The 60,948-nt window shown below is 45.8% G+C and overlaps 2 protein-coding genes across 2 annotated transcripts in view; one reads left to right on the top strand and one right to left on the bottom strand.

The window, feature by feature from the left end:
- Positions 1-7,063: 7,063 nt before the first annotated feature.
- LOC137628453 (small integral membrane protein 12-A) lies at positions 7,064-32,534 on the top strand. Its single transcript, XM_068359602.1, has 3 exons — positions 7,064-7,087; positions 23,962-24,062; positions 31,426-32,534. Exons 2-3 carry the CDS (start codon positions 23,980-23,982, stop codon positions 31,613-31,615), a joined length of 273 nt encoding a protein of 90 aa, XP_068215703.1. The 5' UTR covers positions 7,064-7,087; positions 23,962-23,979; the 3' UTR covers positions 31,616-32,534.
- Positions 32,535-50,216: 17,682 nt separating this feature from the next.
- The window catches only part of LOC137628672 (calpain-A-like), a 36,143-nt gene continuing 25,411 nt past the window's right edge, over positions 50,217-60,948 (bottom strand). Inside the window, exons 9-12 of the mRNA XM_068359826.1 lie at positions 55,581-55,758; positions 54,528-54,639; positions 53,943-54,061; positions 50,217-53,348 (exon numbers count right to left, since the gene is read on the bottom strand). Coding sequence (XP_068215927.1) covers positions 53,127-53,348; positions 53,943-54,061; positions 54,528-54,639; positions 55,581-55,758 — 631 coding nt within the window. The 3' untranslated portion in view covers positions 50,217-53,126. The remainder of the gene's footprint in view (positions 53,349-53,942; positions 54,062-54,527; positions 54,640-55,580; positions 55,759-60,948) is intronic.

The following is a 60,948-nucleotide window of genomic DNA, read 5'->3' as shown; positions in this document are numbered from 1 at the left end:
CTCGGTTGAGTCCCTTGTCAGGCTGGGAGGAACGTAGAGAGGAGAGGTCCCCTTTTCTGTTTCATTTGTTTGATGTCGGCTAACCCCCAAAATTGGGTGAAGTGCCTTGGTATATGTATGTTGTAACCAAGACACGAAAGGGTATCCTTTGAACTTTATGGAGTATTTCCGATCACCCTCCGATGTCCAATGATGAGAAGTGGGAAGGATAAAACTTGCTTTATCCTTATACATACATATATATATATATATATATATATATATATATATATATATATATATATATATATATATATATATATATATATATATATATATCCCTTATATGATACAGAGGAAGGGTAGGGTAATGCTTGCTTACCAAAATGCATGAAATATCACACAAGGTTGGGATGAAGATAAATAGAAGAAAGACAGAGATGATGCGAATGGAGGATGCAATGGATGATGAAATATCATTGGAGGGAGAAAGGATTAATGAGGTAGAATCCTTTATGCTTGTACTTACTTATTACTTGTGAGTAGTCTTCAAGGCCCGGCTCCGCTGCTGCTGCAACACTCCGTAGGGCCTCCTTTGTTCATATTTCAGTTACTATCCATATTCTTGTCTGGTGCACTTTTCACTCAAGTCATAGCATTCAGTGATGTTGGAGAGTTACCTCTAGACCTTTATCGAATGTCTTCCATTATTCGGTATTGGTTTAGATTGCAAAGACTCCCTAATTCTTTATCCTTTCAGACTGCAAGCCTTATAAGGCACCCAGCGTACTTTGAGTCACACCTAAAATCCCATCAACCTTATGGCTTTCGGGTGAAACAGTTATTAAACAGTCTGGATATAATTAGAAGTAAGGTACTTCCATTCAAGGTATCATCAACGCCTCCATGGAAATTACCAGAGGTATCTTTTTGTAAGTACTTTATTGGAGTTGCGAAGAATATGACAGACCTAGAAGCCAAGTCTCTTTTTATGGAACATGTTGAAGAACATAGAGGATCGACTTTTATATATACCGATGGCTCCAAATCTGATGCTGGCGTTGGATTTGGAGTACATAATAATGGTTTTGATTGTAGAGGTTCACTTTCTCTGACTGCTTCCATATTTACAGCCGAACTGTATGGCATATTAACTAATATTGAGAAAATAGCGTTGGAAAAGGAGGGTAATTTTACAATTTTAGTGATGCAAGGAGTGTCCTTCAAGCTTTATAAGTTTTTAATTCTAGTAACCCTCTAGTTTTAAAGATTTTAGAATGGCTCTTTATTATTGGACGCAGAGGTATAATGGTTCGATATTGTTGGGTTCCAGCACATGTAGGTGTGTCTGGGAATGAGAAGGCAGATTTACTGGCGAAGAATGCTGCATCCGAGTTTCTGCCAAGAAGGTATCCCATTCCATGTAATGATTTCCTACCTAACATCAAGAAATTGCTTTGCAATAAATGGCAACAGCACTGGGATAGTCTAGATGGGAATAAAATGAGAGAAGTAACAAATGTCATATCTCCTTGGAGGTTACATGATGCCCCGAAAATGGGAGACATCTCTTTGTCGTCTCCGTATTGGTTACACTCGGTTAGCACATAAGTTTCTGCTGAAGGGCCAACACCAACCATATTGTGATGACTGCTTAGTACCTCTAACAGTGACGCATTTGTTGACCGAATGCCCCAATTTTGATAACTTAAGGAATAGATATTTGTTTGAGGCTCGAGGTGAGGATGGCAGGTTCATCCTTGCCAAGATTCTTGGACATGATGTGTCCTACTATGCAAGTGGCATTTTTAGATTTATTTCAGAAGCAGGTCCTTTGAAAACTATTTAACTTTTATAATGACATTCAACTTTTATGATTTTAATTGAATATTCTTTTATCTTTTTATATATATAAACTAAATGATATCGGCGTCAATGACAGGTGTCAGGATGCGCAAAAACTTTAAATAAATCAAACAATCAATCATAGCATTCAGCGAATAAGTAGGTTTTTAATTTCTTCTTAAAACTCGGCAGACTTTCACTGTTCTTGAGATTTTCAGGCAGCTTGTTATAGATTCTTGATGCACACAGTGCAAACGCTCTAAAACTGATATTTACATTACATCTAGGCTCATTCAATCTATGCCGATCTACGCTATGTCTTAGTCATAGAAGTGTCAATATGAAAGGCATTTAATAATTCATCTATATAACTTAGTTTTCCAGGTTGTAGTGCTTCGTAAGTCATAAGACATATCTTGTAAATACTCCTTGCCTCTACTGGCAGTCAAGGTAAATCAATGAACACTGGTGTAATCCTTTCTCGTCGAGGTGAACCTTTGATTAATCTGGCAGTTCTACTCATGACATTTTGAAGGTTTTTCAATGAATAATTGGGTAGTCCATAGTATAGTGAGTTGCAATAATCTAGCTTGGAGATAACATAATTCTGGACCAGCATTTTTATGGTTGTCTCATCCAAATATTTCTTAATGGAAGCATTATTCATAAGTTGCCCTTACTACATTAGTAATCTGATCATTAAAAGACAGATGACAATCAAGTAAGACTCCCAGGGGTCTAACTACATTTATTTTTACTACCATAGTGGCTCCATGCATTTGTAGAGTTGTAGTTGCAAGTCATCTTGGATCATTCCTCTTCCCTATAAGTAAACATTCTGATTTATCTTCATTCAGTATTAGTTGTTTAGCTTCCATCCAGCTTTTAACATCTCTCATTATTTCATCTAGCTCTCCCACATTACACAGGGACATATAGAACTGAGTATCATCTGCAAACAATCTAAAAACAATGCCGTGTCTTCTCAGCAGATGTGAGAGTTTAATAGCATAGACGAACCTCTAGAGATAGTTAATGAACATACATGCTTAGGACAGGCAGTAGCCTAAGTGTTTCCCAAGGACACGAGACCAAAATTAAAAGAAGGATAAGCCCGAGATTAAGAACTTTTGGTAAACAAGATGAGATTATGAAAAGTAAAATGCAACTTTCTCTAAAAAAGAAAAATATCTAATTAGATGGGCCTATAAATATCAACTTATTCTTCAGAAATTTTGAGCCTTACTAAAGCCTTAAAACATGAGCTAGTTACAACTCAAAAAGCCAAGGAAAAATAGTGATGGAACTAACACTGAAAGACAGAAAAAAAGCAGAATGGATACAGGAGCATCTGAGCAAACTAACATGTAAGAGAACGAAATGGACATGGGCAGGGCATATAATGAGAATGACAGATAATATATGGGCATTAAGAATACAGAATGGTCCCTAAAGATTGCAAAAAAAAAAAAAAAAAAAGCAGGGGAAAGAAGAGAAGACGTTGGATTGACGAGATAAGAAAATTTACTGATATAGACTAGCGTAGAAAGGCCATAGACAGACGCGAGTGGAAGAACATGTCTGAGGCCTTTGTCCTGCAGTGGCCGACTATACTCTATTTTTTATAGCAGTGCATATTTACACTTGACTCACAGGGGTGCCCTTTTAGCTCGGAAAGGTTCCTGATACCTGATTGGTCGGAAGTATTTTTGTCCGAACACCTTCATTGTTCTCGAATGATTACCAAGTAATGAGAATCAAAACTTATTTATCAACCCATATTTCTCCATCATATATATGTTTAGTCAATAAACAATGTGAAAGAATAAATATATTATAAAGAATCGTCTTGGTAAGTCTAAATTTAATAACACAATCCGCCGAAGTCAACGACAGCAGCCGGTTTTCGGATGCACGCTTTGTAATTTTGTAATTTTTCACATATTTTAACACAAATTGGGATAGATTGCACTCAGCATAAGTTAAACATGTTATTATAAACTTTCTTTGAATACCAGAACTTACCAAACACATGGAATTAATAAAACCCAATATTTGTTAAAACTTATGGGGAGGTAAAAGAACAGTCTCTAGCGGCCTGGCGGAAAAAACGATCCCTTCTGACTCGTAGACGCAGTTTGTTTTTTTCTTTCATAATATAGTTCGGCCTATTCCTTTCAGTTTGAATAGTCTTACATTGTTTCTCTTCGTATTATTTTGCTTAGTATTTTCCCACATTCCTGTTCCTCACCGAATATCTATCTATTTTCCCCAATATCCCTTCTTTCATATAGGCCTATGTGATATCCGCACTACGATTCCTTATTTCTTATCCTCTGTCGAAAGTGATGGCTTGAAGGGAAGCGCGTGCTAGTCTCATTAAAATAGTGTAGAGGCAGGAATAAAAAAAAATACTATGCTTAATTTCAGTTTACAGAATAGGTTATACTTGCTACACAGCATAAAATTTATGTTGTTATTATTATTTACATACTTACTGACGTAAGGTGCAAAACATAAGGAATCGTAGTGCGGATATCACATAGGCCTATATGAAAGAAGGGATATCCGGGAAAATAGATAGATATTAGGTGAGGAACGGGAATGTGGGAAAATACTAAGCAAAATAATACGAAGAGAAACAACGTAAGACTATTTAAACTGAAAGGAATAGGCCGAACTATATTACGAAAGAAAAAAACAAACTGCGTCTACGAGTCAGAAGGGATCGTTTTTTCCGCCAGGCCGCTAGAGGCTGTTCTTTTACCTCCCCATAAGTTTTCACAAATATCGGGTTTTATTAATTCCATGTTTTTGGTAAGTTCTGGTATTCAAAGAAAGTTTATAATAACATGTTTAACTTATGCTGAGTGCAATCTATCCCAATTTGTGTTAAAATATGTGAAAAATTACAAAATTACAAAGCGTGCATCCGAAAACCGGCTGCTGTCGTTGACTTCGGCGGATTGTGTTATTAAATTTAGACTTACCAAGACGATTCTTTATAATATATTTATTCTTTCACATTGTTTATTGACTAAACATATATATGATGGAGAAATATAGGTTGATAAACAAGTTTCGATTCACATTACTTGGTAATCATTCGAGAACAATGAAGGTGTTCGGACAAAAATACTTCCGACCAATCAGGTATCAGGAACCTTTCCGAGCTAAAAGGGCACCCCTGTGAGTCAAGTGCAAATATGCACCGCTATAAAAAATAGACTATAGTTACAGCTGATGATGATGATGATATAAGTACAATCATATTCTATTGCATGAACGTTTATTTTTTTAATCATAATAGTTTTCCTGATATTTGTTTTTAACCTATAATTAATATTTCACAACCATGTCTATATCTCTCAGCAAATTGTCTTGCCTACAATGATCTTTCCCTGGTACACTGTAAGCAGGACCTGTGTAATGTATTTGCAGCATCTCTTTAGCTTTCCAACTGCTTCAAATGTCTTAGACTCTTAGTCCAAAATTTATCTTTTATTTAAAAAAAATTTCAGCCCTGAGTCAGTATAATTGTCTTATATATGTTGATTATGATAATAATAGCAATAATAATATTGATAATATCAATAAGGATAATAAAACAGTAATAATAAAAGGCAAACCAATCAAAATGAAGTTACTTTCCCAGAAAATTGTCAGGATGATTTCAAGTACGACCCTTAATTCCTGCATGTCTTGATAAGAAGAATTCTCGGAATCGTGAGTCGTGACAATAACAGTGGAATAAAGCAAGGCTGTACTGCCTCTACAACATTATTCAAATTAATTACTTATCAGATCATAAAACAAGTAGAAAAGGAAGGTAATGGTTTTAAAAATTATATTATAAAGCTAGTAGTATTATTTTTTGCTGATGATATACTAGTGCTTGCTGAGAATATAGAGGATGCTGAATTAAACATAAGGAAAGTGATAGATATAGGAAAGCAGTGTGGTTTAGACATAAATAGAGACAAAAGTAGCGTACTTATATATAATATGAAGGAGAAACCAGATAATATAGAGGGAATAAGAGTAGTAAGCAATATTAAATACCTAGGTATCAAGGTAGATGATGGTAGGAATATGTTCAAAACACAGAAAAGTGAAATGATAGTTAAGGCGCAAAAGCTAGCCAATCTTACATATTCGATCATAGAAAAAAGCTGTAATAAGATACTGATAGGAAAAACATACTGGAAAAGTGTAGCACTACCCTCTATATTATATGGAACAAATGTGATTAACTTAACAGAAACGGAAATAGAAAAGTTGCAGAGAATAGAGAATGGAGTGTATAGAAGGATGTTAGGGGCTGTAAAGAATACAGCAATTGTAGCCTTGAGAGGGGATGTAGGAGCATCAGCTATGAAAACAAGGGTAATAGATGGTAAGCTGAGGTACCTTAATAGCATTTATAAGGGAGAAAAGGACCTACTTACAGCAATAGTCAATGATATGGAAGAAAAAGAGAGGAAGTGGTGGATGCACGTGAAGAAGTATGCTGAAGAATGTGGGATGGCGATGAGAGAAGTTGAGAGATGTGCGAAAGAGGATGTAAAGAAGAGAACAAGAAAATGGGACACAAGCAAATGGAAGAGTGAAATGGAGTGCAAGGAGAGTCTAATTCTGTATAAAAACTGGAAAAGTGAAATCAAGGAGGAGGAAATATATGACAACACATTTTCGTCAATTTTATTATTTAGAGCAAGGACAAACTCATTGGGCTTGAATATAAGAAACAGACACCAAGATGGAAATATAAATTGTGTATTCTGTGATGTAGAAGAAAATGCTAACCACTTTATATTATATTGTCCACAGTTTAGTGATATAAGAATAAAAGCAATTGAGCTCCAACAACCATACGAAGAAGATAGTGCACAAACAGTTGGAAAATTCCTTTTTTGTGAAGAGAATATTGAAAATAAGAAAAGTATACTACAACAAATGTGGATGAAAAGAGAAAAACGAGTGAAAATAAGGAACACACAAAACTAAAAGACACAGAGGCGCCGTTGTAAAGGCTATGCCTCACCCCAGAACCTGAACCTGAACCTGAATAACACCACTGATTATACAATAATGATAATAATGATGATGCTAATATAGATAGTAGCAGGATAGTTACAATTTTCATAATAAGATTAAAAACTTAAGTTAAAACATGTTTACATAAACAAAACTATTTTTATCGAGAAGTTAAAGAAAATTCACGGAACCGTTGCACCGTGTATTGTCGTCTACAAACTTTCGTGTTAGATAAGTTTAATTTCTTAATATCATTATGTAAGTAAATGGAATAACTAGCTTTCAAGACCATTGACAACTGATTTGTAAGGATGTTTAGCAATTTAACTACTTAGTAATAAGAAATCAAATTAGTATATGGGTCATTACCAATCCCCATACTAGGTAATCATGCCGGCTAATGAAGATTTACTTGTGTTATATTCTCATATATATACTGTATATAGTGTTAGAAATTATATTATTAACCCCTATGCTCTATGGTACTAAGGTATCTTTAATAATTTACGAATTTATGGCACATTCTTTTGAAGAGTGAACGACATGACCAGTATTTAGCCGGTATTTGATTGGGCCAACGTAACAGACGTTGCCTAACCTGTATATCTTACTAACAAATTATGTAACCCAACTAAGTATGTTGCTTATTATATAAGTTCAATAGGGATGAAAGAAGTCTTTAGGAAGAAGAAATTACCGTCTGGTTAGGTAGTAGCTTGTAATGCTGTCTTGTGCGCAGGTATCAATGATTTGCACCTGTGTCAGGATTGTGCCCACGAATGTTTTGAACTAAGGAGTGATCGTTGTAGAATTAAAAATTAGGAGCATACCTTAAGTCTATATTTGGGAGGATTTCTACCTGTGCGATGGCAGTATGAAACGTCGAGACCTGGCGCCTGTCCCTAACCCAACTTAGGATGCTGTATTCCTACTAACAAGTGAGGGGTGACCGAGTCTTGCTCTTGCCGTGGCACCCCCTGTAGTTAAACTGAACAAGAATGTCCTGTTCTTACCCCTCATATGTCAAAATATATCAGACTGTCTGCATGGACAAGAGGAAATAGATTTTCATTAGTTGGGCAAGCAAAAATGAGCCAGTATTTAGGCATAATGCAAGAAGTTAAGTTTAACGTGGCAATGCCTCTGTCATCATATTAGATTTCCTCCATTGCCAATAATAATGAAATTGACTCCAACAAAAAAAATGAGGAAGTACATCTGGATTTTTGTAAAAGGTTGATCATAACCAAAAGGAGCAAAAAAGGAATACCTTTATTCAAAGAATCCATCCTAACTTACGACACAATTTCATGCCTCATTCCGAGGAGAACCATTTCAATCTACCATGGTGTCAGTTTGGTTTGTATTTCCACTTTTCTAACTTTGGCCGGCTAGTGGTTTATTTCTTAAAGTGTCGTGCAATCATATCAGTTCTCCGAAGGCATATTTATCCAAATGAATAACCATACTGGGATATTTGAGATGGGTAACTAATTCGGTACTTCTTACATCTCCTCCGCTTAGCGTCTTGACTAGCTTTATAGTTGTCATGATCACTTCTGAGACATGAGAGTATAAAATCAAGGGGTGGTGCTCAATGCCCAGTTCTCTTGAATGTTTACCTGTTGGCCAGATTTTTGAGTATTCCACTTGATGGAGTACCTGCAAGTATGATATGTTTTCCCATGGCGGGCAGCTGCCAAGTGAGTGTGCCGGTTGTAGAGAGCAACCGAGGGAGTCTGTATCTGAGGACGCATTAAACCACATGTCCGCACCATCGTGTGTATCTTGTCCTACCTTACATCTAATATGGTGCAGTGATTCTCAAGGACCAACGTGACCCTCACCATGCCCTTCCAGCGCCGCTCAGTGCAGTCCACCCCAAGGGCCGCACGCCCCGTCGTCCCCCGTGGGCTCGTCCCCGCCCTGCAAGAAGCCAGGCAAGCCATGGCGGCACAGCAGCAAATGATCAACGTTCTCCGTGACCGGCTTACGACACATGCTACCCCTGCACCTCGTGTCCCCGCGTCTGCAGCCCCGGAGAAGTGCGAAATTGAGCTGAAGCCCGCCGCATTCAGGTCCTGGAGGAGGTCGATGGAATGCTGGATCGAACTGTGCAGACTACCGCCCCACGAGGTCGTCCACCACATCAGGCTGTACTGCACTCCCCCTTTACAACGGGCGCTGGACGCCAGATTCACCTCACAGGAATGGAGTAACCTCACCGCTACGGAAGCCATGGATTTTATTCGCGATATTGTGTTGCGATCTACAAACTGTGCTGTGTTATGGTCGGAGTTTTTTAATGCGGTACAAGGCCCAGGAGAAAGTGTCAGTGATTATTTTTTAAAGTGTTCTCAAAAGGCCACCGATTGCAATTTCCAGTGCCCTCAGTGTCAGTGTAATCTAGCTGAATATATGTTATTACCTAAGTTAATGTTGGGCCTAAGTGATGAGGCTATGCGTCGCCATGTATACCAGTGTAGCAATGACATCAATAGTGTTGGTGCCCTTAGGGCCAGGTGCTGTGCCTACGAGGCGGCCTGCGTCGACGCCGCTGTGCGCCAATGCAACTGGAGGGAATCTGCTTGTGCGGCTGGCAGCGAGACACCCGAGTGCAACTGTCGCTGGCACAGGTAGGGGTCCCCCACCCCCTCCCTGCGGGAACTGCGGTGGGCGCCACGCCTCTGGCAGAGCCTCATGCCCCGCTAAATCCGCCGTATGCAACGGGTGCCATAAGCAGGGCCACTACTACAGATGCTGCAGAAAGTCACAGGCAAAATCGACAGGATCCCCGACAGACGTGTCTAGTGCTACGTCTAGCGCTGTGTTTGTTGCGGGTCCAACCTCGCCCGCCACCCAGTGGTGGAGGTGACAGTCGTTCGCAACGACACAGGAGTACGAGTGCCGGTCACCGCCGTGGCGGACACCGGGGCACAGGTATGTGTGGCAGGGCCCTCCTTGCTATTGCACCTCCAAGTCCACCCAGGAGCCCTTACACCCCGGGCTGGCTTGCGGGATGTGGTAAACCTTCCCCTGAAGTGCCTTGGATCTGCCATGTGCCACGTCACCCTGCAAGGTCGCACCACGGAGCAGGACGTGTACTCCGTGCAGTCAGCAAAGCACCTCTTCCTGTCGCTGGACGCTTGCAGGGACTTAACACTGGTACCCAAGGAGTTACCCCATCCCTCCCCTGTGGTGGCACACGTGAGTCTGTTCGATGGCACGGCCAGACGGGCCGCCCAGGTACCACCCCTACCCGCCGAGGTGCCCCTGCCGCCCCAGGAGGAACATGCGGCCAGGTTGGAAGCCTGGCTCCTGCAACATTTCGCTACGACGACATTCAACACAGCCAGGAAGCCACTGCCAGTGATGCAGGGGAAACCGCACCATATCCACCTGCTCCCAGGAACTACGCCTTACGCATGCCATACCCCAGCATCAGTGCCAAAACACTGGGAAGAGGAAGTGAAGGCCCAGCTCGAAGAAGATGTCGCCCGTGGCGTCATAGAACTGGTACCTGCTGGGCAGCCGACCGAATGGTGCGCCCATATGGTGGTCGTCGCCAAGAAGTCAGGACAGCCACGCTGTACAGTCGACTACCAGCGCCTCAACGCATCTTGCCTACGGGAGACACACCACACCCCCGCCCCATTCGACATGGTGTCCGGGGTACCTAAGCACACATTCAAGACCGTGGCGGACGCGTACTGGGGATATCACCAAGTGGAGTTAGACGAAGAAAGTCGCGATCTAATGACATTCATTACCCCCTGGGGGAGATTTCGGTACCGTCGTAAACCCATGGCGATGCGTATACTCGACGATTCGACGACGCCATCCAGGACATCCAGAGGAAATATAAGTGCGTAGACGACACCCTACTCTACGACGACAGCATCGAAGGGGCCTTCTGGCATGCCTACAACTTCCTCGAAACATGCTCAGCCAAGGGTGTTACCCTTAAGCCGGAGAAATTCCAATTCGCAAGAAGGGAAGTAGACTTCGTGGGCTTCAACCTGGGCTGGGAGGCCTACAAGCTAACAGAGGAAGGTTTGGCGGCCATCAAGAACTTCCCGATGCCACGTCAGCCCTCTATCACCGACATAAGGGCTTGGTACGGATTCGTCAACCAGCTGGCGCCCTTCCTCGCGACAGCCCCCATCATGAACCCATTCAGGGAGCTCCTCAAAAAACCAACCGGGAAGGCAGTGTACTGGGACGAGGCACTCCGCACCAAATTTCATCATGCCCAAGACATGATCTGCCAATTAGCAAAGGACGGACTGGCCTACTACGACAGGAGCCGCCTAACAGCAGCGATCACCGAGTGGAGCAAAGAAGGCATAGGGTTTGTAATCCTTCAAAAGTATTGCTCATGCAGCTCCGCCAATACGCCCTTTTGCTGCACGGGTGGGTGGCGCCAGGCACTATGCGGCAGCCACCATCTCACCGTCGCCGAAGCTGGCTACGCTGCCGTGGAGGGGGAGGCCCTTGCGGTAGCCTGGTGTCTCCAGAAGGCGAGGCTGTTCTTGCTGGGGTGCCCCAACCTCACCGTTGTGACGGACCACCGCCCGTTAACCAAGTTACTGATGGATCGGGCCCTCACGGAAATCTCCAACCCCCGCCTCTTCAGGCTGAAGGAGAGAACTCTGCAGTACCGATTCAGGGTCAAGTATCGGCCGGGGAAGCGTAACAGCGCGGCGGACTTCCTGTCCCGATACCCCGCCTTGAAAGCCGATCCCAGCGGCCACGACATGGACCTCGACGAAGACCTCACCGACACCATGGCGGCCGCCGTCTTGGCAGCAGTAGAGCACGACAGCTGTGTCGTGGACGAGGCGAGAGTTAGGCATGCCGCTGTCAGCGACCCCGTGTACCAGCTGCTCGTGGCCAAGGTCCTGGCCGGGGACTGGGCCGACAGGAAGTCCCAGGAAGTTGCGTGCCTTCGGCCCTTCTACGGTGTCAGGGAGAGGCTGGCCATTATCCAAGACTTGGTGACATACACGTTCGAACAGGGCAACGTCCGCCTAGTTATCCCGGAGCCTCTCTGTCAGCAGGTGGCTGCCAACCTACACGCAGGGCACCAAGGCCTGGACTCGATGCAACGACGAGCGCGCCAGACGGTGTACTGGCCTGGACTCGAGGGGGACCTGCAGTATCACCGATCCTCGTGTGAAGAATGCGATGTACACGCACCATCCCAGGCCGCGGAGGAACTCATCATCACGCCGCCCCCAGAGTACCCCTTCCAGATGACGGTAGCAGATATGTTCCAGCACGACGGACACTTGTACATGGCCTACGCAGACAGGTTCACAGGGTGGCTGGAGCTGGCCCACTTCCCCCACGGAACCTCCTCCTCCCACATCAAGACCCAGCTACGTCGCTACTTCGCCAAGCAAATCTCCACGGACGGTGGCACCAATCTGGCAAGCGAGGAAATGGGGGAATTTTTCTAGTTATGGGGCGTGCCCGTGCGTCTATCATCCGCCCAGTACCCGCTGTCCAATGGCAGGGCAGAGGCCGCAGTCAAGATCGGGAAGCGGATAATAATGGCGAACACGGGCAGCGGCGGCCCCCTCGACACGGACAAGTCCTCTATTGCTATGTTGCAGTACCTCAACACCCCCCTCTGCGGAATAAATAAGTCACCCGCCCAGATGGCAGCGGGCAGGCAGCTCCGAGACGGCGTACCTACGGCCCGCTGGCACCTCACGGTAGACAAACACCGGGGGGCAACCTTACGGCAAAGAGAACGTCAGATGGCTGACAGTGGTGCCGCCCTCACCGGGAACGGACCATCCAGAAAGCTTCCAGTTATCGACCCGGGATCCCAAGTGCGAGTGCAAAATCAGGCCACTAAGCTGTGGGACCGTACCGGTACCGTGGCGGAAACGCTCCCATACCGACAATACCTAGTCAAACTGGATGGCAGCGGGCGCCTCTCCCTCCGTAACAGGAAGCACCTGCGTCTCACATCATCGGGGCCCCAGTCTTGGCGGGCCACACCTGCTACGCATCTAGCCACGCCCACGCCCGAGCAGCTACCAGGCAGTCACCCTACGCCCAGCCCACAAGCAGTACGGGAGCCACGCCCATCACGGTGCACTAGAAGGCTTGCGTGGATGGATGACTACGTGTGATCATCGTACATTAAAGCGGCACCTGCATATATTTTTTTTTATTGCCTTTGCTTCTCATATTATTCTATGAACATGTATTACCTGCACATTGTGTTTTGCATTACTGACAGCTATGTACCTGTCTTCCTATTCTCGCACATGCACCCAATTTAATCCATGTATATCCATGCATTATTTTTTATCATTGCTTCTCCATGTATACCCATGTATTAATCTCGGGGGGGGGGGGGGGGATGATGGAGTACCTGCAAGTATGATATGTTTTCCCATGGCGGGCAGGCGCCAAGTGAGTGTGCCGGTTGGCGAGAGCAACCGAGAGAGTCTGTATCTGAGGACGCATTAAACCACATGTCCCCACCATCGTGTGTCTCTTGTCCTACCTTGACATCTAATACCACTTTGTTCCGTAACCGAAATACAAATCACGCTATTTACATTGGGTTTACCTTTTAGCGCAGCTGAAATGGCGAGCCATTAGAATTTAACGAGGGTGTATTACCCCCGCGCTAGTTAGCGGGGGGGTAGGGGAGTGGTAGCTAGCTACCCCTCCCCCCCTTCACACACAGATGAATGCTCACTTTCACTTTTGGCTCGGACTTTAACAGACGTCTCTGTCTTGGTCCTCTCTTGGCAGCCATTGTTTGTTTTGTCTTTACTTAATCGCTTACTTTTCTTTTACTCAATATATATGTAAACATGTTTTCATGTTTGTATATATATTTGAGTATAGAAATCAGTAAGTTTCCTTTTCAGAGTTGTGTGTGTAGTGTACGATATCTACGTGGAGTCCTCGGCAGTTAGGCCACCACGGCGTACAGTAATTTTATGGGTGGCGATCGAGTTTGACTTATGTCTTTCTCTCTCTCTCTCTCTCTCTTGAGGTCGTTCACCCTTTTACTACGTGTTACTACGCCTTTGTAGCTTCCTTTCCGTGTGGGGGGGGGTTGCTACGCCGTACGTTTGTCTCAATTAGTTTATGAATCTAATTGTGGTTGTTAATTTTTCAGCCTGTAGAACGATTCCTTTCGAGGTTTTCGTTCTTACTTTAGTGTTCATTCATTTTTAAATTACATAATTACATACTGTAGTTTCATAATTATAATTGTTATAATTCTGTTTTGGTTACAGCTCTCCTTCCGTGAGTGTAAGTGGTTGTGAGGGCACGTGCCTGTTGTGTAATTCTTGTTTCCTTTCCCTCGGGATTCCTCTTCGGAGCCTTCCCGGGGGAATGAATGTGTACTAATGATTTTTGTTTTATTTTTTTACAGTTACCGATCAAGTTCGTTTCTGTAATATGGCAACGGTGTGAGCTGTCTTGTTGAGGCCTGGGGATTCGGCTGTTGCTGCCTCCCCCCTCGTATTTTCGTCAGGGGCGTGTCTCCTTCTACTGGAAGTACTCCCGTGACGACGGACAGCTCTCCAGTTCATTTTAGAACTCTCAGGAGGCTTGCCTCCTTGGGTGGGTAACTTTCCTTCCGAGGGAAGTTTTTCCTGTCCAGGCTTGAGTTTTCCCCTTTTGGGGGGTTCTTCTCTTGCCTTTTTTTCGTGCGACTATGCTCTTGGTGCTGAGCGGTCACACCTGCAGTTTCGCTCAAGGTGCTGGGCAACTGCAGGAGCCCCTCTTCGGAGGATTGCTCCTTTTAGGTCACTGGCTGACCAGTCTCTTCTATGAAGTGTTTCTCTTTCGTTCGCGAGAGAGTACACTCATAGAGACTCCTCTTCGGAGGATTCTTCTGCTGCTGTTGCTGTTGGCCTCCTTCGCCGTAAGGCCCACCGTCCGCCTCGTCGTAAGGGCCTCTCGTCTCCCTATGAGGGTGCTAAGAGGCTCCTTTTTGAATCTCCGTTTGCAGCCTACAACTCCTCCTTCTTGATCTTCCGCCTTGGTGCAGATGGACAGCAGTCTGATCTCGTCTTCCGACGGGCAACGGTCTCCCCGACGGACAACGGTCTTCCAACGGACATCAGTCTCCCAGCGGACAAGCAACGGTCTTCCGATGGACATCTGTCTCCCGACGGACAACGTTCCCTTCGGGGCAAAGGGTTGCCTCCCACGGGGGTTCTTCCCTTGCGTGTCAGGGTTCCCCTGCGCGCCCTTCTGCTGTGTTCTCTCCTGCTCCTGCTCAGTGTTAGCGCACAGGCGCTCTCCTGTTCATCAGCGCTTCCTGATCGCTAGCGCTCTCCTTTCACCAGCGCTCTCCTGTTAGTCAGCGCTCTCATGATGATCATCCCTGCTGTTCCTGTTGGTTCCTGTTACGCGCCCTGTGCGCCCACGTTCGCCCTCGCGATCTAGAACTTCGGTTCAGGTCTGGGTCAAGGACTCTTCTTCTATGCGCAGGCTTCCATGCGTTGCCTTCTGCTCGTCAGCGATCATCAGCTCGCCAGCGATCATCAGCTCGCCATCGATCATCAGCTCGCCAGCGATCATCAGCTCGCCAGCGATCATCAGCTCGCCAGCGATCACCTGCTCGCCAGCGATCACCTGCTCGCCAGCGATCACCTGCTCGCCAACGTTCACCAGCTCGCCAGCGCGCACAGGCGATTTTAGTATCGCCTATTCAACAGCGTTCTACACGTCAGCGATCACCTGTCTCTCGGCGATCTCCGGATCGCCCGCGTGTGTTACAGCCGGCGCACCAACGTTCTCCAACGCTTCTGAAGGAACATGGTTCGCCAGCTACTAGCTCGCCATCGCCCACCTGCGCATGCTGCTCGCCATCGCGCGATCGCCCACCTGCGGATGCTGCTCGCCATCGCGCGATCGCCCACCTGCGGGTGCTGCTCGCCATCGCGCGATCGCCCACCTGCGGATGCTGCTCGCCATCGCGCGATCGCCCACCTGCGGATGCTGCTCGCCATCGCGCGATCGCCCTCCTGCGCATGCTGCTCGCCATCGCGCGATCGCTCACCTGCGCATGCTGCTCGCCATCGCGCGATCGCTCACCTGCGCATGCTGCTCGCCATCGCTCGCCATCGCTCGCCAATGCGTCGACATGCTCACCACCGATCGCCTGTTTATCCATATCGCCAGCGGTCTTCCTCGCCCACGCAGCAGCGCATTTCCTCGCTAACGCTTGCGTTCGCCGCCTTGGACTCGCGCTCATTCACCTGCCCACCCTCGCGACCGTTCACTTGCGCGCCCGCGCGACCGTTCGCCTGCGCGCCCGTGCGCCCGTGCGACCGTTCGCCTGCGCGCCCGCGCGACCGCTCGCCCGCGCGAACGCTTGCTTGCGCGCCCGCGCGATCATTCGCCTGCACGCCCACACGCATGCTCTCCAATGTTCGCCCGCGTGCGAACCAACGGTATTCCATCGCACGGACGGACGGTGTTCCGTCGCGTGAACCGACGGTGTTCCGTCGCGTGAACCGACGGTGTTCCGTCGCGCGAACCGACGGTGTTCTGTCGCGCGAACCGACGGTGTTCCGTTGCGCGAACCAACGGTGTTCCATCGCTCGAACCTACAGTGTTTCTTCGCACGAACGTCGGCCTAATTCTTGCAGTATCCATTGCTCGTCTTTGGGTTATCGCTCGCCGACTACCAGCTCTCGCCCTTCCTACCACGCTCGCCCTCCTTCTGCGCTCCTTCGCTCACCATCGTTTGCGTTCCTGCATGACCGCGCATGGGCGCTTCCACGTTCGCCCACGCGCAAATCTTTGAATTATCATCGCGCGAGCTCCAGGGCGATTGCGACCACGATTCCCATTGGGGTTTTCGCAGCATGGCCAGCCTGGCGAGTTCTTCTGGAGCGTATTTCCAGAACACGGCCTCACCCCGTAAACGCAGAGCATGACACGTGCAAGAATAGGAAGAAACTTCAGGGAGGTCTGAGCAACACTCCTCTTTCCAGAACCTGGGTTAGCCCTTCCCCGTCATTCCCTGGAAGGATTTTTGGCGGGGGGCTTTCCGTTCGAGATTTCTCCATCGGCCAAGGGGTGACTGCTTACCCCTTCCTCTGGGGGCTTACCAGGTCCTTTCCCTCCTCGATTACGGCCCGAGGTTTGGTTCAAGGAAACTACAGGAAGATCATGGGTACTTTCCTCCTCTCGGGCTCAGGCACCTTGGCCTTTCGTCGTTAAGTATCTAACTTGCGGACAAGCTCGATGTTGTACCATCTGGACGCGCTGACTGAGGTCTTCCTTCGGGTGTCTCATCTGTGGAGGTCGACAACCTCAGGCACCCTTCCATCCTTGAGAAGAGTTTGTTTGTGCCCAAGGACAGAGACTTAGACAGCGGCTGTGCGGAGGAAATCGACTTCCGTTTTCACTCCTCCAAGGCGCTTTCTTCCAGACTCTGCAGGGCTCCAGCGCCCTTTTCTTTCAACCACGTCGGCCTAAGTTATCGGCTACGACAACTGGCACAAGGTGTCCAATTGCAGTTTCCTCCTGTCAGGAACAGATGGCACGGAAGGCTCCCCCGGGGGGGCATAGTCCTAAAAGGAGCGGCAGAGTTCACGAACTGTAGGATTGCAGGTTTTTCGCTGGGAGGATGCTTAAGATTACTCATCCGGATGACAGCTTCCCGATGCCCATTCCCGCACAATCTCTGTGATCAGCCAAGGATATCGCGCCTGCCATCTCTGTCAGCGAATTCAGTGTCTCTGAACCTCTATGCCATAGCGTCAGCAAGAGTTGCCCAGTTGGGCAGAATGATCCATACCTTAGGCGAAGGTCTTCCATAGGATCATCGACGGCTTCACCCCTGGCCTCTTCAGTCGATCCTTTATTGTAAGGAAGGATCTGAGAGGGGAGTTCCGTAGTCGACCTCTCAGCCCTGATCAAGTTTGTCGAACAAACTTCGGCCAGCGTAGAACAGCAGAATCGATCAGACTGGTAACGAGGCGACAGGACTTCTTAAACCCTGGATCGGAAGGACGGGTACTTTCAGTTTCCATTCCATCCATCTTCCAGGGAGCTCGTGGAATTCAGCCTAGACTGCAAGTATTCCTGCTTATGATGCAGTGTGGCTATCCCGCCATGGCATAGCAGGTTTTTTCCCCAGAGAACTCTCCCTTCTTTCCTCATGGCCGCTCAGGTGCAGGCTTCCGCCTCCTCTGCTTTTTGGAGGGCTGGTCAACTCCGGTAGGCTCGGGTTCGACCTTCTTCAGCGCCGGGACAAGCTTCCGGATGCTTACCATGAGTGTGGGTTCATGGTATTTTGCTTGGAGCCTTCTCTTCTTCTGCCTCAACATCTGGAGTATCTGGCCATGATATTGAGTCAACGGCCTTACCACGTTGGAAACCCCGCTTCTCGTCCGTCCAGCGAGGTTAAGCTACATCGGTTCTGGTCGGTACTTGGATGGGTGACCACCTGGGGACGCCAGATTCTGTTGCCACATCCTCCAAGCCTTCCTTTCAGTTGACTGTGGCAAGACTGAGGAGAGTCGCAGTACCTGTTCTCAGTCAAGCAGAGCTTTCAGCCCTACCTTGGAACGTTTCCTAGTTCTCCTTTCCTCATTGACCCATCTATAGTCCGAACGGTCGCCTCAGGATAAGTTCCATGTGGGGCGGTCCAAGTTCCGGTGGCTTCAGGCAACGTTTAACCGGACTTCCTGGCCCCTATGGGACCAGCGGAACTATTAGACCTGCAATGGGTGTTGACCTAGGGAGCCTCTTCATGGTAGTGGATATTCTCGTCCTTTCCCCACATTCTTGATGCTGTTCTCGGACTCGTCAAAGGAAAGGGGGGGGGGGCATGTTCCGGTCCAGGCCTATGGTCAAGACCTGAAGGATACCTCTCCATCATTCAGGCAGGCTTAGGGGCCGTAGTCTGGCCCCTCTACAGATCCTACAGCTCCTGCCGAGTCGCCCCGTGCGCGTCGACTTCATGATTCTGGCGTGTTCTAACCAGCAGGGGACGCATTTTCACACCTTCACATCTTGCAGTAGAGATACCGGGATGATTGAGATTCTCTCAATACCACCATCGGCTCTCTCATTCCAGGCAGGGGAATGTTCTCTCCGACTATCCGAGCAGAGCCTCGTAGAGAGAGTGTACCTGGGGGTCTTTGACCTTGAGTAACCAGCAAGTCTTGGTCTGGGGGACCTGATCGCGACAGCTTGGAACCTCAAGCTTCCGCTGTTCTTCCCCCCCAGTCTCAGACCCCGAGACTCTGGCAAGATGCATTCCGGTGATGGTGGGACAACTTCGACGCCTGCGTCTTCCCTCCTTTTTGTCTGTGGACAATGGGTCTCAACAAGACCAGGTTGTCTGTCAACCTTTCAATGGGACTATGCGCAGAACGGTTTCTGGACCCTCTGCTTCCCCTGACGGAACTCCCGGGAGAGCTTCTCCCACGGCGCAGACTACTCAAACAACCACACTGCGACATCTCTCCCGAACCGGGGCGTCGCTTCAGCTTCATGCCTGGAGACACTACGCCTCCTCCTCAAGAAGAGACAACCCGCTACAGTCGCGGTACTGAGGTCGCGTCATCTGCGATAGTCATCCGCAGGGGTCTTCCAGGCAAAGTGAAGAGTCTTCGGTGGTTGGTGCCGTGGGAGATATACCTCTTCCCTTGAGGCCTCTTCTCCAGCAATAACGGTCTTATTGCCTTTCGGCGGGAGGAAACTCCTTTCCGCTCTCGGCAATGAAGCCTGTCGCTCAGCCTTTCCCTGATCTTCAGGCTTAAAGGAATAACTTTTTCCTGCCCGCTGGATCTTTCCTCGCTCATGCGAAGCTACGATCGTCCCTGCCCTAGTCGGAGGAAGACCTCCAACTTGGAGCATGGCTCGGACTTTTAGTCCTTTAAGAGATCTTCTCAAGACCCTTTACGACAGGCCTCGGATTGTATTCCGCCTTGGGTCTCCTGCTCACTCTGGCCACGGCCAGTGTGTAAGCAATCTTCTTGGTCTCGTACGACTCCCCCTTTCTAAGGAAGAGGGGAAGGCAACATTCAGGTTCGCTCCTGAGTTGTTGGCTAGACTCAGAATCTGGGGGTCCCGGCCCTTCGGTCCAATTCCTTCAAGATTTCAAGTCTCCATTCTGTATCTGATGTCCCAAGACCTTCTCTTTCTTGCCAGTAAAGGAATCAAGAGGTTAGGTTTGGGAACAGCTGCAGTTTGTCCTCAGTTGCAGCCGATTTGGGAGCACAAGGAGGATACTGGGGAGAGTCATCAGTATACCTCTTCAGCCCGGACTCAAGGACATTCATCTCGACCTGTCTCCAGACCCTCCCTCGTCACGTTGCCCTACAGCATGATGTTGGATACATCGCAACGTCCCTCGCCTTCGAGTAATACTACTCTGTGAGGCAGGTGCTACAAGCTGGAGTCTGGAAGCGTCTAATGACCTTCGCAGCCCGCTTCCTGCAGGGCGTGACCCACAGGAGTCTCGATACGTTTTCTATCGCTCTGTGGTGGCTACACAACAGCTGGTCTAACCTCGGGCTCCTTTTTGGACAGGTAGCAGAAGGTTGAGGGCATTGTTATCAGGTTTTAGTCTGCATGAACGAAAGAAGTATGTCTGGCCCTTATTTCTTTCTTCATCATCCCCTCTACGGGGAGGCAGCATCCTGGTCTGCATAGCTGACCTCGAACCTCTGCAGGTAAACCATGCTTCCTTGTGTTCCGAGTATTGAGTCAATACTGTCGCGTCCCCCATACCCTGACGAGGTGGTATTGGGAACGTCCTAACCCAGAGTTCCTTCTGGAACTCCAGGTCAACTGCCTAGGACGGGTCACACTTCTTCCTTCACACACAAGCTTATGTAGGCCACACGGTTCCTTGCACTTGTGAGGTGCAGGGACTCCTTTTCTCGAGTGCGACTCACTCGGATTCTGAGTCCCCGGGTAAAGCCAAAGCCAGTATGGCTGGGGACTTTCCACCCTACCTAATGGGTAAGTCACCCAATGTAAATAGCATGGTTTGTATTTCGGTTACGGAACAAATGACAAATTCGAAGATAATTTGTATTTTTCCTAACCATACAAACCTTAGCTATTTACACATATTTGCCCGCCAGCCCTGTCCCCCAAGACAAGTCCTACCTCTAAGTGAAAGTGAGCATTCATCTGTGTGTGAGGGGGGGGAGGGGTAGTTAGCTACCACTCCCCTACCCCCCCCGCTAACTAGCGCGGGGGTAATACACCCTCGTTAAATTCTAATGGCTCGCCATTTCAGCTGCGCTAAAAGGTAAACCCAATGTAAATAGCTAAGGTTTGTATGGTTAGGAAAAATACAAATTATCTTCGAATTTGTCATGTTCTATCTTTTTGTGTAGTGAACATTGGAGTGTGGTCGACATTCAGACACTAGGCAGTCTGCGTGCTGCATCTGGCCACAGTCCACAAACCACTACATCATGACCATGGGGTAACAACTACTGCTGTTCACCTTTGACCCGCTAAAGAGTTTTTTCATCTTCGGGGTCAATTAGCAAGGTGAGACCGGTGCAACAGTGACTGTTGTTTGTATCAGGTATTCGGTCTTTCTGGACAGAATGCCAATGCCTAGATAATTGAGGGTTAGGTTACACTTCATGTGAAACTATTCTCATCATCCTATTCCCTTTCTGATTCTAACAATTTTTCTCAGAAGAAGTTGAAGAAAGCCAGGAAAGCTATTCGTAAGGAATCCCATAGGTTTTGCCTTACGCCACCTGTTTTTATCGAGAGGTATATGGTACAGCTCTTGGCTGGTCCCCAGCCCTGCGCATCAACCCTGAGCCAGGGCCTGGGTGGCTAGCTTGGCCACCTTGGTAGACAGGCTGGCTGGATGTGCATGGTTCTATGCTGCAGCCCCATGAAAGAATGCAGCCCAGGTGGCCGGCTTGACTAACCCTGTAGCCAGTGGTCCATGGTCTCATGAAAGGCTATGCACTCTTTCTGCAGGCGAGGTGTTGGAGGATTTAGGGTGCTCTTTTTCACCTTTTGTATTGGATGGGAAAGGATCCTTTGGTGTCGCAGCCATGTGTTGAAAGCTTAAGGGCCACGGCCCTATGCTCGTGAGCACGCAAACACAGCGTACTCTCCACCATGATCAACAGAGGAAGGAGTAAAATGGACCTTTATTTTGTGTTTAAAGTATTCTTTCACCAAATATTTTCATTCTGTACTTTCGAGAGAAGAGATACCTCTGCTCGGTACCGATCATGTGTGATAGCACATTGCTGACTGTACTGTACCAGTGAGTTACTGGTCCCCTCTCTGGGCTCCCGAGTACCAAGCTGAGCCAACCTCACAAGCACACCTGTTTACCAGAGGGAGGGTACACTATACCGCTCCTGTTTTCTGGTGTTGGGGACTGTTACCCAGAACAGGTTGATGAGTGCATAATCCCTAGCATTGAGTTACTGTCGACCAATTGATGATCGATCACATTAGCACTTTTTGGGCACAGACACATAGTTGCTTTAAGGGTGGGATGGGTGCTGGATTCCTCATCTACCTCTCAGGAGGGTGATGTTGAGGTAGAGGTGGAAAGGTACAGTATGCTGTTTACCAGTACTGTATTCCTTTAAGAACTGTGGTAATTTGAGGGAGACTGGGGCCAAACCTTCACAGGTAGCCATGCCTAGGTTTCAGTAAAAACTCACAAATCAAATCTTGGCAAGTAGCCTTCTGTTTTACCTGTCGGTGTACTTGGAGCTGAAGGTGTCAGACCACCTTGTTATGCATCCCATCTAAGGCAACGCAATAAGCATAAGTCTTTAGAAGAGGTAGAGTGATTGGCTCTTCTACTTTTCTTCCTCTCTTGAGGGAATACAGCAATCACTTCATGCTGGTCGGATGTATGGTGCTGGTGAGTTACACGATAAAGCACCTTTCGAGCAGACTGCATCTGGCCAAAAGCAGATCCTCCATATGCTTGGAAAAGAGGGTGGGTCAGTGTCTTAAGAAACATTTTTTTTATGTGCGAGGTTTACACTGCGAACACTATCGCCCTGTTAGGGAGATATGTTTTTCAGATTCTAGTACTAGCTTCCTTTTAAGCCAGTACTGGCTGAGGCCCTGACAGCTGCTATATCCATATGATTAGCTGTGAGAAAATTGTTGGAGTCAACCTTCCTCGCTCCAGTATGGGACTAGGAATGATGACTTGTCTGGGGAAGAGAAGAACCTTCCACTATTGTTCTAGGGAACTTGCTCCCACCAGTGAGTGAGTCGGCATATTCTGAAGGACAAAAGGTTTGTTAATTAAAAGAAACAAATAAATTTTAAAAGAAAATTGTATTTTTCTTAGCTATACAAATCCAAGTTCTTTACAGTAAATCAAATTTCCCACCCAATCCACCCCTCTCAGTTGTAGGCCTTAAGGGTTTAAAAGGTCGCTTATGAATGGCAGAGGCAAGGAACAGTGACAATTCTATTGCAGGAGAATGCCCTAGAGACTGACCACATCTACATATGATCAGCACCCAAGCCCCCTTTCCATTTAAGCTAGGACCAAAGAGTGCCAGGCAATGGCTGCTGATGACTCAGCAAGTAGACCTATAGGCTCCCTCAAAACCCCAATCCTTAGTTCACAAGGATGGTAAAGTTGCACACTCTACAAGAAACCATCGAGCTTGAGCAGGACTCGAACCCCAGTGCGGCAGATCACCAGGCAGGGACGTTTCCAATGGGCTACAACAACCCTTAAGGACAGAAGTGGCTATTCTATGAGGGGGTTATGGACAGGGCTTCCCCCTCCACCACCTCTCGTTAACCAACTACGTGGTTAACAATTCAATGGCAGTTCCTGTGACTGAAGACATTCTTATTTTGAAAGAACCAGGTTTGTATTGCTAGGAAAACTACAATTTACTTTTAATATTTGTTGTATTTTGATGATAATAGTAGTCGTACTGCATTCGTAATACTGTATTAATATTTACTATTTACAGTATTTTTTAGTTAGGTTAGAAACTTGGATGACCCAAAAGAATGTCTACTTAATAAAATATGCTACTTTAAGATATGGAACTGTATGAATGAACTTGAAAATTTCTGTACTTCATCTTTCTTTCTTTATTACAGAAACCCTCACATTACGCGATGTGGCCTATTTTACTGGCTTTTATGAGGACTTACGCACCGTACATCACGTTACCAGCTGCGGCTGTCATTGGCTTCGTAGGGTATGTACATGAGAGAGTCATTGTTTTTATAAATATTTGATTTCTTTGTATTTTAATTTTACATAGTTCTTCTGGGTTGGTTATGCATCTGAATTATTGTATCTTTTAACCGATTAATTTTATTGTGTGATTTGATTTTGAAAAGTATATGAATACTAAGGGAACTTTTTTTTTCATCCAGAATATCTTTGTATTGCAATTACTGTACCTTGTTTAAGGGTACTGTACTAGATTTATTGACTGTATTCTACTATACTGAACAGAGATCTAATGACTGTTACTGTTATAGTAATGAGGAGTATCGTTACTTAATTAAATTTATGTTTGTTCCAACACGAATACTTACCTCAACCTACAGGTACTTTCTTAGGAGTTACCAGTAACCTCCTCTCTACCGACCAGAGTTTTGTGTAGTTTACCCCCCCCCCACCTCGTTTTCTAAGGAGGCCTACCCCCGGCATTAAGGAATGTCCCCCGAGGGTAGGCTTATCGTAGGTCGATGTCCGGCCGGGTTGGCCTCATCAGTAAGTTCTCTGGTCGCGACGTGTAAACACGTCGCCCTCGTTCTCTATCGATCCTTTGTGTGTGTGCGTTCTAGTGCCCCACGTGTTCACCGCGTGGTAACTTGTGTTTTCCAGTGTACTTTTCCCGGGTGTTCCTGTGTGTTCACCTTCCACCCGTGTGCTTACCCAGTGTATTCATTGATTCCCTTCGTGCTTGTGTCTTGCGTTGTGCATTATGGAGCAAATCCGCTGTTGTCCGGGGCCTAGAGCCGGTAAATCGTGTGGAGTGTTCCTCTCCAAGCCTGAAGTGGATCCTCACTCCCTTTACTCCTCCTGTACGGGAAGGGTTAGTTCGTCAGCAGATACGTGCCCCGAGTGTGTAGACTAGAGCGATATCCAGTGGGTACGGTACGGTACGAAAAAGAGAAAATCGGCGAAACGTTCCCCCAGGAAAGCTAGTGTTACTTCGCCGCTACCATCACCCAGTGAGCGGTCCGAAACAGAGGCCCCCTCTGTTTCGCCGTCCCCTACACAGAGTAGGGGACGAGGTATGTCTGGTGTAGAGAAAGAACAAGGCGTCCTTCCCCAGGAACCTAGTGAAAGTGCAGTGCCGATTGCGGGCCCTTCTAGGGCTAGTGAAGAACCCAGTAGTGCGTCCGGAGAGTCGGCCCTTGTGCTCGGGGGGCACGCGTCCTCCGATGACCCCTTGTAGGGTAGTAACGCGGTGTCTGTATCTTCGCCGCCCTCGTGGGCCTGTGCTCTTGGGTCTTCGTTAGGCGGAGACAACCAGAAGAAGTTACGACCTTCGGGTAATGATGCCTTCGGTTGGAGGCTTCCGAAGACGCCGGGGAGGTCACCCTTAAGGATGGAATTGGCCCTGGACCCCTGGCTCCCTGGCATGGAGCGTTTTGAATCGTTCCCGGCCCCTCTCACGGAAGTCCCTGAAGATTTCCTCCAGCCTTCGACCTCGGGCACTCAACGCGCGAAGAAGTCCCCCGCAGTCCCCGCTACCGGCCGACATGCGATAAGCACAGTGTCGTCGGGTTCGTCGGATGTTTATTTCTCGTCGGAGGAGGAAGTCAGGGTAAAACACCGTCGTCGGAGGGAGCGGTCCAGGAGCAAGCGTTCCCGTTCGAGGTCGTGCTCCCGGTACAGTAGCAAGCACTCCCGCTCCCCAGGGCGTAAGTATAGGAGGAGTAGGTCTCCTGATGGCGACTGGGTCTTCGTACCCCGGGACTCAAAGGTGCTTTGTTCCCCGGACCACCGGTCCAGAGAGTGTTCGCCAAGGATGCCGCCCTCAAAACACGAACTTGACCCTCGCGACCTAGCTCGCAGGAAGGACTCTACAAGAAGGCATAAGTCCTCGTAGCCTCCGGTTCACTCCGCCCAGCGGGGGGAAACGCACTTCTTGTCGGGCGGCCTGGCCGAAGCAGCCCAGCTGGTGCGGCCTTCGGGTCGGAAGGAACGGTTCCCGCTGTCGGGTCAGCCCACGGGAACCGCGTCCTCGGCACCCAGAGCCCTTTGGCGGACGAGAGTCCCCGCTGAACCAGCGATGCCTGCGTTAACCCAGGCCCCTGATGCGGACGTCCCCGCAGATGAAATCCAGTACCTCGGTAGGATGGCGCCCCTGGCACCAAGAGCTAGACGTCCAGTCAGCGTGCCCGGTAACCCAGCTCCCCGGCCCCAAGCCGAGACCTCGGCTGACGGAGGGGAGGGTTCACCGACGGAGGACTCCGCCTATAGGAGGGTGGTTGGCCTTATCAGAAGGCACCACAAAATAGAGGAACCTACGGCTACGGACGAAGATTACTGGAGGTCAAGCCTATTGAGAATCATGCAGACTCCTACCCAACCTAAGACGTCTCTAGCGCTTCCTCTAGCCCGAGATCTAGTCCTAGGGCAGGAGAGTGTGGACAAGGTAGTGGCTAGTAATGCCGAAGCCCCCAAAACCCAGAGTTCCTCGAAATTACTCCAGGGCCTCAGAACCCAAGGCAAGGTCTATGTGCCAGCGGGACGCCGCCCAGGCCCCTGTAAGGTGGAGTCGGCCATCGACATCCTGAGTCAGGGCTTCTCAGACGATAGAGCCTCTTCGGCCCCGGTCTGTTTCTCGCCAGCAGAAGCCTCCATGATGGAGGAAATGTCGAGGGATTTGGTGAACGTCTCCTCTTGGCTGGACTGGTGGGCTTCCACTTTGGTAGGGGTACAAGCCTCGTTCGACCCCGCGGACCCTGACCAGCAAGGCCTCCTGAGAGACCTCATTACCTCCGGGGGTAAAACCCTTTAGTTTTTAACGTATCAGTCGCTCGCTCTGACGGCTAACTGGGTGCTCCGTAAGAGAGTCACTGTACTGGCGAAGGTGTCTCGGAAGGTACCAGACATGGAAGCGCGGGCCATTCGGAGCTTACCCTTGTGGGGAGAGTCTTTGTTTCCCCTGAAGGAACTAGAGGCCATCATGGAGAAGGTCTCGAAGAAGAAGGAGGCTAGCATCCCCAGACCTACGCCTTCTAGGAGACCGCCCTACAAGAGGTCCGTGTCGGATAGTGCCGCGACGTCCCAAGCCTCTCCCAGCACTACGAGGAGAGAGGCTCCCTCTTCCTCCTGGTCCGCAACGCCTCAGCCCCCCCGCAGGGGAGCTCCAGCGTCCTCAAGCTCCTTCAGGTCGGGTTACTCCGCCTCTAGGAGAGGCAGATCAGGCCGCTCCTCCAGAAGAAGATAGAGTGGGAGGCCCCCTATCCCCGCCCAAGCCTCAGGTTGGGGGATGCCTCAGACTTCATTGGCAAGCATGGAAGGCTCAAGGAGCAGAGCCTTGGACAGTGTCCGTACTAAAGGAGGGCTACAGACTTTTGTTCTTAACAGAACCACCCCCTCTTATCCCGGCCAGCCGGACGGAATGGCTAGCTCCCAAAGACCCGTTAAAGAGGACCGCCCTTCAAGAGGAGGTATCCTCCATGTTAGAGAAGGGCGCCATGGAAGAAGTTCTTCTCCCAGGGCCAGGTTTCTACAGTCGCCTGTTCCTGGTAGAGAAAGCGACCGGGGGTTGGAGACCGGTTATAGATCTGTCGGCTCTCAACAAGTTCGTCAAGAAGACGGACTTCAAAGTGGACACTCCGAAGTCAGTCCTGCTGTCCTTGAGGGAGAAAGATTATATGATGACCATAGACCTCAAGGACGCATACTTCCAAATTCCGGTCCACCCCTCGAGTCGAAAGTTCCTCCGGGTGAAATGGGGCTCCCAGATCCTGCAATTCAGGACCCTTTGCTTCGGTCTGTCAACAGCGCCCCAGGTGTTCACGAGAGTCTTCACGGCTGTCTCAGTGTGGGCTCACGAACGAGGCATTCGCCTCATCAGATACTTGGACGACTGATTGCTTCTTTCCGCCTCAAAGGTCCTCTTGGAGGAACAAGGGAGAAGACTCCTCCAGTTTTGCAAGTATCTGGGCATCGTAATCAACCCGAAGAAGTCAAATCTATCCCCATCCACCAGAATGAACTACTTGGGAATGACATTAGACACCATTCTGGGAAAAGCATTCCCTTCGGAGGACAGGATAAGAAACCTCAGGCACATCATTCAGCCGTTCCTGTCAGAGCGCCCCAGGAGAGCGAAAGACTGGCAGAAGCTGATAGGTCACCTGGTCTCATTGGAGAAACTAGTTCCCCAAGGGAGGGTAAGACTCAGATCCATACAATGGAACCTGAAGAACCTCTGGTGCCAACTGGACTCGCAACAGATGCTAATCCCAGTCCTACCAAACACGAGACCCTCCCTGGAATGGTGGCATTGCCGGTCGAACTCACTCAAGGGGATGCCCTTCGGGACCGATCCACCCGAGTTACTACTGTTCACAGACGCCTCCAACCAAGGATGGGGAGCCCATCTCCTTGACGAAACAGCACGAGGGACCTGGTTGGACGGGGAGAGAGAACTCCACATCAATGTCCTGGAGTTGAAAGCAGTCCAGAAGGCTTGCCTACACTTCGCGAGTCTACTAAAGGGAAACACCGTGGCGTTGATGTGCGACAACGCCACGGTAGTGGCATACATAAAGAAACAGGGAGGCTTGAAATCGAAGGAGTTGTGCGATCTCACCATAGAAATTCTAGATTGGGCAGAAGAAAATCATGTGGTGCTGTTAGCAAGGTTCATTCCCGGGAAGAAAAACGTTCTGGCCGACGGCCTCAGCAGAATGGGCCAGATAGTAGGGACAGAATGGTCCCTTCTTCCGGAAGTAGCCAAGCTCATCATCCAACGTTGGGGTTCCCCGGTGATGGACCTCTTTGCAACAAAACTCAACGCCCAACTCCCAGTCTATTGCTCTCCTGTGCCAGACCCGAAAGCAGACGCCTTTCAGCACAAGTGGGACAATCTGGATGTGTACGCTTTTCCCCCTTTCACGTTGATAAGACAAGTGCTCAACAGAGTAAGGACAGCCCAAAACCTAAAGATGAACTTGGTAGCGCCCTGGTGGCCGGAGAGAGAGTGGTTCGCGGACCTAAAAGACCTATCGAGTCAACCGCCGTGGCCTCTGCCCGTCAGGTCAGACCTTCTACATCAGCCTCATTTTCTCAGGCTCCACGACAACCCCCTCTCCCTACTTCTTCACGCCTGGAGACTATCGAGCGGCTCCCGAAGAAAGAAGGATATTCTTCCTCCACGGCTAAGAGAATGTCTCTATACCTGAGAAAGTCGTCAGCCGCGGTCTACCAGGCTAAGTGGGCCTCCTTCACGAAGTGGTGCTCTGAGAGGCACATTAAACCTCTTAAGGCCTCTGTCCCAGACATAGCAGATTTTCTGGTATTTCTTAGAGACAAGGTGGGAATGTCAATCCCAGCCATAAAAGGAGTTCGGGCCGCCTTAGGCCAAGTCTTCCTCCTGAAGGGCATCGACCTGGGGGCCTAGAGACATATAGCGATGCTTGTCAAGAGTTTCGAGCAGTCCTGCCCCCCACAGGCGAGTAGGGTGCCCCAGTGGGACTTAGCCAAGGTCCTGAAGATGCTGTGTCGTCCCCCCTTTGAACCCTTGAAGGATATCGTGGACAGAGATCTCACCCTCAAGGCCGTCTTCTTGCTGGCCTTGGCGTCCGCTAAGAGAGTGGGAGAGATCCATGGTCTGTCATACGACGTTTCTCATTCGAAGGGGTGGAAAGAAGTATCCTTCAAGTTCGTGCCTTCTTTTGTGGCTAAGACTCAGAACCCAGCAGTCTGGGATCCGAAGTTCGAAGGTTTCTCAATTCCTGCCATCCCTAAGACGGGTAATGCAGAAGATTTAAAATTATGCCCTGTACGAACAATTAGAAAATACCTGGAAAGAACAGCTCATATCCGCCCAGGCATCAAGAGCCTCTTCGTTTCCACAAGTATTAATAAGAAACAAGTTTCCAAGAACACCATTTCCTTCTGGTTGAGACAAGTTATTGCCAGAGCCTACAAGGAAGATGGCATAGCAGTGCCAGGCACCCCCCGGCCTCATGACATCAGGGGCCGGAGCACCTCCTTAGCCTTTGAGAAAAACATGGCAGTGGGTCAGATCCTGCGAGCAGGTACTTGGTCGAACCAGTCAACCTTTACTGCCCATTACCTCAAGGACTACTCGAGGAAGTCCTTAGACGGGTTGTCCATTGGGAAAGTCATCTCTGCCCTCCAAGCGGTGTAACGGTAAAAGCCCCAGGCGCGATCAAGGCTAGCAACCGGTAGGCACAAGTGTTTTGTATTGGTCCTGTGGTGGCTGCTTAACAAGTTGTTTAAAAATACCTCAGGCTCCTTGTTGGACAAGTAGCAGATGGTTGAGGGCATTGGTTACCCGGCTTAAGTCGGGGATGAATGAATGAGAATTACTGGCTCTTTTCTTTTCTTCATTATCCCCTCTCTTGGGGAACAGTGCCAAGGGTCCATCTTCACGCTGGCCTTATCCTTTGCAGGTAAAAACCATCTCTCTTGTGTAACCTAGTATAGATTTTATACTTGTACACGTCTTGAATGCTTCCCGCGAGGTAATCCTTGGGAAACGTCTGTGTTTAAATTAAGTATTCCTATTGTTAAAACCCGGAATATCCCTACATAGACATTTGTATGCTATCTCTCACAACCACACAGGTTGCTCAGGCCACTACCAATACTCCTTTCATGTAATAATTTAGCCAGGTTTTAAGGTTTTCCTCTAGCTACAGTTTAATACTGTACAAAGAAAACCCTGGTCAATGGCCAAGCCAGAGGTCGGACTCACCACCTATAAATACCGTAATGTTTGTTAGTGCAGGAACAAATGACGACTTTGGAAATAATATGTATTTTTCCTAACTAATACAAACCTGTTGGTATTTATACAAATTGTTCCACCAACACTTGTCCCCTGATAAGTCCTGCCTGCAATCAAAAACTAACATACTGTAGTTCACCGATGTGAGTAGATATAGGCGGCTGGGTATCCCCCAGCCACTCTCTACCCTCCCTGCTATAGCGGTCGGTTAGGGCTGCCACTTTGCATTAAAAGTTTTAATGGCTAACCTTCCAGCTTCGCCGAAAGATATTCCCTATAAATACTGTAAGGTTTGTTTTAGTTAGGAAAAATATAAATTGTTTTAAAATTTGTCATATTTAGTGAATTTGTTTATATATTGTGGTTTCTGTATATCAGTTGCATACGTGAAGGTAGACATTTGTTTGTTGTAGATCTAGCTTGGTGAGAGAACTTTACCCTACTAACTATAAAGGGATTGTGATAGGCACAATGGATGTGATTCTCTCAGATAAAATGTATCGACATCCCTTTGTGGGAAACTGGCATGTAAATGAACAACTCATTAAGAAATAGACTGTACTGTATTGGTGCTGTGTCTGAATGTCGTGTCTTTCAATCGTAGGTACAACATAGAAAAGCAGTTTCGCACGCCTCCTCCCCCCCGACCCTCCATAGAGGAGCTCCGCAGCGAGAGACTTTTGAAGGAGATGCTAGAGACAGAGAAAGTGGGTCTGGATCCTCTCAAAAACAAAACGTTTGTTCCGAAGTCAGTCTTTGAAAAAAATGTGTCACCCGGTATCAAAGAGGAATGAAAGCCGTAACCTTTAGCTGCCTTAGTTCAATAGCTCCATGGTGCTGTGTTTATTTTACTAAGAATATTACGTTTTGTTATGTAGAGTACTGTACTGTAGTATGATTTAAACTGGTAAAATTCATGGGGCATCATACTAGTTACATTCATATATATTTGTACAGAAGTGTTTTTATATTTGGGTGTTAGTTGAATGTAGTACAAGTTTGTTACAAACACTTTAGAATGACTTTTAATAATCCCATTTTGACAGCTCTAGCATTATGTGACAAGTTCATTCATTAGAGTTTACAACATTCTTGAGTGGTATACACCTATTTTTTTATCTAAATTGAGATTCAATTAAAGTTCAAGTCATCTCCTTCAATTTGTGGACTTGGGTAATACAATAGTTTTCTTATTGGAGGTTCATTTTAATGAGTAAATATCTATTGATAGAGAGGGAAAAGCAGAACTGTAGAGTCCCTCTTTAATGTAATTAATAGAAATTTGAATGATAGGGCAGGAATGATCAAGAAGAACGCATGGGTCAATTGAATATTCGGTATTTATTGACGATAATGAATCAAGTGGTCATTTTTTATATCAGTAAAGAGCATTATCTTGCTTTTGTCTATTATTTTAACATTGGCAACAAAGAATATACATACAGTACTTGTACTGCATATTACATATGTAAAGTTATATGGTAAATGTGATATGGCTGAAGGCATTCAATTCTTATAAAACTGAGCTAAAAAGAATTAGAATAAAAAAGAATTGTATTAGGTACATTAGGAAATAGCAAATAGCTTAAGGCTAAATATTTTTTAACATGGATTATTAATGGCGTTATGATATTAGCAGACAGCTATTGTTAAGACAGGCATATTTATGTTGTCTTGAGTGGTGTAATAAAATAGATAATCTTTGTAAAGTGTTTCTGAACAGTTTAAATGTCACAAAGACGTAGCCTTTTAAAAGCAAAGACACTGCTCTAATTTTAGGCAATGCAATAAAAGTGTTATATATACAGCTCATTCATAAGGGGCTTTTTAGATAAAGCTTATTCACAGGTGGCTTTTTCTGTGAAAAAGCAGCTAGTAGGTGGTTTGCAAATCATCTTGAAGTGCTTTTCACGCCGGTATTAATCAATATATAGTTATTGATTGAGTAGTGCAGCTTCCGATACAATGTCATAAAGGAAAAAAGTCTAAAGAGTAATATTTGTTACTCAAGTGAATAGATAAAACTCATAAGTTTGAGGTCAAGCATTGAGTTTTGCAGTACAGTATATACAAATTATTATTAAAACTGGTAAATTGTTTTTCCTGTTGTCTTAGATTTTTGCACGTGATTTTCAGGATATAATTATTGTTCATAATGTAATTTTGTGAGTTTCCTACTATAAGTACATTAAATACTACTGTATAAGTATTATACAGCACATTAAAGAATTACTTTTATTTGATAAAAGTGCTCAAATAGAACATAAGCTACTTTTTTTACTAGGTTTTGGTATACTGTACGTTTGTTTTATTAGATGATTCAGTTAACCAAGCTACAATTCTCAACTCTTACAGAGCTGAGTTTGATTTTGTTGGAGAAACGTTTACAGTATGTAGTACTGTACTGTAAATATTTTGGCTTGCCAAGGGCAATGTTTTATAAATTACTGGAATGGTTAATGTATTCTAATCCTTATGTATTGTTAAAAATTTTATGATTATTAGATTTTTGTTTTTGGAAGATAATCTTTAATCTAAATTTTTTCAATATTAAACTTACCCGATAATCATGTAGCTGTCAACTCCGTTGCCCGACAGAATTCTATGGAGGGATACGCCAGCTATCACAATACTAGAAGGGGGTGTACTTACCAGCGCCACCTGTGGCCAGGTACTCAAGTACTTCTTGTTGACACCTCCTCAATTATTCCTCTGTCGTGCTTCCGGCAAGACGTTCTGGGATATGCTTATGATCTTCGAGTTTGTTCACGGCTAATTGGTGAAGTATTCTCTCAGATTTCGGCTGTCGCTTTACTGGAAACCTTCTTATATTAGCTAGATAGCTTTTATATAGTCCTGATATACGGTTAACGATCTTTTGCTTGATTTTGGAAACCCCTTTGGCTAACTCTTTGGATTCAAGATGTCTGACATTTCGCAAGCCCCCTCCCATAGACGATGTAGGTCTTGCAATAGGCGTATTCCGAAGGCCTCGGTAGATCCTCACACCGCTTGTTCTGACTGTAGGGACAGACCCTGTCAGTTAGAAAATCGATGTGAGGAATGCGCCGGACTTTCGGAACTGGAATTTGTCCGTCTTTTAAAATATTCAACTAAGTTAGAGAGAGGTAGAGTTAGGAGGAGTTCGTCTCACTCTTCACTGTTTTCCTCACCTCATGATCCCCTACCTTTTCCTACCCCTGTAGTGGCTACCCCCGAACCTACTGTTTGCCCTCCGCCTGATATGTCTGTTGTTTTGCGTGCTATTCAGGCCTTAGGCGATAAAGTAGAGTCAGTGGTAAGTGACCATAAGTCTCTGATGGCCGAAGTTAAGGAACTTAAGGTCAAGAGTGCAGTGGGTGGAATTAGTGCCAGTGCTGTGACGAGTGCTAGTGTCAGTGCAGTGCCAAGTGCTAGTGTCAGTGCCAGTGTGGTGCGTGAGGATACTTCTGTGCGAGCCAGTCGTCCTCCCAGTCCGGGACCTCTTGCAAGCTCCCAAGCCCAGGGGAGAAGCAATGTCGAAGGGCATAAGGGTTCGGCAGGCCTTGTTAGGCGCACAGAAGTATCCTCGGTGGTTGCGGGCGTGTCTTCCAAAGACCGTCACTCCCACCCGCAGACGATTGAGCCCGTCTTTTTCTCGTCCGCTGATCATCTGTCAGGGAAGAAACGTTGGTCTCAGGTCTCGAGACCACTTAAACGCAGAGTCCAGTCCGCGAGTGCTCAGCCAGGTTGCAGTCATTGGCTCAGCTCTGACTCGCCGCAGTCATCTGTCGACTGCACTCCGCCCAAGAGGAGTAAGGTTCTGCCACAACAGAGCTCGACTGTTAAGGCTTTACCTCAGCCTACTGTAGTTTCTGCCGACCCTAAGTGGACTCTACTACAGTCCATGCAAGCACAGCTTTCGGACTTGATGCGTGAGTGTCGAGCTGAGAGTGTTGCGCCTCCGCCTCCGCCTACACTCCCTCCGCCTGCGTTCGCTCCGCCTACGCTCGCTCCGCCTGCGCTTGCTCCGCCTGATCGCAGTACCACCTGCCAGGCGTACGATGTTGAGCCACAGTCTGAGTTTGCTGTTCCCAGTGGTGTTCAGCCTCCGCCTTCTTTAAGGCAACCTTTGCTATGGGATCAGGAGGATTATACCTCTCTTCCTCCTCCTCCCCTTGCTGCTCCACCAGTGGTGCAACTCTCGGCTGAGGTACAACAACCTCTCCCGTGCATGAGTCAGTCTCCTCAGCTCTCGCTGCAGCGAGCTCAACCATCCACAAGGCAAGCTCCACTACACCTTGGCCTTGCGCCTCAGGAGCCTCAGCTTGCGAGACATTTACCTTGTTCTGCGCAGCCTCAACCTCATCACGCTCCGCTCACACCACAGGAACAGGAACTTGCTACTCCGCTTCCACCAACCGCTCAGCAAGCGCAACTCTTGGGTTCAACCTCTCATGCTAGGAGTCAGCCTCCTCCACCCATGCGCCTTCCTTCTGCTTTGTCTGTTATTCAGCCTTTGCAGTCTGAGCCTCAGGTTCTCCCTCAACAGTTACTTGAAGAGGAAACCACTAATATTGTTCCTACTCGTTCTGACTCTGCTGTTCAGCATTCTTGTCCAATATCTTCGCTACACTCTGGTGATGAGGCGTCTGATGATGAGGAGGCACACCTGGATCCCTCGTCAGACGTGGATGAATCCAAGCCTTCTCCACAGTCTATTGACTTTCGTAAGGTCTTGGCTCTGCTTAGGGAGGTTTACCCAGACCACTTTGTCTCTGCTATTCCCCGCTCTCCGCCATCTGAGTTTTCGCTGGGCGTACAACAAGCTAAGTCCTCCTATACTAAGCTAGTCCTAGCAAGGTCCTCTAAGAGAGCATTAAGGATCTTAGGGGAGTGGCTGCAGACTAAGCAACACCTTGGCAAAACTTCTTTCATGTTCCCGCCGACTAAGCTCACTTCGAAAGCGAGCGTTTGGTATGCCACAGGAGAAGCACCAGGCTTGGGAGTACCTGCCTCTGCCCAGGCTGACTTCTCAAGTCTGGTAGACTCGCCTCGGAGAACTGCAATGAGGCGTTCTAAGGTTTGCTGGACCTTCTCAGACCTGGATCACTTACTGAAAGGACTGTTTAGAGCATTTGAGATGTTCAACTTTCTTGACTGGTGCCTGGGGGCCCTCAGCAAGAAGACCTCTCCTGCGGACAAGGATTCTGCCATGCTATTAATGTCCTGCATGGATAAGGCCATTAGGGATGGATCGGGTGAGCTTGCGTCGATGTTTGTATCAGGGGTTTTGAAGAAAAGGGAACAGCTGTGTACCTTCCTTTCCTCCAGCATTACACCTTGCCAAAGGTCACAACTCCTTTTTGCTCCGCTCTCGAAGTTCCTCTTCCCCGAAGAGCTGGTTAAGGACTTGTCTGCTGCCCTGATACAAAAGGACACACACGATCTTGTAGCCTCATCGGCTCGTAAGTCTAAGGTTGCTACCTCAGTCCCCAAGACTTATCGCTCCCCAGTGGTTGATACCCCTGCTACGAGGTTCATACCGCCCTTTCGTGGTAGAGCCCCCAGCCGAGGAAGCTCCCGTCCAGACTCTTACAGGAGCAAGTCCAGGAAAGGCTCCAGGACATCTAAAGGAAAAAACTGACTCTCCGCATCTCCAGACAGCAGTAGGAGCCAGACTCAAGATCTTCTGGCGAGCCTGGGAGAAGAGAGGTGCAGACGCCCAGTCTGTCAGTTGGCTGAGGAACGGTTACAGGATTCCATTCTGCCTCAAACCACCTCTGACCACATCGCCCATCAACCTCTCTCCCAACTACAAAGAAGAGGACAAGAGGCTAGCATTGCACCAGGAGGTGTCGCTACTTGTGCAGAAGAAGGCAGTGGTTATAGTCCGGGACCATCAATCCCCGGGCTTCTACAACCGTCTCTTTCTTGTGGCCAAGAAGACAGGGGGTTGGAGACCGGTGCTGGACGTCAGCGCGCTCAACGCGTATGTCACCAAGCAGACGTTCACGATGGAGACGACGAAGTCGGTCTTAGCAGCGGTCAGGCAGGAGGACTGGATGGTCTCGTTGGACTTGAAAGATGCCTACTTTCACGTTCCTATTCATCCGGACTCCCAACCTTTCCTGAGATTCGTTTTCGGAAAGGTTGTCTACCAATTCCAAGCCCTGTGTTTTGGCCTAAGCACAGCTCCTATGGTCTTTACTCATCTGATGAGGAATATAGCAAAATTCCTACACTTATCGGACATCAGAGCCTCCCTCTACTTAGACGACTGGCTGTTGAGAGCCTCCACGAGTCGTCGCTGTCTGGAGAATCTCAATTGGACTTTAGACTTAATCAGAGAACTGGGTCTATTAGTCAACATAGAAAAGTCTCAACTCATTCCCTCCCAATCCATTGTGTACCTGGGAATGGAGATTCGGAGTCAGGATTTTCGGGCTTTTCCATCGGCCCCCAGGATAAGCCAAGCCCTAGAGTGCATCATGAGCATGCTGAAGAGGAGCAGTTGCTCGGTGAGACAGTGGATGAGTCTCACAGGGACCCTTTCATCACTGGCCCTGTTCGTCGAGCTAGGGAGACTCCACCTCCGCCCTCTTCAATTCCATCTTGCAGCTCATTGGGACAAGGGTTCGACTCTCGAAGCAGTCTCTATCCCAATCACCCAAGAGATGAAGGCCACTCTCCTGTGGTGGAAGCACAACCTCCTTCTCAGGGAGGGTCTATCGTTGGCTATTCAGACCCCCAATCTTCATCTCTTCTCAGATGCATCGGACTCGGGCTGGGGTGCGACCTTGAACGGACGGGAATGCTCGGGAACGTGGAACGAAGAACAGGGATTACTCCACATCAACTGCAAGGAGCTACTAGCAGTTCATTTAGCCCTGTTGAACTTCAAGTCCCTCCTGCCAGGCAAAGTGGTGGAGGTGAACTCAGACAATACCACAGCCTTGGCTTACATCTCCAAGCAAGGAGGGACCCATTCGAGGAGCCTATACGAGATCGCAAGGGACCTCCTCATTTGGTCAAGAGGTCTAAACCTCACTCTGGTCACGAGGTTCATTCAGGGCGATATGAACGTCTCAGCAGATCGCCTAAGCAGAAGGAATCAGGTCATTCCCACGGAATGGACCCTCCACAAGAGTGTGTGCAACAGACTTTGGACCTTGTGGGGTCAACCTACCATAGATCTGTTTGCCACCTCCATAACCAAGAGACTTCCGCTGTACTGTTCCCCTGTTCCAGACCCTGCAGCAGTTCATGTGGATGCTTTTCTACTGAACTGGTCCCATCTCGACCTGTACGCATTCCCACCGTTCAAGATAATAAACAAAGTTCTGCAGAAATTCATCTCGCACGAAGAGACACGGCTGACGCTGGTTGCTCCCCTTTGGCCTGCAAGAGAATGGTTCACAGAGGTACTTCAATGGCTAGTCGACATCCCCAGGACTCTACCTCTAAGAGTGGACCTTCTACGTCAACCTCATGTAGACAGGTTGCACCCAAACCTCCACGCTCTTCGGCTGACTGCCTTCAGACTGTCGAAAGATTCGCTAGAGCTAGAGGCTTTTCGAAGGAGGCAGCCAGTGCGATTGCCAGAGCGAGAAGGGTTTCCACTCGTAGAGTCTACCAGTCTAAGTGGGAGGTCTTCCGAAGCTGGTGTAGAGCCAATTCAATATCCTCTACCAATACCTCTGTGACCCAAATAGCTGACTTCCTTCTACATCTTAGGAATGAGAGATCCCTTTCAGCCCCTACGATTAAAGGGTATAGGAGTATGTTGGCTTCAGTTCTCCGCCACAGAGGTTTGGACCTTTCTTCCAACAAGGACCTTCAAGACATTCTTAAGTCTTTTGAGACGTCTAAAGAGCGTCGTCTATCCACTCCAGGCTGGAACCTAGACGTAGTCTTAAGGTTCCTTATGTCACCTAGGTTCGAACCTCTCCAGTCAGCTTCCTTCAAGGACCTTACCCTCAAGACTCTTTTTCTCGTCTGCCTTGCAACAGCTAAGAGAGTCAGTGAGGTTCATGCCTTCAGCAAGAACATTGGTTTCACGACCGAGTCTGCAACATGTTCTTTTCAGCTCGGATTCCTAGCAAAGAACGAACTTCCTTCACGTCCTTGGCCTAGATCGTTTGAAATACCTAGCCTCTCCAACATGGTAGGTAACGAACTAGAGAGAGTTCTTTGCCCTGTCAGAGCTCTCAAATTTTATCTTAAGAGGTCTAAACCTCTTCGAGGACAGTCAGAAGCCTTATGGTGTGCCATCAAGAAACCTTCGAGGCCCATGTCCAAGAATGGGGTTTCATATTATATAAGGCTTCTGATTAGAGAAGCCCACTCTCACTTAAAGGAGGAAGACCTTGCATTGCTGAAGGTAAGGACCCACGAAGTAAGAGCCGTAGCTACTTCGATGGCCTTTAATAAAAACCGTTCTCTGCAGAGCATAATGGATGCAACCTATTGGAGGAGCAAGTCAGTGTTTGCATCATTTTATCTTAAAGATGTCCAATCTCTTTACGAGAACTGCTACACCCTGGGACCATTCGTAGCAGCGAGTGCAGTAGTAGGTGAGGGCTCAGCCACTACATTCCCTTAATCCCATAACCTTTTTTAACCTTTCTCTTGAATGCTTTTATTGTTGTTTTTATGGTTGTTACGGTAGGCTAAGAAGCCTTCCGCATCCTTTTGATTTGGCGGGTGGTCTATTCATTCTTGAGAAGCGCCTGGGTTAGAGGTTTTGTAGAGGTCCTTTAGTAGGGGTTGCAACCCCATATACTTTGGCACCTTTGGGTTGATTCAGCCTCCAAGAGGAACGCTGCGCTCAGTAAGGAAGACGAATTTAAAAAAGAGGCAGAGTAACGGTTCAATTCGACTTCCTTACCAGGTACTTATTATTTCATTGTTATTTGAGATAACTGTTATATGAAATATGGGATACTTAGCTATCCTTTAATCTTGTACACTGGTTTTCACCCACCCCCCTGGGTGTGAATCAGCTACATGATTATCGGGTAAGTTTAATATTGAAAAATGTTATTTTTATTAGTAAAATAAATTTTTTAATATACTTACCCGATAATCATGATTTAATCGACCCTCCCTTCCTCCCCATAGAGAACCAGTGGACCGAGGAATAATTGAGGAGGTGTCAACAAGAAGTACTTGAGTACCTGGCCACAGGTGGCGCTGGTAAGTACACCCCCTTCTAGTATTGTGATAGCTGGCGTATCCCTCCATAGAATTCTGTCGGGCAACGGAGTTGACAGCTACATGATTATCGGGTAAGTATATTCAAAAATTTATTTTACTAATAAAAATAACATTTTTCATCATTATTATTTGTAGCGTAAGTAACGTTAGCTCATGCACATACAATAGTTACAAAAAATTATTTTTTTGATAGAAGTGATTGAAGTACTGTATATTGTAGTGGTTAGTGAGAAGTAAAGTTGACTTTTTGACGACAGAAATGGTGAAACTGTTTACCAATGCAAAGGTGTTGGAATTCTTGCTGAAAAGTATCATGCAATGTACTGTATTGGAACTTGGTTTTTGAAGTAAATATTTGTACATACTGTACAGTGTATAAAGGTTTTGTTGTATAGCATTTGGATGTTGCTTTGAAATGTTTACAAGTCCACATGCTAGCATCTTTGAAAACAATACTTAATACTGTGCAATAAAGCATGAAGATGATGTACAGTACGTTTAAGAGTGCGAACAGCAGGTAAATATTGGCTGAGATTTTTAAAGGTTGTACTGTACTGTATATTTTGCTACAATAAACAGTTTTTAAACTTTGCTCCTCATATTTTGTTATTCTATGGATAGACAAGCAGATATCCTAAAATCCAAAGGATGAAATAGCTTTCTAAAAGACAAAAAAAATACTTGGATTGAAATATGCATTATTGTGATTATATGGTTAAAATTACAAGAAATTAATGATAGAAAAAAATCTATGGATATTAGTACTCACTGAAGACTGGACAGTTGAAATAATTCCTAAAAATTAACTGAATGTAGTTGAGAAAAGCAACAGTAGAAGAGATAGAACAAATGACTTGTGGAACAATAAAGTAGGAGATTACACCGGGAAATTTGAATGCGATAGAAATACATATGAGAAAATGGGAACGGGAATATTGGGGATGCGAGATATCTGTAGCCTGGGATATAGAAGAGTTATGGGAAGTGGATTGAAGGAGATAAGGAATGGTCTAAATAAAATGTAATGGTTTAGAAAATGTAATATTGCATTTGGAAACTGAAATGTGGGAAATAATGAAAATTTTGAAGGTGGGCAATAAGTTATTAATTGAAATGAGGAACAAATAATTTTGGGAAACTTAACATTTTGCTAATGAATGATCACTGTAAAATTTTACAAAGGAACTATGTACCTGCTGAAAAATAGAATGTCAAAGTTATATACGTAATGTTTATACTTTATTGTAACCTGATAAATGCAACCGACCACTAGAAATTAACAAATTGAATTGTGAATACAGTAGACTTATTCCTGAGGTCAAACGTGAACGTTGAAAACTGCATCGTGCTCTTACTCGTAAAGTATTAGATACTTTTAAATTTAATTTGGTCTTTTCCAAGCAATCAAGAATGAAATATTAATTCATCCAAATCACCTTTATGAGATGTGACAGTCACACAGGGATTTCCTCTCAATTTGCATTGTTACATTTACAAGGTGAATGATCCAAAAGTCTTTTATGACGTAGATACAATAAGTAGATGTATGTATTAGCGAATACAGTAGTTTATGAATGTTTGTTAAGAATCAAACGGACTGAACTAAAAGCACACAAAGAGCTTGGTTACCAGGATGTAGTACAAAAGCTAACTCGTGTCTTGCTAAAATGACCTTGAACAATGCAGATATTTACCACCATATAGAAGTATCCCCTTAGTTTGTGTACAGTACATATCTCAAATGTATGCTTAACTTATCTTTAAATGTTACTAAACATTCATCACAATTGAACTTTTAATTGTTTTTACTTTTTCAATATTAATCTTACCCGATGATCATGTAGCTGTCAACTCCGTTGCCCGACAGAAATCTACGGTCGGGATACGCCAGCGATCACTATCCAGGTGGGGGTGTACACAACAGCGCCATCTGTGAGTAGGTACTCAAGTACTTCTTGTCAACAAGAACTCAATTTTTCCTCTGTCGTGCCGCCGGCAAGACCTACTTGGATACGCTGTTGATTCTGGATTTGTTGTTCACGATTTGGTGATGTATTCACTCTAGAGTTCAGCCTTCGCTATTCAGGAAGCTTTATCATTAGCTTAGCACTTTTGGAATTAATTTGGATTAATTGTTAACGAACTTTGCTAGATTTTGGAATTCCCCCTTGACTACTTCTAAATTCAAGATGTCTGACCAGTCTCAAGTCCCTAAGTACAGGCAGTGTAGCGTTAGGACTTGTGCTAGGCGTCTTCCGAAGGCCTCTATAGATCCTCACACCGTTTGTTCCAATTGTAGGGGTAAATCCTGTCAATTGGAAGATCGATGTGGGGAATGCGCTGGGCTTTCGGAATTCGATTTTAACGAATTCCTTAAAAATGCACGTAGGTTAGAGAAGGAGAGAATCAGGAGGAGTTCTTCTCGCTCTGTGGATTTTTCCTCTCCCCATGCCCCTCAACCTTTTCCTTCCCCTGTGGTGGTGACTCCCGAACCTGCTACTAGTGCTCAGCCATCCATGGCGGATATGTTGCGTGCCATTCAGGCTCTCGGTGACAGAGTGGAGTCATTGGCTAATGACCGTAATCAGCTCTTGGCAGATGTCAGAGAGCTGAAAGCGAAAAGTGCAGTGGGAAGTGTTATCAGTGCTAGTGATGTGCAAAGTGTCAGTGTCAGTGTTGCGCATGAGGGTACATCTGTGCGTGCCAGTCGTCCTCCCAGTCCGGGACCTCTTGCAAGCTCCCAAGCCCAGGGGAGAAGCAATGTCGAAGGACCAAAGGGTTCGGCAGGCCTTGATCGGCGCACGGATGTATCCTCAGTGGTTGCGGACGTATCTGTCAAAGATCGTCCCATCCACAAACAGACGAATGAGCCCTTACATTCCTCGTCTGTGGAAGTAGTTTCCAGGAGGAAACGATGGACCAAGATTTCACGACCGCTCAAACGTAAGGTCCCTTCCGAGCGAGTCCAACGGCCCAGGTGTAGCCACTGGGTCAGTTCGGACTCGCCGCAGTCATCTGATGACTGCACACCTCCCAAGAGAGGTAGAGTGGTTCCACAACAGGCTACTGCTCCGTCTGTTGTTGCTCCTACCACGGTAGACCCTAAGTGGTCCATGCTGCAGACTATGCAGTCTCAGCTTGCGGCATTCATGCAGGAGTATCATGCTGAGAAGGTTAACACTGCACCTGTTAACCTACAACCCGCCGAGGTTGTGCGCTCAGCAGATACTGCGGCTGCCTGCTCCCACACTCCACCTGTGAGAGCTCCACCACCGATGCGCAGTCCACCCTGCCAGACGCATGTTCTTGCTGCACCATCCGCTGACATGCGTGAGCTACCGCATCAGCAGTGGGAAGGTGCTGTAGAGCTGCCGGGTTCCAGCACTATGCGGCATTCTCCGCAACCCATGCGGCATGCTCCGCATACCATACAGCATGCTCCGCATACCATACAGTATGCTCCGCAACCCACCGCAGCCCCTCCCACGCACCAGCACTCTGCTTTTGTTGTTGCCAGCTCGCAGACTGACCAGCAGCGGCATGATGTTGGATCCGCAGCTACGCATGCACCCGTACTGCCGGATTCAGCCGTTCAGCTTTCTGCTCTGCCTTTGCCACTTCCTACTCAGCTTTCGGATGATGGAGTATCGGATGACGAAGCTGCACATTTGGATGAACCGCACTCTGACTTTGAAGTGCCCAAGTCTACGCCTCCCTCCTTAGACTTTCGTAAAGTCCTTGCCTTGTTCAGGGACTTGTATCCTGAGCAGTTTGTGTCTGCAACCCCTCGCTCTCCTCCCTCCGAGTTTGCTCTGGGCATGCAGTCTGCTGCGCCTGCCTTCACCAAGCTTGTTCTCGCACGATCATCTAAGAGAGCTTTGAGGGTTATGGGAGAGTGGTTGCATTCCAAGAAGCAACTGGGAAAGACTGCTTTCATCTTTCCGCCTACCAAGCTTGCTTCCAAGTCGAGCGTCTGGTATGCCACGGGAGAGGAACCCGGCTTGGGAGTTCCTGCCTCTGCCCAGGGCGACTTCTCAAGTCTGGTTGACTCTCCCCGCAGGTTGGCTATGAGACGATCGAAGATCTGCTGGTCCTTTTCTGATATGGATCATCTGTTGAAGGGAGTCTTTCGTGCCTTCGAGATCTTCAACTTCCTCGATTGGTGTTTGGGAGCCTTAAGCAGGAAGACTTCCCCTTCAGATAGGGACTCTGCCATGCTGATCATGTCTAGCATGGACAAAGCCATTCGGGATGGGTCTGGTGAACTTGCGGCTTCGTACGTGTCGGGAGTGCTCAAGAAGAGAGAACACCTTTGCTCCTTCTTATCGGCTGGTATCACTCCTTGCCAGAAGTCAGAGTTGTTGTTTGCTCCTCTCTCCAAGTGTCTGTTTCCAGAGGAGCTGATCAAGGGGATGGCTGCCTCGCTTATCCAGAAGGACACCCATGATCTTATGGCTTCTTCCGCACGTAAGGCTAAAACCTTACCTTCCGTGCCTAGACCCTTTCGCCCTGCAGCAGTAGACACACCTGCAACTAGGTTCATCCCGCCCTTTCGTGGCAGAACCTCCAGCAGAGGAGGTACCCGTGCCGACAGTCACCGTGGCAAATCCAAGAAGGGTTCCAAGTCCGCAAAAGGCAAGTTCTGACTGCCTTCCTCTCCAGACAGCAGTGGGAGCCAGACTCAAGACCTTCTGGCAAGCTTGGGAGAGCAGAGGTGCAGACGCTCAGTCTGTGAAGTGGCTAAGGGAGGGATACAGAATTCCGTTCTGCCGCAGTCCCCCTCTAGCTACATCTCCCATCAACCTCTCTCCCAACTACAAGGAGAAGGACAAGAGGCTAGCGTTGCAAAAAGAGGTGTCGCTCTTGCTACAAAAGGAAGCGGTAGTCATAGTCCGGGACCATCAATCTCCGGGCTTCTACAACCGTCTCTTCCTGGTAGCGAAGAAGACAGGAGGTTGGAGACCGGTGCTGGACGTCAGTGCTCTCAATGCTTTTGTCACCAAGCAGACGTTCACGATGGAGACGACGAAGTCGGTCCTAGCAGCGGTCAGGCAGGAGGACTGGATGGTCTCGTTAGACCTGAAAGACGCGTACTTTCACGTCCCCATCCATCCAGACTCCCAACCTTTCCTAAGGTTCGTCTTTGGAAAGGTTGTGTACCAGTTCCAAGCCCTGTGCTTTGGCCTAAGCACGGCACCTCTTGTGTTTACGAGACTGATGAGGAATATTGCGAAATTCCTTCACTTGGCAGACATCAGAGCCTCCCTCTATTTGGACGACTGGCTTTTAAGAGCTCCAACAAGTCGTCGCTGTCTGGAGAATCTCAGATGGACTATGGATCTGACCAGGGAATTGGGCCTCCTGGTCAATATAGAGAAGTCCCAGCTCGTCCCATCCCAGACCATTGTCTATCTAGGTATGGAGATTCAGAGTCGAGCTTTTCGGGCTTTTCCGTCGGCCCCAAGGATCAATCAAGCCCTAGAATGCATCCAGAGCATGCTGAGAAGGAACCGATGTTCAGTCAGGCAGTGGATGAGTCTAACAGGGACACTTTCATCGCTGGCCCAGTTCATCGAGTTAGGGAGACTCCACCTCCGCCCCCTTCAGTATCATCTAGCTGCTCACTGGATAAAGGACATGTCGCTAGAGGCGGTCTCAGTGCCTGTTTCCGAAGAGATGAGGTCTACTCTAACGTGGTGGAAGAACAGCATTCTTCTCAAGGAAGGTCTACCATTGGCTGTTCAGACCCCCGACCACTGTCTCTTCTCGGACGCATCGGACACGGGCTGGGGTGCGACACTGGACGGACAGGAATGCTCGGGCACATGGAATCAAGAGCAAAGGACACTTCACATCAATTGCAAGGAGTTGTTGGCGGTTCATCTGGCCTTGATAAACTTCAAGTCCCTCCAGCTAAACAAGGTGGTGGAGGTGAACTCCGACAACACCACAGCCTTGGCTTACATCTCCAAGCAGGGAGGGACTCATTCGAGGAAGTTGTTCGAGATCGCAAGGGACCTCCTCATTTGGTCAAAAGATCGAAAGCTCACGCTGGTAACGAGGTTCATTCAGGGCGATATGAATGTCATGGCAGATCGCCTCAGCCGGAAGGGTCAAGTCATCCCCACAGAGTGGACCCTTCACAAGAATGTTTGCAGCAGACTATGGGCCCTGTGGGGTCAGCCCACCATAGATCTATTTGCTACCTCGATGACCAAGAGGCTCCCGATGTATTGTTCTCCGATTCCAGACCCAGCAGCAGTTCACGTGGATGCCTTTCTGCTGGATTGGTCCCATCTCGACCTGTATGCGTTCCCGCCGTTCAAGATTGTCAACAGGGTACTTCAGAAGTTCGCCTCTCACAAAGGGACACGGCTGACGTTGGTTGCTCCCCTCTGGCCCGCGAGAGAATGGTTCACCGAGGTACTGCAATGGCTAGTCGACGTTCCCAGGACTCTTCCTCTGAGAGTGGACCTTCTGCGTCAACCTCACGTAAAGAAGGTACACCCAAACCTCCACGCTCTTCGTCTGACTGCCTTCAGACTATCGAAAGACTCTCAAGAGCTAGAGGCTTTTCGAAGGAGGCAGCCAGAGCGATTGCCAGAGCAAGGAGGACATCCACTCTCAGAGTCTATCAGTCCAAATGGGAAGTCTTCCGAAGCTGGTGCAAGGCGAATGCAGTTTCCTCAACCAGTACCACTGTAACCCAGATTGCTGACTTCCTGTTACATCTAAGGAACGTAAGATCCCTTTCAGCTCCTACGATCAAGGGTTACAGAAGTATGTTGGCAGCGGTATTCCGCCACAGAGGCTTGGATCTTTCCACCAACAAAGATCTACAGGACCTCCTTAGGTCTTTTGAGACCTCAAAGGAACGTCGGTTGTCCACACCAGGCTGGAATCTAGACGTGGTTTTAAGGTTCCTAATGTCATCAAGATTTGAACCGCTCCAATCAGCCTCTTTTAAGGACCTCACATTAAAAACTCTTTTCCTCGTGTGCTTAGCAACAGCTAAAAGAGTCAGTGAGATCCACGCCTTCAGCAGGAACATAGGTTTTACATCTGAAACGGCTACATGTTCCTTGCAGCTCGGTTTTTTGGCTAAAAACGAGCTTCCTTCCCGTCCTTGGCCTAAGTCGTTCGAGATCCCAAGCCTGTCCAACTTGGTGGGGAACGAACTTGAGAGAGTACTTTGCCCAGTAAGAGCTCTTAGGTACTATTTAAGAAGGTCAAAGCCATTACGAGGACAATCAGAAGCTTTATGGTGTTCTATCAAGAAGCCTACTCTACCGATGTCTAAGAACGCAGTTTCTTACTACATCAGGCTTCTGATTAGAGAGGCACATTCTCATCTGAAGGAAGAAGACCTTGCTTTGCTGAAGGTAAGGACACATGAAGTGAGAGCTGTTGCTACTTCAGTGGCCTTCAAACAGAACCGTTCTCTGCAGAGTGTTATGGATGCAACCTATTGGAGAAGCAAGTCAGTGTTCGCATCATTCTATCTCAAAGATGTCCAGTCTCTTTACGAGAACTGCTACACCCTGGGACCTTCGTAGCAGCGAGTGCAGTAGTAGGTGAGGGCTCAGCCACTACATTCCCATAATCCCATAACCTTTTTAACCTTTCTCTTGAATGCTTTTTTTTGTTGTTTTTTGGGTTGTACGGAAGGCTAAGAAGCCTTCCGCATCCTGGTTGATTTGGCGGGTGGTCAAATTCTTTCTTGAGAAGCGCCTAGGTTAGAGGTTGTGATGAGGTCCTTTAGTATGGGTTGCAGCCCTTTATACTTCAGCACCTAGGAGTCGTTCAGCATCCTGAGAGGACCGCTAGGCTCAGTAAGGAAGACGTACTTAAAAAAGGCAGAGTAATAGTTCAAGTCGACTTCCTTACCAGGTACTTATTTATTTTATGTTTGTTATTTTGAATAACTGATAAAATGAAATACGGGATACTTAGCTTCTTTGTTAACATGTATACTGGTCTCCACCCACCACCCTGGGTGTGAATCAGCTACATGATCATCGGGTAAGATTAATATTGAAAAATGTTATTTTCATTAGTAAAATAAATTTTTGAATATACTTACCCGATGATCATGAATTTAAGAACCCTCCCTTCCTCCCCATAGAGAACCAGTGGACCGAGGAGAAAATTGAGTTCTTGTTGACAAGAAGTACTTGAGTACCTACTCACAGATGGCGCTGTTGTGTACACCCCCACCTGGATAGTGATCGCTGGCGTATCCCGACCGTAGATTTCTGTCGGGCAACGGAGTTGACAGCTACATGATCATCGGGTAAGTATATTCAAAAATTTATTTTACTAATGAAAATAACATTTTTATTGATTTTTGATAAATTTTTCATTACAGTAAAGTACTGATTGTCAAACTTCATCTGGTATTAAGCTCATACCATCTGAGATTGGTCCATGTATATTTTGAGTCTCTTGTATTCCTAGGTAGTAGGTTGGCCTGGGCACCAGCCACCCATTGAGATACTACCGCTAGAAAGTTATGGGGTCTTGACTGGCCAGACAGTAGTACATTGGATCCTTCTCTCTGGTTACGGTTCATTTTCCTTTTGCCTACACACACACACACACACACACACACACACACACACACACACACACACACACACACACCGAATAGTCAGGCCTATTCTTTACATAATCTCCTCTGCCTCATATACCTGACAACACTGAGATTACCAAACAATTCTTCTTACTGCACTGTACTAATTCAGTAGCCACTTTACTCTTTGTAAGGGTAGAAGAGACACTTTGGCTATGGTAAGCAGCTCTTCTAGGAAAAGGACACTCCAAAATCAAACCATTGTTCTCTAATCTTGGGTAGTGCCATAGCCTCTATACCATGGTCTTCCACTGTCTTGGATTAGAGTTTTCTTGCTTGAGGGTGCACTTGGGCATACTATTCTATCTTAATTCTCTTCGTCTTGTTTTGTTAAAGTTTTTATAGTTTGTATAGGGGATATTTATTTTAATGTTGTTGCTCTTCTTAAAACACTTTATTTTTCTTCCTTTCCTTTCCTCACTGAGCTATTTTCCCTGTTTGAGCCCCTGGGCTTATAGCATCCTGCTTTTCCAACTAGGGTTGTAGCTTAGCAAATAATAATAATAATATGGTGATAGAATGTTAGTTTTGTTGTTGAAGATTGCCTAGCCTGTGTGGTGAGACATGGTTTCTTACTATAAAAGCACCCTGTAGTTCATAGAATCTTGCATAAGATTTAAAACTTTATAAAACAATAGAATTTGCAAATAATGGAATTAGAATTTAATCCTTCTGAAATCAAGGATTAATCATCTGACTGTACCTCAGTGACAACTTAGAATGCTCACTGTCTGTGTTTCATACACATACAGGGGCAAGGATACATGAAGTCAGAGGCATTGTTCAGGCTGAACCCAAAGATGAATAAAGAGAAGGGAGGGAGAATTGACTCTTATAAGAGGGAGGATTATGGAAATTGAGGATAGCAGAACAGGAAATTATAATTATGAGGGAGTTAAGCTAAATCACAGTCACTTTTAGACTTCAATAAGGAAGACATGAAAATTGAATCAAAGTATAATTGTATAAGTTAGAAAGTCAAGTAGGAAGAGAGTGCATGGAAGCTGAGCTGTAAAAAGCAGCTGGTTGCCAAAGTGTGGACAGTCTAGCATCCTATTCTGTTCTCAATGCAAGGTACACTACTGGCAGTGTCCCCTTCACTCGGGCATGCTGTTCTATCTTATTTCTCTTCTTTTTTTTTTGAAGTTTTTATAGTTTATATGTGAAGGATCTAATTTAATGTTACTGTCCTTGAAATATTTTATTTTAATTGTTTATTCTTTTCTTGTAGTTTCTTTATTTCCTTGTTTCCTTTCTTCTCGGGGCAATTTTTCCCTGTTGGAGCCCTTGGGCTTATAGCATTTTGCTTTTCCAACTAGGGTTATAGCCTAGCTTGTAATGATAATAATAATAGAGGTAATTTTCATATATAGGTAGTAGAGGGAAAAAAAGTAAAACATATGCCAAATGTTTAGAAAAAAAAATGATCACCTAATATTCTTTTGGAGTTTGATTCTATGTAAAATTCACAGATTTACAGATAGCAGGAGATTTTTATCTGTAATTTCCTTGTCATTCATTCACTTTAATTTGATGAAAAGGTAAACAAACATTTTTATGCAATCCAAGTTTAATGGGAACACAGAATTAAGAACATAGGAAACAGGGAGATAGAATTCTAAAGCTTGACAGGACTAGTAAAGAAGTAGTCATGAAAGACTCGGAGGTCCCACACAAGCTCGCTTTCTGGCATCTATTAGCATCTTTCTGCCAATCCCTGGAGCAAATGGCCAATATCCGATTAATCTAATATCAGGAGCTAGTGTTGCAAATTAGCCTATACGGGTAACAGAAATTGAGTTGGTTACACTCTTGCTTGGGTGTCACAATTGTAATGCACAGAACAGCTTTGATTATACATAAATTATAGAATTTAGTGGCAAGATGCTGAGATGAAAGGAAATGTACCCATATAACACTGCATGTACGTTACTGTCATATGTTAGTTATAAACTAATATTTATAGCGTACATATTTCACAAAGTAACCCTCAAGATTGAATGAGGTACAGTGTACGTAGACTACAAATGAAATGACATTCAAAATACAGTACTGGATATGAAAGTTGATAGACACTAACATAGTGCTTTTTAAGAGCCACAGATATATAAAATCATACATTGAAATATAAAAAAGTACTTCTTTAGTTTGCGCACGTTATTACGGTGGTCATGATTTAAGTACAATGTGAGCCCGAATCAGGTAGTATTTTACAGTATTTATCAAAACTTTAGTTTTTGTGTACAAATTTAGATGAGATTTATCAATTGTAATACCATGCACATCTAAAGTAACAGTTTCTAATAACAGAGTAATATTGAGTTGCCTAAGAGTTGAGCATTTTTCTCAAAATATCACAGCTAAATCACACCTCGGCAAAGTCGACCCGATCACAACTTGCAAATATTGCAATATTGATCTTGATCAACTGAACTCCTAATATTGTACAATTCTAAAGTACAGTATCATCACTAAGCAAATTTTTTATACAAAAATAATTTGATCCGAGATATCGCAGACAAACATTACCAAGGAGTGGTCAGCACGGAGAGGTCACATTGCTTGTACATCTGCCTGTCTATTCTGAGATACCTTTTAAAAGATATCAATGATTTTCACTTAAATTTTTGAGGTTGGGTGAAATATAGGTCAATGAGGAATTGATTAGATTTCAGAATGGGTTGCGTTAAAAATATAACCCAAGCATGGTTTGGTATCCTGCAGTGAGGGAGGTATACCATCTGAATGCTTTAAAGTTAAGAAAGGTTACTATATTAAATGGAAACTTTGCCCGAAAGTGTAACTGTTATGAAAAGAAAGTTTAATTTCTTAGATAAAAATATGAGCTACAGTATCGACATAACTGTTTTACCAGTTGAGTTGAAAAAATCTTACCGACAATGCGACCTTACCGTACATCGTTCATTAGTCCAGTGCCTTACATTGAACATAGAATGACCGAGTCTCGCTGAAATTGAACACATTGAAAACGATAAATGTGTAAAGCCCATAAGAATGACAAGATAATCTTGATAAGCTATATGGGTATTCTCGATAAAGAAAAAATAAAGTTACTGTCGAGGTCTTATGGGTTGCCAGGAATGATAAAAATCTGGCAGAGGGAAAATCATAGATCTATTTCAACCAGGCCACATCCTAACCTAACCTCTTAAGGTGTATAGTCCTAACCTGACAGGGAGTTGATACCCTCAACTTACTGGTGATTTGACTTAGAGCATCATGAATCACAATGCAACTTTGTCATTTAGGCAAGTAAATTTTTACGTCTGTTATGACTATCCTGAAATTTACTTCAGATCCTACCTTCGCTAGCCTAGGATATAGTAACTTAGTGATCCTTCATCGTAAGCACCTGATCCTCCAGCTAGACAAAAGGCAATGCCCATTGTAATTATAATCCTTAATATTGTACCTAATGGCATTTCCTAATTCGTGAAATAAATGATACATTATATCAAAGAATACTTTGGCTTTATATTGCTTCTGTTATCTCTACTTCATTCTGGGAAATATACAAAAAAAGAAGCAATTTGTTACAAAACTTAAAAGAAAAGTAATTTTTATGGTTGTGTTTTTCATATATTATGATTATCATACTTACTTTCATATTAAAAACAGCGGGAAAGATCGTTTGAACGTTTAGTAATCATAAGATAATTAGTCAAAATAAAAAAAACCAGACTTTTTCTTAACACTCCTGGAATTGAAAACCCACTAATCGAAACTTGAAACCCTTTTTATAAGTAGATAGTTCTGATGAAAATCTTATAACGCTTGTCTAAGTTACCCATTTTCTTTTAGGGGCTTCACACATTTATAGAGAATAACATTTTTAACTACTGGATATCAAATATGAATGATTTTTTTAAAATGTAAGTTTATTACTTTTTCCACTTGTGATGTCAAATTTCTTTGATAGACACTTTTATGCACTTTTTCATTTTTGATTTTTGACAAGGAAACGATGTGCATTAAAGTCCACTAGAATGAAACTAAATCTTTGGCAATAATTGCACTTTGCAATGTAATGTACAATGCTGTGCAGTGCCAGTTCGATACATTACATCCGAATATGACTCACAGGCTGACTCATTTTTTATGCATTACCGCTTGACTGTTGTTAACTTTGTGCAAGGTGGGTCTGGGCCAGTTTCATATATAACGCAGTAGGATAGTGGTATTACATAGTAATCATTTATGAGTTTAAAGGTATTTTTTTTCCTTTGTATTTAAAAATACAGTAGTCTTTTTATCTCTTTTGTTTTCATGCTAGAATGAGCACATCTGGACCTTACACACTGCACTAGCACCTTGGACACCATAGCATCTGCATACAAGGAATTGATTGAAACCTGATAGATTGTTGGCCCTTACTTAAGGTGCTACACTGAACTTAAGGTGCTGACCCACGTTGATAAATCTTGGGAGGAAGTGGAATGTTTGCGGTGGGTATCCTACGTTAGCTTTTTCAGCTCAAACGGTTTTGGAGAATAGACCCGCACCATGAAATGGCCAGGCGTATCGGGGAGGAAGGTGGCGGGAATGATGACATAGTCGCCCGGCTCCAACTCCTGCCGGGCGAGCACTTCTCTGAAGTTGATGTAAGTGCCTGAAGTGCCCTCCTCGTAATGGTAGTGGAAGTGGTACGAAGGAAGGCGGTGATGTGGGTCGTCGGTCTGTTAGCGGGAGGAAAAGATTGTTAACATAACTTTCATAATTACAGTAGTTTGAAATTACTACAAACACTTACTATGGTACTTCAAGTACTAAAATATGAAGTGTCAAAGTAGAACAAAGGATATTCAGATATTTCAGGATTTTTTTTTAATTCTGATCGTTGTTATTATAAATGAATCAGAATTAATAACCATCTCCATTGGTCTGGCCAACATCTGAGCTCCACTAGATACTGCACCTTCAGATAATGGTTCATGCTGGTATAAGTTCAGCCTAATCTAAACTAACTCGCTACGTAGACAAATTAGGAGTAGCATTATGATATGAGTGGATGCATTTCATATCAAAATGCCTTTATCGGGAGAGAGAGAGAGAGAGAGAGAGAGAGAGAGAGAGAGAGAGAGAGAGAGAGAGAGAGAGAGAGAGAGAGAGAGAGAGAGAGAGTATTTCAAGGCTAAGCTTGTAGATCTTTTCCCCAAGACCATCGTTATTACCCCTCCAAAAAGGTACATACAGTATACGGATAGAGACGGATACATATTGCATAGTACTGTATTACAGTACATACAAATTCCGGGAGACGCCCAACTCACCCTGTAGACGACAAATCCTATCTGGATCATCTTGACCCCAAAGGAGCGATGTGACCGCCTGTGCTCCTGCATGAGGCCAATGAGAACACTGCAGCGTCCCTCGTTGTCATCGTCATCATCTACAGGTGGAAAAAATTCTCATTCAAAAAAGTATATTTATGTTCTTTGATGGTTATCCTTTCAAATAATACACAATATATTTTTTCAGTAAGCAATGCCATCTGACTGGAAATATTGTGTTTTCATTGCACTTGGGCCAGTGACGGCATAAAGCCAGCCAACTTCTATAATGAAGAGGATGATTGTATTAAACTGTGTTTGATATTACCTTTGGATTGAAATTAAATGATAAAAAGCCTATTCCTAGACATTTAAAGTGTTTAGGATATTAAACGACTACAGTATTTGGTGGATGAAAGAAACCTAATCAATATAATGTACTGTACAATATTGACTAAGTCATGATACTTGGAGAGCCTTTTGATAATATCATTTAAAATATCATGGTCCCTTTAATCCTGAGAATGTTAGCTTGTTGTTATTGGTAACTTTCATATGAACATTAAATGGGTACTTCTACTTTACCTGGTTCTGTCACAGTTAACAAGAACTGTGGGTTGGTCGCAAACTTCTCGAAGTCGTTTCTACTTCCTCCGGCGCATTCGCCTACAATCCACTCGCCCTTGATGGCTTTCATCTGTTTACCAAAGAAGAACCAGGACATATTATGGTATTTTTTTTTCTGTAGGAGTACACAATCAGATGGTCTATTGAATAACTGTGGACACATCTGCCTTTCAGTTGGACAATTAATTCAAAGGCTTAGCACACCGCCAATAGCTGTAATTGACGACTGCAAGAGCATGAGATTGTAAAAACCCTCTGCCTAATTATAAAGAATGCATGATGCTATGTATCAGGCAACCACCCCTTAATGTAGGGGTTGTGGTGGCCGTTGTGGTAACGTCCCTGACTGGTGATTGTCAGTCTGGAGTTCAAGTCCTGGTCAAACTTGTTAGTTTCTTTGGTCGCTGCAACCTCACCACCCTTGTGAGCTAAGGATGGGGGGTTTGGGGGAGCCTATTGGTCTATCTGCTGAGTCATCAGCAACCATTGCGTGGCCCTCCTTGATCCTAGCTTGGGTGGAGAGGGGGCTTCGGTGCTGATTATATGTGTATATGGTCAGTCTCTAGGGCAATGTCACTGTCCCTTGTCTCTGTCATTCATGAGCAGACTTTAAACCTTTAAACATTGTGAAAGAATATCAGGTGGTCTATTGAATGTTTTGTGAATGGCAATACTGTACTTTTATGCTATTGAAAATGAATAAATAGATAAACAAAAGGAAAAGATATAAACTCGATTAGTTACATTGAAAAGAAACTGAGGGAAATAAATAAAAAAGGTTGATGAGAATTCGACATTGTTAGTATAAAGCTATGAAAAAAAAAAAACCAGTTATATGTTGGTATGCTTGGTTCTAGATTGCCTTCCCTAGAAAAAAGGCATGGGCTCTTGCCATTAGAGAGCTCCTAGTAACTTGCAGCATAAGTTACCACAAATATTACAGGGTAGAATAAGGCAATAAGATTCAATTTCCACTTCAATTAATCCTTAAAAGTACAGTCAGTAGCTCACCTGGCCCACATAATCAACGGTCCCGTCGTGATCGAAGTCAGGCCCGATTGTGCAGACTGAAACTTCTTCAAAATGATCGCAGAAATCATTGAAATTCATCCAGAACTCGCCATCAGCCATTGAGCGGAACCCAAGCTTGCTTTTTTGATCTTCTGAAACTCCTTCCCATTTATCGTCGCTATTGTTGGAAATAGAGATTAGAATGCTTTTCTAAAACAATTGATTCTTCTAAACAGGAAATGGAGTTAGAGTGGTTTTGAACTGATATATTTACGTTAACAGAAAGTTTCGTATCACGAGTGAAGGAAGATAAAATTGACCATAACCAAAAATCAAGTGAGTATCATAGGAATTTCTGAATGCCACACCAACGAAAAAATGATCATTAATATAATTACTGTTATTATAATTATCTTAGAAGTAAAAAAAGAAATAACAAATGAAAACAAATAAGATGAATATCTAAGCAATATAAACAAATTGGACAACAGATAAACCATAAATCAAAGTCATATCAATCTGCTCAATAACAAAGCATTTGTATGATGTTTGAACCTTTGAAGTTCTGCTGAAACATGTGCTTCAAAATTATGGAATCCATCCCAGTATATTTCATAGTATTCTCTGTATCTTTGATCATAGGAAGATCAGTTACACACCTACAACTCAAAAATGGACCAAGGTAAAGCATTGAGATAGTACCAAGGTTTTTAAATATTTAACTTAGCCGGTGAATATATAATAGCTGCAACTCTGCGGCTCGACAGAAAACACACTCAAAAAACTCGCGAGCGATCGCTATGAAGGTTGCGGGTGTGCCCACCAGCGCCAACTGTCGGCCAGATACCACTCTTGTATGTAAACAAAACCTTCAATTCTTCTCTGTCGACGTTGACGACAAGACGTATCAATACTCGCTGTAGAACCTGGAGTTTTCTCAACATATTTGGTGAAGTACTTAATTTTGGTTTGAGCTTTCGCAGTGCAGGTGTTTTATCTTCATCTTAAATCTTGAACTCGTTTTTGGATAGATTTAATTTTTGATGACAAAGAGAGTATGTACTTTCTTTGACTTTTAAATGGCCGACCCTTCCCTTAGACGGAAGTGTGTTTAGGCTTTTAGCAATTATCTTATCACGTTATAAATTAATTATAGATTTTCCTCTATATATTTTATATCTCAACCGCCTTTATTAGGCCTCTTCGATTAGCTTTCCATTTATAATAAACATCAAAATAAATTTTAATGATTTGTTTATATGTGACCTTTCCTGAGAGTAGGCAGTCCTAACTTGGAAACCGAAGTTAAACAACGTTGAGCCCTTTCAATCGTAAATAGCTTTTACAGAGCTAATGATTTAAAACTTATTAAATGAATATTTTTTAATAGATATTTTATGAAAGATTTTCTTTAAATAGTCTTCGTACTGTTTCAAAGATGAACTAACATTTAGTTTATTTATGCTACGCAGTTTGCGCTCTATCGTTACGATAGAGAGAGAGAGTATCACGGTTTCACTTTGCAGAAAGAGTAAATCGATTCTGACGTTTTGTTCATTCTTCTTTCAAAGCTTAAATGTTTTAAATTCTATTTTAAAGGAACTTTTTAATTGAAAAACCTTTCAGTTTTTTCCTTTGGTCAAATAACCTGTTTTTTTTGACGAAACGTAAGTGGGCTCTTCTCTTAGGTGCGAAATCAAGAGAGAGAGAGAGAGATAGAGATAGAGACGGAGGGAGAGAGAGGAGAGAAAACGTTCCGATCTTTATCTCGTCCCAAGCGGGTAACGTTGTTCTCGAGTTACTCTCGTCCCTAGTCTCTGTACGGGGAGAAAGGATAAAACGTTTTTAGTTTTTTATTCTCGTCCCAAGGCAATGTACGGTGAGAGATTGAAAACGTAGTTTTGAATGAACTAGTGTTTAGTCTCTTCCCCAGCCACTGAATTTTTTATCTTAAAATATGTTTACTGTTTTTTGCTGGTATTAATGTGCTTGCATTATACGACTGATTTCGCAATTACAACCTTTTGATGAGGGTAGAATTGCGTGCTTCAGGTAGAAATCAGTTTTATTCATACCTAATGTGAATTGTAAAAAAATTCGATTTCTGTGAAATAAGTGCAAAACAGAAAATCGTAGTGATAAAGTGATATTGCGCAAAGTGTTATCAGTGTTACGACCGAGGGTTCGTCTGTTCGTGCCTGTCGTTCGCCTAGTCCGGGACCTCTTGCAAGCTCCCAAGCCCAGGGGAGAAGTAATGTCGTACGACTTATGGGTTCGAGAGGCCTTGATCAGCGAACAGACGTTCCCTCTATGGTATCGGGTGTATCTTACCAAGATCACCCCTACCATAAGGCGAGAGAGACGATTTTCTCCTCGTCATCCGAAGGCTTTTCGCATAAGAAACCGTTGAACAAGGTTTCGAGGCCCTTTAAGCGAAAGTCAGTTCTTTCAGGACAGGTCCAGCGTCCTGGTTTTAACCATTAGGACAGCTCTGACCCTATGCAGTCATCGGAAGACTGCTCGCCGCCTAACAAAAGCGTAACACAGACTCCGAGAGTCTTTTTGTAGGCAAGGTTTTGCGGTCACAGACGTTACCCTCGTCTCTTACCGCAACCATTCCCGTTGATCCTAAATGGGTTGTACGGCAAGACATGCAGAATAAGCTTGCCTCCCTTATGGAAGACTATTCTGCCGATAAGTCCGTTGAGCCTAGCCGTTTATCTCATCGAGATCCTGGCTTTCAGCCACCCTAACGTTCCTTTGTGCGTCCTGTTGACGTTGGTGTGGCTAAGTCACGTCAGTCAGGTTGTTTAGAACCACACTCGATGCGGTCTCGTGTGGATTTTCAGCCACATTTGGACGTTAGGCCACTTGCTGATGCTCCTGTTGATGTTCAGGACGTTCGCTAACAATCGGAGTTGACTTGTTTTGACGCTGAGCGTCAACCTCCGCATTCTAGAGTTGTTTTGACTGCTCAGTCTAGGCGGTCAAAGCAGTCTCGAGTGGACGCTGTGCGTCCTCACGCACCTGTTGTTGTTGACAGTTCACAGACTGTCAAGCAGTTACATGACGTTGCGTCCTGGTCTCTCGCACCTGTTGTTGTTGACAGTTCACAGACTGTCAAGCAGTTACATGACGTTGCGTCCTGGTCCGCTACTAATGCACCAGTGCGTGTGGACTCTGCTTGTAAAGCATTGCCACCACGGTAGGTCTCTCCCTTGCTTGAGACTCAGCTATTATCGGACAAGGTTCCTTCAGATGAGGAAGTTGCTGTTCCCCCTCCTACTGATATTCCCTTGAGGACTCTGTCAGACGGAGAGGAGCCTAAAGCTGCTTAGCCCTCTATGGACTTTAAATAAATCATGCTGATTTTTAAGGATCTTTGTCCGGATCTTTTTGTAACTGCTGCTCCTCGTTCGCCTAAACGTCAGAGCTTACACTAGGCCTAGCTACTTCGAAGCCGTTGTTTTATAAGCTAGTGCTCTCTCGCTCTTCTAAGAGAGCTTTACGTTTGCTAGGCGACTGGTTTATCACCAGGAGGAGTTTGGGGGAGACAGCCTTTGCTTTCCCTTCTTTTAAACTGGCTTATAGAGCGAGAGTCTGATATGACACGAGAGAAGTTCTCGGCTTGGGAGTTCCTGCCTCTGCCCAGATAGACTTCTCAAACCTCATAGACTCTCCCTGGCGCCTGGCCATGAGACGCTCCAAGATTTTACAGGTCAACTTCACACCTGTTTTCGAGCCTTTGAAGTTTTGCTGTACAATTATGTCATGCATAAACAAGGCTTTCAGGGATGGCTCCAATGATCTGACAGCCACGTTCTCTGCAGGAACAAGTCCCTCAGGGATGGCTCCATGATTTGGCAGCCATGTTCACTGCAGGAGTACGTAAGAGGCAAGTGCGCTCAATGTGTTCATTGTCAAGACAAACTTCACGATGAAGTCTACCAGGCTGTCTTGACAGCATTTATGGAAGGCGACTGGATGGTCTCTCTCGACCTTCAGGAGGCATACTTCCACATTCCTATACACCCGGATTCCCAACCGTTTCTGAGGTTTGTTTACAGGAATGTGGGGTACCAGTTTCGAGCCCTGTGCTTTGGCCTCAGTCCTGCGCCTCTCGTGTTTACGAGGCTCATGAGGAATGTGGCAAAATCCCTCCATCTATCGGGGATCCGAGCCTCCCTGTACTTGGACGACTGGCTTCTCAGAGCATCGTCCAGCCTTCGCTGTCTGCAGGATCTACATTGGACGTTGAGTCTGGCCAGTGAGTTGGGACTTGTGGTCAACCTAAAAGTCCCAACTGATCCCATCCCAGATTATTCTATATTTGGGGATGGAGATTCGCAGTCAAGCCCTGCTCGAGGTCCAACTAATGCTGAAAAGAAAACGTTTATTCAGTCAGGAGTTGGAACAGTCTCGTAGGGACTCTCTCATCCCTGGAGCAGTTTGTCTCACTAGGGAGACTACCCCTTCTGCCTCTCCGGTTCCATCTAGCCTCTCACTGGAACTAGGACAAGACATTAGAGACGGTATCATTCCCAGTCTCCGAACCAATAAAGGCATGCCTGAAATGGTGGGACAGCAATATCAGTCTGAGAGAGGGACTATCCCTAGCAGTCAAGAACCCAAAACACGTGTTGTCCTCAAACACGTCGGGTTTGGGTTGGGGTGCGACCCTGGACGGTCGGGAATGCTCGGGTCTGTGGACCTCAAGTCAGAAGAGCATGCACATCAACGGCAAGGAGCTATTAGCAGTCCACTTGGCCTTGATGATATTAGAAAGCGTCTTCAAAACTAAGTGGTAGAGGTCAACTCAGACAACACCACAACTTTGGCGTACATCTCCAAGCAAGGAGGCACACACTCCTTCACGCTGCTCGAGATCGCAAGGGACCTTCTCTTATGGTCAAGAATTCGAGGCATCTCCCTGTTGGCGAGATTCATCCAGGGGGACTTGAACGTCTTGGCAGACTGTCTCAGTCGGAGGGGTCAGGTGATACCCACGGAATGGACCCTCCACAAGGACATGGGCAAGAGTCTTTGGGCTACTTGGGGTCAACCCACCATAGACCTCTTTGCCTCCTCGTTGACCAAAAGGTTACTAATCTTTTGCTCTCCAGTCCTAGATACAGAAGCAATCTACATAGACGCGTTTCTACTGGATTGGTCTTTTATGGACTTATATGCATTCCCACCATTCAAGATAGTCAACAAGGTACTGCAGAAGTTCGCCTCTCACGGAGGGACAAGGTTGACGTTGGTTGCTACCCTCTGGCCCGCGAGAAAGTGGTTCACCGAGGTACTTCAATGGCTGGTAGACTTTCCAAGAAGTCTTCCTCTAAGGGTAGATCTGTTACGTCAGCCC

This window comes from Palaemon carinicauda, chromosome 36, assembly GCF_036898095.1.
Source record: "Palaemon carinicauda isolate YSFRI2023 chromosome 36, ASM3689809v2, whole genome shotgun sequence".
NCBI classification, from domain to species: Eukaryota; Metazoa; Arthropoda; class Malacostraca; order Decapoda; family Palaemonidae; genus Palaemon; species Palaemon carinicauda.
Note: the sequence above shows the minus strand (reverse complement) of the source record. Positions and strands in the feature narration are given on the sequence as shown.

Coding starts and splice junctions, on each gene's coding strand:
- LOC137628453 (XM_068359602.1), top strand. CDS start 23,980: ATGTGGCCTATTTTACTGGCTTTTATGAGGACTTACGCACCGTACATC. Junction 24,063..31,425: donor GCTGTCATTGGCTTCGTAGG/GTATGTACATGA, acceptor TTTCAATCGTAG/GTACAACATAGAAAAGCAGT.